At 33.4% G+C, this 66,470-nt stretch overlaps 3 protein-coding genes and 1 pseudogene across 3 annotated transcripts in view; 2 read left to right on the top strand and 2 right to left on the bottom strand.

Moving 5' to 3' along the window:
• The first annotated feature begins 5,728 nt into the window (after positions 1-5,728).
• On the top strand, positions 5,729-21,762 carry alphaSnap (Alpha-soluble NSF attachment protein). Its single transcript, XM_072546295.1, has 4 exons — positions 5,729-5,919; positions 7,026-7,222; positions 7,276-7,672; positions 16,935-21,762. Exons 1-4 carry the CDS (start codon positions 5,831-5,833, stop codon positions 17,125-17,127), a joined length of 876 nt encoding a protein of 291 aa, XP_072402396.1. The 5' UTR covers positions 5,729-5,830; the 3' UTR covers positions 17,128-21,762.
• On the bottom strand, positions 18,196-26,798 carry LOC140452191 (polyadenylate-binding protein 4-like). Its single transcript, XM_072546293.1, is given in 2 exon segments — positions 18,196-24,964; positions 24,967-26,798. Coding segments are annotated over 2 exon segments (1,575 nt in total). The 5' UTR covers positions 26,426-26,798; the 3' UTR covers positions 18,196-24,848.
• Positions 26,709-29,935, top strand: LOC140451676 (polyadenylate-binding protein 4 pseudogene; annotated as a pseudogene).
• A 31,117-nt stretch (positions 29,936-61,052) lies between these two features.
• Positions 61,053-66,470, bottom strand: part of Rpn1 (regulatory particle non-ATPase 1) — a 10,454-nt gene continuing 5,036 nt past the window's right edge. Inside the window, exons 5-8 of the mRNA XM_072545743.1 lie at position 66,470; positions 62,415-63,976; positions 61,356-61,474; positions 61,053-61,302 (exon numbers count right to left, since the gene is read on the bottom strand). The exon at position 66,470 is cut by the window's right edge and continues 158 nt beyond it. Coding sequence (XP_072401844.1) covers positions 61,120-61,302; positions 61,356-61,474; positions 62,415-63,976; position 66,470 — 1,865 coding nt within the window. The 3' untranslated portion in view covers positions 61,053-61,119. The remainder of the gene's footprint in view (positions 61,303-61,355; positions 61,475-62,414; positions 63,977-66,469) is intronic.

The following is a 66,470-nucleotide window of genomic DNA, read 5'->3' as shown; positions in this document are numbered from 1 at the left end:
TAAAGCCAAACAAGATCACCTACTTCATAGCTTTCATTTTTGCATCGAGAATTATATTGATCTTTCATTCTGTCACTGGCTAACTGGATGTGTTGTCGGGCAAGTTCATGAATGTTGTTCATTCTTAACTTCAGGCGGTCGACATAATCTTCGCTTGCAACATATTCTTCGGAAAGCCGGCAGCCAAACTCTAGGTCGCAGGGCAAACGAACTTCACGACCTAACACCAGGCAGGTTGGAGTCATCATTCACGGCCGAGCGGTAGGCCATTAGGAATAAATGAATGTGCCGGTCCAATCTCTTTGATGTTCTGATACAACTTTAGACAGGTGTTTACCCATCGTTCGGTTCATCCTCTCGACCATTCCATCTGATTGAGGATGCAGAGGTGTCGTTCTAGTCTTATTGACACCAATCAATTTACAAACGTTTTGGAAAAGGGTTGACTCGAAGTTTTGCCCTTGGTCGGAGTGGATCTCCAAGAGGACACCAAATTCTTTAACAAGCACCTCTGCAACGGTAGCAGCTTCTTGATTTGGTATCGCATAGGCCTCAGCCCATTTCGTAAAATAATCCGTGGTTACCAGGATATATTTATTTCCATCATTTGTCTCTGGAAGTGGACCTGCAATGTCGATTGCCACTCTTTCCATAGGACTACCAACATAGTACTGTTTCATGGGTGCCCTCTTTTTACCAACTGGACCATTACTGGTTGCACACAGTTCACATTTCCGGCACCATCTTCGTACATCATCTTTACAGTTCGCCCAATAGAACCGTTCTCGGACCTTTTGCAGAGTCTTCGTGATACCAAAGTGTCCTTCTGATGCACTGTCATGCAACTGACGCAATACTTCTGACACTTTACTTTTAGGTACAATCAATTGAAGCTTAGATTCTGTACCATCATCGTTCTCAAAGGTTCTATACAGAAGATCATCTTTTAGCACTAGGGAATTCCATTGGCTCCAATAACACTTGACTTCTGGACTATATGCACTAATGTCTTGCCAAGAAGGTCTTTCACTACGACGCATCCAATCCAACACTCTTTTTACACATGGATCATCTGCTTGAGCGTCTTGTAGCTGTTGAGGCTGCCATTGATCATTAATGACGGTGGTGGTTCGTCTCACCGAGCAAAGTCGTTCTTTTAATCTAAGACAGTAATTACAATTTGCACTGTTAAAATTTCCAACGGCATTCATGCCACAAACAGCAGTCACGTTAACTCCTCTTTCTGCCGAAGAAATTTTCACAACTTGACGGTTGCCTCTTGGGGTTAATATTTTAGGATCCTTGGTAGATACCGAAGAAAAACCGGTTTCATCAATATTGTAAATTTTATTAGCAGAATATGAATATTTTTGATGGAATTCTTTGTATACCTTAAAGAAAGTTTCCACATTAACTTTATTAAGAGCCATTAATCTAGCAGCGGAAGTTGCCTCTGGTTTACGGAGTGATAGATTAAATTTCTTCATAAAGGATTGTGCAAAGTCTTTACCAACCATTTTCTTTGTAGTTTTAAATCTATCAGCAACACCACAATGAACGGCAAAGTCGAAAGCAATTTTTCTAAACTGATTCGTGGTTAATCCAAATGCTCGTTTATCTATATTTATCACATATTTTTGAAGTTGATTTAGTTGTTCTTCATTAAATGTTGGTTTAAACCGGCCAGCATTTTCAGGAAAATTCTGAAATATAAAAGTTGACTTTTAAAAATGAAAATAACTAGGATACGCAAGTTACCTCATCAGGATATTTTTTAACATATCTTCTCAGAGTAGGTTCTGGAATATTATATGCTTTTGAGGCTGCATTGACACTTAACTGTTGAGCAGTTATTTCAGCCATTGCTCTTTTCATATTTTCTTTCGACCAAGATTGTTTGTCTCTCTTTCTTTTGTATATTTTGCCCATATTAAAATCTAAAATTGAAAATAGAGATGACTTACTGTTAATTGTAGTTAATTCAGGTAAGATGACGAATAACTCGTCATCTTACCCAGAAGTGTCATCTTTTTTTCTAAAAATCGTAAATAAACTCTAGCCCTTAACGTATTAATTTGTAGTCAAAGGCGAGAAACCTTGGAACATCTGTTCGGTTCTGACTGAAGACAGTGTTGCCAGAGTTGTACGTTGGAAAAATATCGGAAATTCGTCATCTTACCCCCCTTTATGCTATATATATGCACATACAAACACGAGAGGCTACTAAGGGTTTACAGGGAGCGGTTTTCTTTCAGACACCAGCTAGTCACTATTACAATATAATCCGTGAAACTCAGGATCCCGATTTCTTTGCTGCCAAGCCCATGAGTTAAGTCGTCAACAACTATATTCCACTTTTTTGTGGTTATTGTTTTTTGTTTTGTAAAATTAAATATTAAGTGATCTTAGTCAGTCTAGTCAATAGAAAGCACATGCCCGTAATCAAAATTTATATAATTGAATAGCATTTTAAAATACCTGTCATTTTATTGTGCTTATAATTGTTTTTTATTTAATTTATTTCTTCCAAACAGAAAAATTTGTATAAATGACTTTTATTTTAGGTTTTCCAGAGGAGGAGAACAATAATTCATCTCTTCAGGAAAAATGTTTAAATAACCATTTGCCTCTGCAAGAAAAACCCCACAAGTGTAATTACTGTTTTAAACAGTTTGCTTTCAAAAGTCATTTAAAAAAACATCTGAGGACACACACTGGAGAAAGACCCTTCACATGTAATATTTGTTGTAAAAAGTTTTCTTACAAAAATACTTTAAAAGTACATGAACGCATGCATACAGGAGAAAATCCTTATGCATGCAATATTTGTTTAAAGAAGTTTGGTCATAAAAGAAGTTTAAATCTCCATTTGCGTCTGCATACTGGAGAAAATCTCTTCAAGTGTGAAACTTGTTTAAAACAGTTTGCTGACAAAAATAGTTTAAAAAGACATTTTATTACACACACGAGTGTGAAACCTCACGAGTGTGAAATTTGTTTTAAGCGGTTTTCTCAACGACATCATATGAAATTACATTTTTTTACACATAGTGGACAAAGACCTTACAAGTGTACTCTTTGTTATAAACAATTTGCTCTTAAATCGTACTTACAAAAACATTTTTTGACACATAGAAGACAATGTAAAATTTGTAATAAACAGTTTGCTCGGCAATATGACTTGAAAATGCATTTGCGAATTCACACTCTGTAAGATTTGTTTTAAACAATTTTCACAAACAGGTCACTTGAAATCACATTTGATGACACAATGGAAAAAGGCAACTTACAAGTTTAATATTTGTTTAAACCAGGTTTTCTCAAAAAATGTTGTAAATTGTAAAGTTGTAAAGTTATAAATTTTTAAATAATTTAATTCGAACCGTTAGTTTTTATTCCTGTTAATTCCTGTTACAGTATGTGTGTCTTTATAAGTATAAATCCTTTTCAAATTTGCCTTAGTTTGCAATATTTTTAATAAAATAACTCATGCTGTCCTATTTAATTGGATTGAAGGTACTGCTAAATTAATTAATCTAATTATAAAATGGTGGTCAGGTGCTAATATAAAAAGTCCGCTGTTATATATCTAAATTAAAAGGAAATATTTTCTTAAAACCATTTGATAACATAAACGAAGAACGTATCCAATTTTTAGAAAACTTTTTTAATTTGGCTAGATAAATTTTTTTAACACGGTCACTTACGGCACCGCTTCCGCTAGCTTTCTTTCTACGTTAATCACCTCCTGACGGGGTCTGATTCAGCTTCAGAGCTTCTTCAACATTGTCAAGAAATTACTCATGTATATTATCAGAAGGTTGTTTCTCGCTTCGAAAGTGGGTTTCGAACGACCCTTCACTTCTTACGGATATTAAGAATTCTTTGGTCCACTCAGATCTTCCTTTCTTGCTAGATTCTCTTGAAATTAGGAGAACGGTAGGTCTTCAGTGGTGTCCAAAATTTGACCTTCTTCATTATCATATATCCTCTGACGTTCTCCCTAGAACAGTTACTAAAAGGTACATACTTTCTGGGATAGCCCACATATTCGATCCCCTTGGTCTTCTAAGCGCCACAATTATCATTGTAAAAATAAATAATAATGCAATGGTTGTGGTTGGAACGCTTAGAGTGGAATAAAGCTGTACCTTTAGACGTTCACATACAGTGGCGTTAATTTCGGGATCAGCTTTGTTATTTAAACAATGTAAGAGATCTTAGACATGCTATCATTGAAAATGCTTCAACTATTGAGCTGCGTGGCTTCTCTGACGCCAGCCAAGCAGCGTATGGTGGCGTCATTTACATTCGAAGTATTGATCAACAAGGTAATATATCGATGCGTCTCTTCTGTGCAAAGACGAGAGTATCTCCTCTAAAGATAATTAGCCTTCCTTGGTTGGAACTTTGTGGAGCCTTGATATTGTCTCGGCTCGTGAAGTAAGTCACATAATCGCTCAGTCTTCAATTTTATGATAATATTCTTTGGACAGATTCCACTATTGTACTAAGTTGGATCCGAGCCTCGCCACATATTCTTAAAATATTCGTGGCTAATAGGGTGTCTGAAATTTAATCCAACACTTCGTCTAGCTCTTGTAGACATGTCGGTACCAAGAATAATTCTGCGGATTTATTAACGCGAGGTGTGGAACAGAGTTGACTTATGTTAAAAACAATTTGGTGGCATGGTCCTCCCTTCCTCATGGAATCTCCTGGTAGTTGGTCGTTCCTAAGTATTCAGCCTGCGCAAGATCTTCCAGAAACTAAGAAAGTTACTTATTTTTTGATCACAAGCTTCGCGAAATCTGTTCCGTTCCAGAATTTTTTTTCGTTTCCGTTTTCCAGACATTTCTAAAGGAACATCACAACCTTTCTAAGGGAAAGTCGCTGTCTTATAAGAGCAAAATCCTCTCTTTAAATCCTTTTCTGGATAATGATAGAGTAATCAGAGTAGGTGGTAGATCACGCAACTCTAAATACGGTTTCATAAAAGGCATCCAGTCATCCTTCCTGTAGATCATCATGTTACGACTATAATTTTTCGGTCGGAACATTTCAGGTTGTTTTACGCTGGTTCTCAGCATTTATTGGCTGTCATTCGTGAACGTTTTCGGCCTATTTTCACCCTTATTTCTGTATACACTTTTTATCGAGTCGTTGAAGCATGAAGACGCGCTTAATTCGTACTGTAGTCATTTGTAAATAAAAGTTCTACAATTAGTATCTACATTTGTAATTTCAAACTAAAATAAGAAGTGTATACAACAATAAGAGTCAGCAACAAGCACATAGTGAAGTTTTTCTTTTCTGATTTTGCTCGTTTTTCGATCTTATTTTCTATAGTGCCAAAATATCTAGTTTATATTTTCCCATCTGCTGGTTTTTGGTTAAAAACCTTACCATTTACAACAATATATTGTATTCAATTTCGAAAATAAATAAATTATCAAATCCGACATATCATTTCCAAGTAGATCAGTAGTTATAATCAATTTTTAAAAAGTATTAAAAGTAACCATTTATTGAAAGAAAATATATCAAATTAATACACAAAAGATAGTTAAAATCTAACTTCTGTTAAAACGGAACATAATATTCAATTATTTCAAAATCTAGAAGAATTTGTGACGTCATCTTATCTTAAACATTTCATATACCCTCAGAACACAAAAAAATAAACCACATAGTCTATCTATATACATTTGACACAGAGACAGTTGACATTGACAGTGGGGACACCTATTCTGGCAATTGGAATTAATTTGTCAATATAATTTTTTGTGGTGAAATTCTGTGTTGTAGAAGAAAGTAATATTATTAAAAAATGTCGTCAAACGTTCAAAAGGCTCAGCAGTTGATGGCGGATGCAGAAAAGAAAGTATCATCTAGAGGTTTCTTTGGATCGCTATTTGGGTAAGCTAGTTTGATTCAGAGATTTCCTTTGTTGCATTTTATTATATTTTATAGTTATATACCTCAAATTATTCTAACTCACAGCATCATTATTGTAATATGCACATATTAGAGTATTTTACTAACCAACCAGCATACCTTTACTAAAACTATGCGTTTCTTAAAAATTGTTTTACTTGCCTTAATGAAACTATATCAGCGTTGTAGTACTTTAAATTAGCAATAATAATGTCAACTCTTGTAAGAACCGTTGCATTTAAGAATAATAAGGAGCAGAAGAGCTTAATTTGTCATTTTAAAAGGTAAATTAGATGTAAGCCTTCCTATATTGATTGAAATACCTTGGACTATTATAAATATATCGTAAATAAATAAAAATTGATGGCTAATAACATGGACTGACAATTTAGGTTAACTAATACAAAAATCTGTTAAAATCAGCTTTCATTGCAGACACAAATATCCTTACAGTGCGTAATCAAGCTACTGTGAACATGATATAAGTATTACCTGACATACATTAATATTGTAAAGATAGGACATGTCCTGTGATGTGCTAGCAGTCATATAGCACCCAGAATATTAGATTTATTTTAAGCAATGGAAAACAAATATCCTCTACAGTTCTTTTTCAAATGTTCCTTCTAAAAATTCAAAACAATATGTACAAATTTTACACACTATTATAAAAGGAAGGCAAATTTGATTGGCAAGTTTTGTTTTACACTAAAGATAATATGAGTATTTACAATCACCTATTACTAGTAATCGTATCAGCTATTGTAATGATTTTATGGAAGGGTATTAGACAAAATACACAATAACGTGGTATAGATAATGATGAAAAATTTGCTAATTTTCTTTAATAATTGTGATTTTATTGTAATATATCTTTATCTATCAGCTAAATATACTTCGATTAATCAGTTTTCTTCATTAAATAATAATTTTGTCATTATTGCATCTATTTTTGTGATTTACAATGAATCTATTATGTTATATATATATATATATATATATATATATATATATATATATATATATATATATATATATATATATATATATATCTGATATTTAAGGTTTTTATATCAATTGTATTGCAGGGGATCAAGTCGTATTGAAGATGCAGTGGAATGTTACACAAGAGCTGCAAACCTTTTTAAAATGGCCAAGAGTTGGGATGCTGCTGGCAAAGCCTTCTGTGAGGCTGCTAATCTGCATTCAAGAACTGGTGCTCGTCATGATGCTGCCACTAATTATATAGATGCTGCAAATTGTTACAAAAAAGCTGATATAATGGGTAAGTTTCATGAAAATTTAAGCTGCTTTTAGATTAAAGTTTGTTGTTTTCAGAGGCTGTAAACTGCTTCATAAAAGCTATAGACATTTATACTGAAATGGGTCGCTTTACAATGGCTGCAAAACACCATCAGACTATTGCAGAAATGTATGAGACTGATGCTGTGGACATCGAAAGAGCTGTTCAACATTATGAACAGGCGGCTGATTACTTCAGAGGAGAAGAAAGCAATGCTTCTGCCAATAAGTGTCTTCTTAAAGTGGCTCAATATGCAGCCCAACTTGAAAACTATGAAAAAGCAGTGGGAATTTATCAAGAAGTAGCTTATGCAGCTCTGGAAAGCTCTCTGTTAAAATACAGTGCAAAGGAATACTTATTCAGGGCTGCCCTTTGCCACCTTTGTGTTGATGTACTCAATGCACAACATGCTATAGAAAGCTATATTTCAAGGTAAGCAATCTACCAATATTTTATACCAATTAATATTTATGTAGAATTGTACTATCAATAACACAGATAATGTTTGGAGAGGACCTGATTTTTCATCATTGAACTGTTGTTTATAAGGCACATTGCAATATTAATATATTGATCATATCTTAGAATATTTTCTCCTTCCATTTGCTACTGTTGTAAGTCCTGATTAGCATTACATGCAGGATAATGCAAGACCACATACTACAGCAGCAGTAAGAAATTGGTTTCTTAATGCGGATAGTACGCTTTTACTTTGCCAGATCTTAATTCCATCGTGCATCTATGGGATATGTATCAGAGACAGAGTGCTCCTCATCTTCATAATGTTCATATTAGACAAGGTCCTCAAGACCTTACACAGGATTAGATCCTATTGCCTCAAAACGAAATTAATAATTTAATTTTAAGCATGCCAAAGTAGTGTCAAGCTGTAATTAATGCTGCTGGAGGAAACCCAGATTATTAAACATATTTGTTGTTAGATGTTTATGTTTTACATTAACTTTTATGTTAAGAATTTTTGTTAACTTGTACAATACTTGCTTTTGTTAGATTATTTCATCATAGAGAAATCATAATACACTTAAATTAAAATTATTTCATTGCTGACTAATAAGGCATTATAAGTTTTAAAATACAATCAAAATTGATGTAGATATGAGCAAAAAAACTTGTGTTCCTTAGACACTTACAGTGTGTGTATTTTGTAGGGTAATATATATTTTAATTATCAGTTGTGGGTTAATTTTGTTTTAATTTGAGGTTTATTTACAATGAAAACATCAAGTACTAATTGCCTTTCTGTGAAAATCACTAAAATACTCATCAAAACATTTAAATTTTCAATAAGACTGTAGGAAAGTTATTTGTATTAAAGCACTGGTCGCCAAAATTCTGGAACCTTTACAAAAATTTTGGTTTTGTTATAACCATTCCTATTTGTCACACGACTTATGTTAAAAATTGTGTTTATATGGGATTAAGCCACAATTTATTGTAATGAAAATTACATTTTTAACTAAAAATTTGACATTAAAAAAAAAAGATTATTTAAGAATTATGTTAAAAAGAGTGTATAACCGCCAAAGTTGTTGAAGAGGTTATGTCTTTTCAAAATTGAAAGTTGAGTTGGCCACAGTGTTGAATGCAACAGCCATGCTTTGGTTGAAAAGATGGGATGGATATTTGGATATGAGGCCAAATGGATAACACATCATCTACATATCTCCACTATACTGTGGGTTGTTTGTCTTGTTTATGTACAATGCTTTGTTCGAAATCTTCCATAAATATATCTGCTAATAATGGAGATAATGATGAGCCCAGGCTAATCCTAAATTTTGCTTATAGAAATCATTGATAAGTTGAAAATAAGTATTGTCGATACTTTAAAACGATATTTTAAAACATTATTTTTCATTCGTTTGGCAACTTTGGAATTACCGAGGAAACTCCGAATTACAATTCCAACCCAGAGATAGCTGTAAAACTGGTTTTTATTATTTTATGGTAGAACAAGTGCCGATCAACATTGGCGTTTCTGAGGGTAGTGCATGTGTTGCATTTTGTGAGTATATTTTATGTGATAAGTTTGTAAACTTATTGTTGTCAATACTGTTTTATCAATACTGTATTGTAGTATTGATAAAACATGTTATTGATAATAAGAGTGCATTTGTTTGTCGTTTTATAGTAAATTTTTAGTTATATTCTGTGATTAAGATTTGGTTTGAGTTTTATTGGATTTTTGGTTTATAGTGAATTTAGTTATATTCTGTAATTATTTGATTTGAGTTTTATTGCAGTTTTGGTTTATAGTGAATTTTTAGTTATATTCTGTGAATATTGAAATACAATGGACGAAAAACTGAGTTGTTCCAAGAGAAGACAGCAAAATTCTGATGTTGATTCCAAAAATGAAATGCCGCAAAAGAGACGGAAAATGTTAACGTCCGAAGAGAAGGTAATGATACGAAACGTTTATGAAGGAATTGTCGGCAGAAAAATGGCATTAAATGTTAGCCAAGCGGTCAACATTTGTAACAGACTAACAAAAGTATCCGTTAGCTGTGTTTATCGTGTACTTAAAAATACATCGGAAAATAAAAAGCAAGAAAAATGTAAAACTACAGGTAGGAAAAGCATTGTTTTGGATGACGAGACAAGGAATATTATACAGCGAAAAATTCGTTCATTTTATTTTCGGAGTGAAATTTCAACACTGAAAAAAATTTCTCAAGAACTCGAAAACGATGACTCCTTACCCAAAATATCTCGTAGAATCTTAATCAGGACCATGCGCGAAATGAACTTTCGATATGTAAAACGCAACAGAAAAAGTATGCTATTAGAAAAAAATGAAGTTATTCTGTGGAAAAAAAAAAATTTAGAAGAAATACGCAAAATTCGCAGCACTGGACGCAAAATATATTATTTAGATGAAACCTGGATTAACGAAGGTCATACAGTTGGAAAAGTTTGGTAAGATTTAAATGTCAAAAGTAAACTCGAAGCATTTGTAGAAGGCAGTCTACAGGATTAAAAGCTCCATCAGGAAAGGGACGGCGTTTAATCATCACCTATATATAGGAAGTGATAAAGGGTTCCTTATTTTAAGAGAATCTTACCAAAATTGTAACCTGGGTGTGTGGTTGTTATGGACAATGCTCCATATCATAGCCGCAGACTAGAACAATTACCGACGACGGCATGGCGGAAAGGGAGAATTCAACAATGGCTTACAGAAAAGGGGATTGCATACGAAGAATCAATGATCAAAATTCAGCTACTTTACATTGCATGGTTAAGGAAAAGTAAATATCTTAAATATGCTGTGGATGAAACTGCAAAAGATTATGGTGTCAAAGTTCTGCGTTTTACCACCTTATCATTGCGAACTTAATCCCATTGAACTTATTTGGGTGCAAGTGAAAGGAGAAGTAGCACGCAATAACAAAACTTTCAAATTAAACGATGTTAAGGAACTTTTGATTCAAGCAATCCTCCATGTAACTCCAGAGAAATGGGCTGAATGTATATGCCACATAATTAAGGAAGAACATCATATGTGTTAACTTGACACTCATGTCGAAGTTTTACTAGAGCCAATTATAATTACATCAGGTGAAGATAATAACAGCGATAGCAGCACTGCATCTTCAGATTTAGACAGCAAATAGTATTTTCTAATAGTTCAGTAAGAACATCAGCATAAAAAACCAAAAACAAAAAAAAAACGAGAAAAACATAGTAAGTGTGTATAGTGTTTGTGTTTAAATAGAATAGTACAATGTTTTGTTACATCAAAAATTATTTTTATTCTGTTTTTATAGAATTTTATTTTGTTTTGTAGGATTTTATTTTGTTTTGTTTTATACTGTTTAAGTGTTTTGTTCATTTGATTTAATGGGGCAATATGGCTGTTGGCGGACACCCATTTAAAAAAAGTAACGCGCCACAAGGCATATCTCTGGGGTAGTGTGGAAACTGTCTTAAAATTTGTTTTAAAAAAATTTCATTGTGTAACTCTTCCGCAACAGCCGGGTGCCATCAGTAAGCTTTCTGCAAAATTACATGTTTTTTATAGCTGTTTGTTTCTGGCATTATGTATTTTTAGGGAACTGTAGGGAATAAGCCACAAAATATTTATTCATAGGTTTAATTTACTAATGTTTCGACCTCTATATAAAGAGATCGTTTTCAAATATACAAATGATAGTAATATTGATTTTTTCTATACCTGTTTGCTTGTGGCATTCCGTATTTTTAGGGAGAATGTTGAAAATAAGCCACAATACATCTATTTACATGTTTAATTTACTGACGTTTCGATCTCTATTCCAGCGACACTTTTTTAAAGTTAAAAAAAAAGAAAATAAATAATATAAGATTATATAAATATATAATTATAAACAAATAAAATAAATATAACTATAATTTATATCTTTGAAAACGGTCGTTTGATATAGAGATGGAAACTTCAGTAAAAACCTGAAGATAAATATATTGTGGCCTATTTCGAACAATAATATTTAAACAGTATAATATAATTAACGTTGAAATAAAAGTGAGTGTACGCCACTGGATTTTCTTACGTCTTTCCCCACTTCTCCGCCTTAAAGGATGAATCACTCTTCCAAATAGTGGAATTATAGCTATGGAGACCTGCACAAAGAAGTGAAAGATCAAGTACAAAAAGCAACCTTCCATAGAGGTATTAATCCGCCAAAGAACAAGCAGAATTGCATATAAAGATGAAGAAGAAGAAATTCTACAGATTAATTATTGAGCTATCAGTTCTTAAAGTTTTTAATGAAATTGCAATTTTCGCAGTATGTCACACAGTATGTCAACACAAAGAAATTTCATATTCCTTACACACGTATTTAGTTTTCCTCTCTTTATTTCTGGGACATTTTGAACATCGTCCTTGCTGATTAGGTTTCCTTTTCTTTGCAGGCGGTTCGGAATTTTCACCTAAAATCTTTCGGATACTGCTTCTCAACTCTAGATAATTTTAGGTTACTCATTCTTTCTCTTTGATAGTCTTCGATCAATTGGAAGCCCATTTTCTTCAGGAAAAGCCTTCTAGCAATGTAAGTCGTTGTTTTGTCTGTGAATGATCTGGCTATTGATTCTTGCAGTGTTCATTAGAAAGAAAAAAATTTTCAAAGGCCAGCGACGACTGTGCGTGCTACATTATACGTTGGAGATTGCTCGTCTACTACGTCAACTCCGCCTGTGGTCGAATTATAAAAGGAAATAATTTCAGGCAGCTTATTATGATGAGTATCTTTTACTGTTGTATCATGGTGGAGAGAAGATAAAAGTAAAAACTTTTCCTTTCTTTGGTAGATACGAAAGAAGAGTGTATCTGTTCTGAAATCCAAATGCACTGGAAAAAACTTCCCTTCCTTTCCCTTGCAGGAATTCTATGGGCAAAGCAGGCTTATTTTTCCTGATAGTACCTACTGCAGTTAAATTATGAGTCCCACGCAACTTTACCAAGAGGTCACGACTAGTGTACCAGTTATCAAACGTTATATTGCGTTTGGTTTCAGACACGGGAGCAACCGATCTTTCTACAATGTCTTTCGGGGAATTGCTAACTCGGAATGGTCCTTCGGGCTGTTGTCCCACACACACCTCCATATTGAGTAGGTAGTTCGTACGTGCGTCAACTAATGCGAACTGTGTGATGGATAGCTCTTTCGGGGCGACAGACTCAGTAAAACACAGGTTTGAAATAAAAATAAATCTATTAATTTAGTATATATACAATAAATAAAAATAAAAAGGAATTCTACGTTGTATACTTATACAATAAATAAAAATAAAATGAATTCTACGTACCCGTCTGGATCCCGCGATGAATGAAGTCCCCGGCGAACGTCTATAAAAGAAAAGAAATTAATTAGTACTAATAAGAAATGAAATAGGGGGAAATCGATCGCGCGCAGATTTATACTCGCTGTCGCTTCAATTCAGCGAAAGCTCCGAATATACTCGCAAACAAAATATTTAGTTGTGCAGACTCACGGCAATGTTCAATACACAATACCGATGGGTTCCGCTTGGTTAAGGACAGTACGATCCTCAATACGGAAATCTCTCTGCCCCGGTTGGCTCTGTGCAGATCCACGGTAATGTTCAATACACAATACCGATGGGTTCCGCTTGGTTAGGGACAGAGTACGATCCTCAATACGGAAATCTCTCTGTCCGGGTTGGCTCGCAGGTTCACTACACCGGCGAGTCAGGGAGTCTAGAGCGCTAGCTACAAGACTGTCTAATCCCGCTATTCACACGCCTTAAATAGCCGTTCCGAATCCCACTTCGCCGTCACGTTGTAGAAGTGGATGCACAAATATTGACACTCCCACGGTTCGAACTGTTAAACGATCAGAACATCGTTACAACTGAACGGTTCATGTTTCTCGTCAATTGTCAAAAATTCAGAGGGAGAATATGCAGATTTACAATTTTCCACAAACCTGTCGAAAAAAGCTCTGATATGAGCTAGTTTATCTAACTTGCTTTTTCTTCACGGTTTTTTTTTTGTTATCGAATCTTAGACATGAAATTAAAAATTCGAATCGACGTTGGCTCATTGTGCAACGGAAAACGTCCATTCCTGTTTTGTCAGTGTTCCACAATTCATAAAATGAGGATGGTTATTTCTGAATGCACCAGGCAGGTAAAGGAGCCCCAGGAGGCCTTGATTTCTATCACAGAGAATTTCCATAATGTGGAGAGTTCTTCTAACTTTCAATTTTTCTGCAATTCGTTGGTTAGTATACTTAACCAAGTCAGCAATCATTTGCCCATCAATAAATAGCAGGAAGCACTCACAATTGGTGTCTTGACATGCTTTGCGTGATTTTTGATTCCCGGTAAATGTGTAATTAAGTTTTCTGCTCTTGTTCGAACATTTCTGTTATTGGGTTCTTTATTTCATTTCATTCCATTCTTTCCGCAATAATAAAAACCTTGCCTGATACTTTTTACAACAGCTTGCTGATTTCCATTCTCTTCTTCTGGTTCTTGTTCCATATCGGGATAATCGCTGTGATACTTACATTGTCAATATTGTCTTCTGTCTCTGAATCATCTTGATCAATAAATTCGTCTTCATTTTCACACTCTTCCCACATACGCATGAGATGAGCCTGCTATTTTTCGTAGTCGCCCATTATTTACAAATCTACGAGGGTGAAATTATGTATAATATGGCTTAAAAACGGAAAAAATAGACTTGCGAGTTTCGACACGTGGGGCGTGACAAACCCCAGACAACTTGAAAGCGACACCACGCACCGTATACTTATAGATTGTCTCAAAGTGACTAGTCTGTACAGGGTAAATGCACAACATCGATGCCATACTTCTTTGCAAACTTGTATTAAAATAAACGTCACTTCTTACTACTTAGCTTAATCCATCTTTTGTGTTGAGGGTAGCTTAAGTACTAATGCCCACTACCGACCCTGCCTGGCTTCCTTCTGTCAGTGGTTCTCAAACATAAATAATATTTGCTACAACATACTTGGGTTAAATTAAAATAAAATAGAAATTAAGAAATGCCTTTTATTTATGTCACACAAGCAGTTTGTTTTTAATTCTACAGTATGTGCTAGCGATACAAACCATTTGTTTATAGATTTAAATAAAATCGAATAAAATAAAACTAAAATATAAAGAAACATTTTATTTATGTATTGTTTCGTTCAAAAGTTAAGGGGGAAGGACTTTTAAAAACCGCACTGTATATGTTGGCAGTAACAAAACGTAGAAATATCCGAAAATAAAACTAATAAATAAGTTGAAAATAAAAGAAGTCATTGTATTTAATTTCGTGAGTAAGTAATAATAATTGTACACAATTATATCTAGTTCCTTTTTCTGTCAATCGCTGTCACATTTAGTTTCTGCTTCACTATCATCATTATTATCGTCACTGTCATCACTATCTCCGTTATTTATATTTATAATAATTGGTTCGATATCATCCAACAAATTATCAATTTCCCACATTTTTTTTCTGTTGCTATTACGTGGTTTACGTAGTTTTTCCATTTCTCTGGCATAATGACCTGGTACGCTGTTGTCAGACCACGAACAAAAGCATCGCGATGAGATGTAATTGTTTTATCAACCCATTCTTTTTTCACACTGTGCCCGATATTTACCCATGATTCATCCAAATACATTATGTTGTATCCTTCTGCACGCTATTTACGAATTGCGCGTAAATAACGATGACACCACGAGATGATTTCTGGTTTTTCAATCAAAATTGAATTTCTGCCACGTTTTATAAATACAAAATCCATATCACTCAGCAAGAGATGTAGCGTGGCCGTGAAAAGTTGGGCAAAGTTTCTTCGGCATTTACAACAGCTAATATGGTGTTTATTGTTGGTGGTATGTTGTCACGAAAAAATTGATGAACTATTCTATGAATTTGGCCCATGACACCTTCATCGTACTTGTTGTCACGAGAATTACCAACCTTTCGCTTCTTGGGCCTGCTCTTTGGAGATTGTAATCCAGCAGGTGATAAATATTCCTGTCGTATGCGAAACAGAGTTTTTTCGCAAACACCACTCATTTCTGACACTTTCCTAATTACACTTGATACAGAATCGTTGTTATCCTGATTAAGATGATAATTATTAATAATATTCATTAGTATCTGCTTCTCCGAAAGTTTCAGAGCTTTTCCACGTTTCCATTGAACTATTTCCTCCATTTTGCAGTAAAAATTTGACGTCAAATATAACAATAGCCAACAACAGAAAATAACATTAATTGGCAACAATAAATCACAACAACAGCCACCAACAAATAATAACAACAACAAAACAGTAACAGTACTTTCAAGATGGTACAAATAATCGTAACTCAAATATGTTTACGCGCTCCGAAGAACAAATAAAGAATAATTAAGGCCCTAGATGTATCAATTTTTTAAATATATTCTGTATAAGAATTACTCTAATTGCTTCTTAATTACTGAATAACTTAGAAGAAAGTATTTGCAGTTGATATCAACCAAAATTACAAATTCCTTACACATTATGGCAGTAATTAGCACCGCAGGGATATAAATAACTTTTTAATTTTGTCAGTTAGTAGAAATTACCGGAATTATTTTAAACTTTGAAACAAATGTTTATTTAATGCACATTTTATTATCCTACTGCTATTAATAAAAGATAAAAGTTGATAAGTTACTATTAGCAAACGATATTTGTAAATTACATAAAATTGTACGTGAGGACTTGTTGAGAACTCCTGGTTTATTCGGTTTATTTTGAAAGATAGACAATAGAGAACGCCATCGCTCACTGCATAAAACTGGCAACGTCTTGGCGAAATTCCCGTAAGGTTAGGATTGCATCTTACCCTGTACAGACTAGTCACTTTGAGACAAAGTATAGTTGTCGACCGACCTGACTGCATCAAATTGTAGATAAATATGTATTCGAAAGCTACTGAAGCGCTGTTGACGTTTGGAGTGAAATTTGAAGTTATAACGGTTACTCTCTGAACTTTGGGGTTTCTCACACATCTCTAAGCCGAAATATAATTAAAAATATAAATAAAATTGTATTGATAAACTATATAAAATGACAATAATGAGACGGGTGTTGCTGGAAAACAATAACTTTTGTAAAGTTTCCATAATTTTGGCCACCAGTGTATATATCACTAATATTTTTTTCTTTGATAGGTATCCCGCATTTCAAGATTCCCGTGAATACAAACTTTTGAAAACCCTCATAGAAAGCATCGAAGAGCAAAACGTAGATGGATATACAGAAGCCGTCAAAGATTACGATTCAATCTCTCGTCTTGATCAGTGGTATACTACGATTCTTTTACGTATTAAGAAACAAGTAAGCGAAAGCCCTGACTTACGTTAAGACGTATCTAGAAATTTCTTATTAATATTTCTTTAAGTGTTATTTAAGAGACCCATAGTTTATTTATTGTTGGAATATTATTTGATTATGTCCGTATACATGAAGTTATTTAACATATAACAATTCATATAGCATTTTTAAATATGGAAGCGATACATTTAACATTCATTTTATACATAAAAAATTAGTATAGCGTTTTGCAAGTTATAGTTTTTGAGGAAAAAGTTATCAAATGGGCAAATTCATTTTAGTTCGATAGTATGATAAGATTAACGATAATTTTAACGAAATAACTGTATAAATATTGAATAAAAATACGTAAGTATTGCGCATTTATCAACTAATTTTATTATTTGCTCATATAGGTTTTCATTTTTCAATTTTTGAAATTGTTATTCTTGCTATTAGAGTAAAAAAAGACATTAATACAGTTGGTACTACAATTGCTTACTACATTAGCAGGCAAATCTTGGTTAACACAACACCATTATCTTATATCAAACTCTAGAAACAGCTTGTAAAATTATATATAATAAGCACTGTTATAACGATTTCTTTTAAATAGTTTCTCATCATTTAACACCATTGCATGCTTTGTTTAGAGTGTACTTATTACTAGGCAGAATAATGATTATTTTAATAAAGACTTTTGTAAAAACTTGCTTTTTAAGTAGTTTTCCATTGGTCGCTTTTTTTATCCTTGAGATCATTATTAGCCACATCATTATTTTAATATTATTCACCAACCTTACACATTCGACTACGGTGGTATTGATGCAAATATTGCTACAGGTAAATGCTTTTTTGTTACTTCGATTTTCTTTTTTGTTGACGTTTCAGTAAAAAATTTTCTTTATCAACCATGAGTCCACTGTGCATTTATTTGCAATCTCTTCCGTCCCTATCTCCTTTTTGGTACAATTTTGGTTATCTTTGAATACTTTTCTTATTCCCACAATCTAAGAGTTAATAAGAAAGTTGCAATACAAAGAAAAGATCAAGAATATGCAAAATAATCACAGAATCTGTAAAAATAATGTCAGATCGAGAAGCACATTTGAAAGGTCACTTTCTTTGTTATGTTTTTCTTACTTTTAACCCTCAACTTGCGTCGTGGTTTATTCTGCCGTTAACTGCGTCCTCATTTTTTTAGTTTTTTGTGAAATTAATAAAGACAATTCATTATTTCCTTATAATTTGTAATAATTTAAGATAGAATAAAACCATGTAAGCCCATTTTCTATTTATTTTTTATTAATAATGACAAATGCTAAAACAATGTCACATAACTTATTTTTCAATGTTTTCTGACAGCGTAACTTAATTTCTTACAAAAGAAATATAAAAATTAGAATCACTATTTCTTCCTTGATTTTTTCGTTTCATATAAAGAACAAGGAACTAAAATATACAAACTCTCTAGTTAAAATATATTATTACCAACAAAACTGCAAATTATAGTAACATTTTTCTAAATGCAATTCTTGCAAACATGCCCTGCAGTCGCCGCACATGCGTCGGGAACATTTTTTTGTCATTCTTTCGATCAGAGATACCATATATCTTTCTTTTCTGGTTCTGATTATTTAATTCTCCCCTCTCTGCTTCAGGTAAAGCTTCTCTAGTATTCTCCTGATAGCCATGCGAGGCTCCCTAGGTAATCGAAAATTCTTATATTGAGATATGGTTCTGCAAGTTGTCTTGCAAGAATTTTATAAAAGGCTTTTCTCTCTATGGCTTGGTTGTTTTTATAACATCCATGTAAAATGTGTGCATTTACACCCACAATATTCAATATTGTAAAAAAATAGTCATTGGCCATCGCCTAGTTCGCCGGTTAGTGGAATATGTGGTACATTTTTGATCTAGGGCATCCACACCGCCTTTTGTTTGATTATAGAAGCAAATGATTTCGGGTGTACCAGATTGTATGTCCTCACATTCGGTATGGTACATTGATGATATTAACACAAATGCCTTCCCGTTTTTTTTTAACGTAGAAAATTATAGTGTAATCATTTGTAAAACCATAAATCGAAGATCCTTCAGTTCTGCTCCGACTTGGAAGGAACTGCATAGGTATTTCCTTTCTGTTTCGCTTGAGCGTGCCAACATAGGTCAGTCCCCGTTGTTTTTAACTCATCCATGACTTTTATGGATGAAAACCAATTGTCTGCTGTGATATTTCGGTGTGAAGTAGCAATTGGGTGACACAGTCTCAACACCGCATGTGTTGGTTTCATGAAACATGTATCCTCATTTGTTAGAGAAAAACCATCATTATCCTTACCACAGTAAATTGTAGAGTAATATAAGATCGATCTAAATTCTTCCTTTGTTAGTTCTCTCAGTTCTGTTCTATCAGAATTGCTAAATTTATCTTGAAATAACAATATCTTTTCATTTGTCCGTAGAATTATTTCGTTTTCCATATCCTCTGTGAACAGAAGGCTCCATATTTTTAACATCACCACATTTTGCAGGTCCTTTTAACCCCGGAAGAACTTTTACCAGATTGTGTTTTTTTGTTCTAATATTCAAATCTGGATAGGTCGGAACAGCAGACCATTTGTATCGATTTTTACCAAAATAAAACTTTCCATTTGTTGTTTATGGTCCCTCTTCTTTTTCACCTATACTTTCTTGTGTTTCAGCATTGTCCCCCTGATCTTCCTTTTCAGAATCAGATTTATGGTCACTTTCTGGAGAAAAATCTTAGTCGTTGTAGTCCTTATAATAACTAAACTCGCTTTCTAATTCATCATACCACCGCCTTACACTTTCATCAAAATTAGGCTCTCTGAAATACACTCTTTTGGAAGAACCTGCCATTTCGGAAATAAAACACTATTAGCGTCACATCAAATGAACTTTTCCGCTGGCTATTAGTACCAAATTAAAGGTAAATGGCGCGGCTAGGCATAAATGCAAAATTTGCAAGTTTTACATGGATTTAAAAAATACTGGGGGTCCTCCTGACCCCACAACGCCAGTTGAGGGTTAATATCCTTTCCGCAATCACTCAATTATTTTTCACATCCAAGATTTTTGGAAATTAATTCTTTAATTTGCTAAATCCATTATTTGTTTATTTTAATTCTAAGTGATAGGAGATTTAATATTTAGTCAATTAGGTACTGGCTTCACCATGAGTGCAATGGTGCAGTCATTAATAGAATCATGTTATTTTTAAACGAAAATCCTGAAACCACGAAAACACTATTGTACATATCATACCATCAAGAAGACAGAGTATGTATGGAAGATATAAATGTAGACTTTAGGAATGGGTCAAATGATACTCAGTAAAAACTCTCGAAGTAGGTGAAATTTGGTTTTCAAGGGAAGAACATGTTTATGTAAAAATCAACCATGAGAATTTGGACACTAAAAGCATTGTCAGAAACGAAATAAATTAGCGTAAATTTGAGCGGCTTTGTTCCACTTTTGAAGTCTGAATATTTACATTAACATGACGTCTATCGCCTTTTGACGTCGTCTATCTATCGTCTAGGTGGTGTACCTCTGCTTTTTCTGTCATTCATTCTGTCCCAGGGCCCGCCCAGTTCCAATTCGGTCATACTATGTGCTCTATGATATATGTGACTTATTTCCAAGTTTCTAACCCTGTCTCTAAGAGTCAGTCTAAGTATCGACCGTTCCATCCTTCTTTGGGCTACTCGTTTGGTTGGTGTGGCCTGGATTAAGAAAAGTGTTTCGCTTAAGTAAGTCATGACTGGCATTACAATTGGTCGAACATCTTTTCCAAATAATTCCAAATCCCCCTCCAATTGCTTGAAAGCATGTTCCAGAACTCTTGTCTTCTTGTCCGATTTCTCTTGATTTTTATACATTTTGTATCTTTATGTAATCTTACAGTAATGGTTGCATTATTGTCTATGTTTCTGATTAGTTGGAGTACCAACAATCTATACAACTTTCCTCTAACGTTTTTAATGCTGTTGTACCCAAGTTTTTCCTAAAATCTGCCTGTTACCTAGGTTGATAAAAATCTAATTTTGTGTCCAGTCTATTTGTTATGATTCTTGGAAATAGCCTGTAGAGGTTGTTATGGGTTCGTAATTCTCGAGGTCTGTTGGATCACCCTTTTTGTTTATTAAAATGATGTGCACTGTGCCATCTTGTTGGTGTTTCGCGTACATGATCCTGTTGAAAAATTAAATCTTAACACACATGTGAATGTGGTGGTTGGCACAGGGTTAATTTTGATATCAAAATGTGTCCGCTGAAAACCAAAGTTCACGCCTTTAGCGATTTTTTACAGTTCCAATATCATCTGACATGTGTATATACCAATAACGATTCTTTGTCATAAAAATATTGGCCAGACTAGTTCACCGTAATAATGTAATTACATTTGCCTATATATCTTGTAAGTTCTTTGTATATATATATTTGAGTAATGCTAGGTGTGGCTTCCATAGTTATATATTTATAAACTTCCGCCAGTAAAGATAAAATTATCTAGTACATCCTTTTTTGAATATTTTGTTATTTAGTTGATTTATAATTTATATGCAATAAAACTTGATCATTACTTGAATCTAACTATTAGTAGTATTGACTTTGTTTTTATACTGTTACGATATTTATTAATAAACACGGGTTCGTCAACTACTATTTTTATTTCGATAGCAATATTCCTATTATACTTATAACTGATGAAATATGCTCAAAAAATATACCAATAGAAATGTGCTTTAACTGTTGTTCCAAGTCTACTTTACACTAGTTATTTAGTCGAAAAGCTAGTGATTTAGGTACTAACAGTGCTTTAACACCAAAAATTTAGTCTAGTAGACCGTTTTCTTCTTTCACAAACACTCCGAACGTATCATTTTAGTCGACTTCATTAGCTGCCGCAAAAATAAAGTTTTAAAAAGTCTTCCAATGACAAAAACAGCAAATTAAGTAATCTGCATAGACGGATTTGGAAAGCACAATGAACGTACCTGAGATTTGGCAGGCCAGAGATAAGGTTGAAAGGGTTTATAAGCTTAGTTGCTATATTACTTTGCTGCCTGGTCATCTTGCAAAAGGTCACTTACTTGATTGCTAGCCTAGAGCCTAGGTTTTATGCGTGTTCCAAATGCATGTATGCAGTAATGCCAAATATAATGTAATCTATGAATTTTCATTTTAGTTTTACCACTTCTATTCATTTATTATTCGATCTGTTGTTTCTTGAAGATGTGAAAGGACTGATAAAACAGTTTTAGTGGTGTTGTATCTCCAGGTTAGTAGAAAGGGAGACACTTTAATCCACTTAACTTTTACCTCCGCATGATATAACGTCAAATGACACGTGACATTTTGTATGACATTTGACACAGAACGTGACATATTATGTGACATTTGACGCAGAATGTGACATACTGTGTCAAATGTCACGTTCTACGTCGAATGTCACATCCTATTCTTTCTACTCGGGTCTTTTGAGTTTCGACTTCCACGTCTTAATTTCTTTGATTTTATTCTTTCATATATTTTTATTCTAGTTAAGACAATAATGGATTTTTTTAAACAAAGATAATTTTTTTTCCATTTCTATTTAAATATTGTTTTCAACAGCAAACGTTTCCTTCAATAAATCGATTCTGGCACGAGCCGTGTAAAATGTTGAAATCGCAGCTCCTTTACAGCAAGATTATTCCATTCAGAAACGAAAAGGTCAGTGATCGTGACTCGGTAGAGGTCACCATTTACTGCAACGTTCTGGCCAGCATTCTGACAACCAAACTACTCATCAAACATCAACTTGTGAACTGTCAAATTGGTTGCCATAAAAAAAGTATTTTTAACTTTCTATACATCCAAAAGTCACCCATTATTACGTTGTCTATAAGATCGTATCTATTTATAACCAATTCGATTATTTTTGTAAGGCAGGGGTCTACTAACAAACTCGAAAGTTCTTGCAGTTCGAAGATCCTCCGGTGCTAATTCTGACTCACTAACTGTTTTCTCGATTTTTCTCAATTCTGCACACAACCTCTCTTACAATCAGTTGAAACCCGATTTTCCAAATAATTTTTGGAATCACCGCTGCAAATAGTGCAGTATGAACTTTTATCTTTAGAAAATACTCAGCATTGCTACACCTCTTTCTGGAATGTTTCTTCTCTTGGTTGACATGTTTTATATACCACGTAAGGTATCATTTTCCTAATTTCAATACTCACACTAAAAAACTATACGAGATACTCATAACACTCACTATATTATGATGTTCATATAGATTTCCAAATTTTATTCTGGTTAGGGATTGTTACAGCTTTGTAGATATTGTGCAGTACTGAATTTCGGTACATAATTCAGTAAACTTTAACACATAACCCGAATCTTCCTCGAAAAATATCTTCAGACTTAACGTCATAACTACCCATTTAATTATTTTTTATTTCAATTATATTTCTCTATAAGTGTGTTATTTTGACCAATACCTGTATTCTGAAATGGGTGATGCTTTTTCTCTAGTAAAGTCTGCTGATATTTAAACCGACTAGTGAAGATCTTGGTCCTCTTTTCGTCTGTCTGCCTAGAGAAATAAATTCATGAATTCGAGGTGTGTTTACCCGTTAAAGGAATAAATAATCTAATTACAAATTTATTATCGTTTAGAAGAAAGCAAACCGCCCCACGTTGTGCGCCTTTGTGTCACACTCTGCTTAGCTTGGTAACTAATACCTATATAAAGGAAAAACAATAAGGATGGTTTATCATTAGTAAATAAAATAGATAAAACTACTTAAATGGTATTTGGGTCCTCAAACTATGTGTCCAAAATACTCCGTTTTTCTTCTCTTTATGGTGTTCTCCATCAATCTGAAAACACTCTCGTGGGAAGTGTGCAAGTCGTGCAATATTAGAATCCGGCGTTAACACTACATTTCAAACGTTGTTTGAATTTGTTCAACATTGTTGCTTATATTTTGATACCGCTCCTTTAACTTGCTTCATTTATCAAGTTTAACAGTGTTGGAAGGTCTTCTACAATTGTATAATATCCACTACTTTTGTAAAGATTGGTGTATCATCTGCAAATCTAATATTATTAATTGTTTCTCCGCCAATTTTTAATCCTCCTGGTCTGCCATCGAAGGCTTCCTCGAATATTTCTTAGGAATATAAATTAAAAAGATTTGACGATAATACGCAGCCTTGTCATACTCTGCGATGTAAGGGCAGTCTATTGGTACAACCTTCTTCAGTTTGGACAGATGCTACTTGGTTATAATATAGATATTTTCGTAGTCTTAAATCACGGTTACTAACTCCTGCCGTTTCCATGCATTTAAACAGTGGTGACTTTTCGTAGTCAATGAAACAAATATAGATGTTTTAAAAAGAGTTTTGAATGAATGGTCATTGGGGCAACAGGTATAGTATGGTCTACAAAGCATTTTTTTCAATATAAGAATACCTAGTTTGTTTTTCAAATTGTTCCAGATATAAACATTACAAACATTTTTTAAAAACATAATATAAAATAACACAAATTTAACAGTATATTTTTACCAGTAATTATTAAAAAAGCGTAAAATAAACATTTATGCTATTTTTTTCAATTATTTCTAATTAGCAAAATAGTAAAATATAAGTATGTAATAAGTTTAACATTATTATAGGTCCAATAACACAAAAAGCTGAACACTTATGAATATAACAACCCATGAATAAAATCTTACAGCATAAAACTATTAATCTTTCACTAGGATCACCTTTTTGAGATTAGCATTATGAGCTTGAAGCACAGCAATGGCCTCGTTGACTCTGGCCTTCAATGAATCATTCAATGAAGCCCATTATTTGGAATGTCTCCACCATTACCAACTCCTGCTAGCGCAGGCCTGGCAGAATTGTTGGAGGAGTTGGTATACTTGCTGTTAGGCCTTGAAGGTGCTGTTTGTTGGCCAGTAATAGGTCTTGCGTTGACAGAATTGCGGGTATTAACAGAAATTCTAGATGAAACCCTATGTGGAGAATTTATTAATGCAAAGTTATATGTACCATTGGGTCTGATAGCATTGGAAACAGTAGGCCAACGTGCAGGTGGTCTGATATGGTTTATGGAATTAATGTGATTGAAAAACCTTGGTCCTTGGGCGACTGTTGGAAACAAGAAAGGTGGTGTAGTTGTAGGGAAAGTTAGACCATTTTGAATTCTTAATGCTTGTGCTCTTTGAAGATGTTGACTATTCAGGTATGCTCTGCGTTCTTTTTTTCTTTGAGCTAGACCCACATAAAGAGGTTTATTTCCAATCATTTTTCCATTCATTTCAGCAACAGCTTTAGTGGCTTCTTCTGTGGGTGTATAACAAACAAAACCAAAACGTTTGCTTCTACCATTCTCACGCATTACTTTAGCTGAAGTTATAGTACCATAAGGGGCAAATTCTTTCTGTAATCTTTCATCGTCAAAACTATCATCCAAATTTTTAATGTATAGATTAACACCTTGATAGAGTTCATAACCTTCTAAGCGAATTTTTTCAATTCTTTTCGTTAATTCATTATACCGCTCAATTTTCTTCTCTGCTCTTGCTAAATATAACACTTTTCCATCAAACTCTTTACCATTATATTCTTCAATAGCTGCATGTGCCGATTTTGCCTCTCTGTAAGCCACAAATCCAAATCCTTTAGATGATCCATCCATATGTCTCATCACCACACAACTTGTGATTTCACCAAACTTGTTAAACATGGTAGCAAATGTATCATCAGACATAGCTGTCCCAAAATTTTTGACATATATATTAGTAAATTGTTTGGCACGTTCACCAAGCTCTCCCTCTCTTTCTACTCTAGGAATAAATTTTCCAGCAAACACCTTTTTACCATTGAGTAACATACCATTAACTTTTTCTATAGCCTTCTTTGCATCCTGTTCATTTTCAAAATGCACAAACCCATAACCTTTTGAATGACCATTATCATCTATTGCAACTTTACAGCTGAGGATATTTCCAAATGCAGAAAATGTATCAAACATGGCCTTGTTGTCAATACTTCTATCTAAGTTTTTAATAAACACGTTGCCAATTCCAGATTTTCTTAGGGAAGGATCACGATGACACCACATTATACGAATAGGTTTACCTTTTAGCAAATCGAAGTTCATGGTATCCATAGCTCGTTCAGCATCCATTACCTGATTGTAGTTTACATAGCCATATCCCAAAGACTGTCTGGTTCTTGCGTCACGACAAACTCGAAGCGAAAGAACTTGACCCACCCTATTAAACTTCTCGTATAGCACTGCTTCAGTAAGCATTAAGAATTCAAAATGGTCTAACTTTCCCTACAACTACACCACCTTTTTTGTTTCCAACAGTCGCCCAAGGACCAAGGTTTTTCAATCACATTAATTCCATAAACCATATTAGACCATCTGCACGTTGGCCTACTGTTTCCAATGCTATCAGACCCAATGATACATATAACTTAGCATTAATAAATTCTCCACATAGAGTTTCATCTAGAACTTCTGTTAATACCCGTAATTCTGTCAACGCAAGACCTATTACTGGCCAACAAACAGCACCTTCAAGGTCTAACAGCAAGTATACCAACTGCTCCAACAACTCTGCCAGGCCTGCGCCAGCAGGAGGGACGCAAGAACCAGACAGTCTTTGGGATATGGCTATGTAAACTACAATCAGGTAATGGATGCCGAACGAGCTATGGATACCATGAACTTCGATTTGCTAAAAGGTAAACCTATTCGTATAATGTGGTGTCATCGTGATCCTTCCCTAAGAAAATCTGGAATTGGCAACGTGTTTATTAAAAACTTAGATAGAAGTATTGACAACAAGGCCATGTTTGATACATTTTCTGCGTTTGGAAATATCCTCAGCTGTAAAGTTGCAATAGATGATAATGGTCATTCAAAAGGTTATGGGTTTGTGCATTTTGAAAATGAACAGGATGCAAAGAAGGCTATAGAAAAAGTTAATGGTATGTTACTCAATGGTAAAAAGGTGTTTGCTGGAAAATTTATTCCTAGAGTAGAAAGAGAGGGAGAGCTTGGTGAACGTGCCAAACAATTTACTAATATATATGTCAAAAATTTTGGGACAGCTATGTCTGATGATACATTTGCTACCATGTTTAACAAGTTTGGTGAAATCACAAGTTGTGTGGTGATGAGACATATGGATGGATCATCTAAAGGATTTGGATTTGTGGCTTACAGAGAGGCAAAATCGGCACATGCAGCTATTGAAGAATATAATGGTAAAGAGTTTGATGGAAAAGTGTTATATTTAGCAAGAGCAGAGAAGAAAATTGAGCGGTATAATGAATTAACGAAAAGAATTGAAAAAATTCGCTTAGAAGGTTATGAACTCTATCAAGGTGTTAATCTATACATTAAAAATTTGGATGATAGTTTTGACGATGAAAGATTACAGAAAGAATTTGCTCCTTATGGTACTATAACTTCAGCTAAAGTAATGCGTGAGAATGGTAGAAGCAAAGGTTTTGGTTTTGTCTGTTATACATCCACAGAAGAAGCCACTAAAGCTGTTGCTGAAATGAATGGAAAAATGATTGGAAATAAACCTCTTTATGTGGGTCTAGCTCAAAGAAAAAATTGTTGAGAACGATAAAAGTACGCAAGACTGCATACCTTGGACACATACTGAGAAATAATAAATATAGTCTTCTGCAGGTCATCATGCAGGGTAGAGTCGATGGCAAAAAGGGAATAGGTAGAAAGAGGAAGTCATGGCTGCGAAATATTCTAGACTGGACAAACATGACTGTAGACGAATTATTCCACGTTGCAAAAGACAGAGAAGCTTTTAAAAATGTGGTCGCCAACCTCCGTTAATGGGGACGGCATAGGAAGAAGAAGAAGCTCAAAGAAAAGAAGAACACAGAGCATACCTGAATAGTCAACATCTTCAAAGAGCACAAGCATTAAGAATTAAAAATGGTCTAACTTTCCCTACAACTACACCACCTTTCTTGTTTCCAACAGTCGCCCAAGGACCAAGGTTTTTCAATCACATTAATTCCATAAACCATATTAGACCACCTGCACGTTGGCTTACTGTTTTCAATGCTATCAGACCCAATGGTACATATAACTTAGCATTAATAAATTCTCCACATATAGTTTCATCTAGAACTTCTGTTAATACCCGCAATTCTGTCAACGCAAGACCTATTACTGGCCAACAAACAGCATCTTCAAGGCGTAACAGCAAGTATACCAACTCCTCCAACAACCCTGCCAGGCCTACGCTAGCAGATAAGTGTTCAGCTTTTTGTGTTATTGGACCTATAATAATATTGTTAAACTTATTAGATACTTATATTTTACTATTTTGCTAATTAGAAGTAATTGAAAGAAATATCATAAATGTTTATTTTACGCTTTTTTAATATTTACTGGAAAAGATATACTGTTAAATTTGTGTTATTTTATATCATGTTTTTAAAAAATGTTTGTAATGTTTATATCTGGAACAATTTGAAAAACAAACTAGGTATTCTTATATTGAAAAAAATTATTTGTAGACCATACTATACCTGTTTCCCCAAATATACATGTTCTTGCGAAATTCACAACTTTGTTGGAGGAGTACACAGATACAGAATAGTGCTTCTCGGATTCCTAAGCCAATTGTAAAGCAAAAACTGTTCATCACCAATTTAGTTTTCGAAGATACGGAATGTGCGGTTTTGAATTATTTGCAAAAAGATCTTAAATGCATGACTCATCAGACTAATAAGTTTAAATTCGCCGCATTTCGTGGGTTTACTGTTCTTTGGTAATGTTATGAAGAGCTACTCAATACAATCTCCTGATATTTTGCCCTCATTATTAAAGAAAGTGGTTAAGCAGGCGATACTCCTCGTGCAGAAGTTTAGACATTTCGGCGGGAATTTTGGTCATTTTGGAAAAGACCAATGACATATTCTTCCCATTCTTTGTCGAGAATTTTTCGTTGGCAGGTAAGAAAGTTTTTTACAATGATTGAGGCTGTCGTGCTTTTTCTGGTGGTCTTCGATTTTGAAGGTACACTATACTAATTCTCGAATTTCTTTCTCTGTACAAAAGAGGACATCAGACTCCTTCAAAGCACGTCAAAATAAATACGGTTTCGTACGGTTTCTTGTGCAAACATGATAGTAAATATGGAATTGAACGTTTGAAACACTATAAGATTATGAGTGATTTTGGAGGGAAAATTTATTAGAGGAAATTGTGACTAAGTATAAAAGTAACTGTAGAGAATAATTAAATGGAACGTTATAACATTACAGTACAATATTCATTCTTTGTGAGACGCATTATATATAACACTGTATTTATTTGATATACTCATCAAGTCACTATGTCTTGAATTGAAAGTAATGAACAAGTACTTAGAACATAATCGTCTTTTACCGCTTTCTAATCCAAAAACTTGTAAGCAATTGTTAAATAATTATCTATTAGAAAAACTACAGTCAACATGTAGTTATCATCGAATCGCAGTAAACCAATTATATTATTTTAGAGTATAAGACTATGATTTAATTTGCTTCAGTTGTTTGATAACTTTAGGACAAAAGCTTTTTTTATAACTATATTATATTTTAGATTTTCAAGTACTAGAAAATTTAGAAAATGTGAAATATCCCCTGTTTGTAAAGAAATGAAAAATTTCAAAATTCCTACTTTGTGATAATTGACATTTTTATGCTTGATTTATTTTTGTTTTTTTGTTTTGATTTAATAAACGTATATTTTTTTACCTTATTTTTTGTTTCTTTTTTATTTACACTATTTATTTTATAATACCTAAATATATACACTATAATCTCACTAAACCGACACGTCCAATACTCCGGCACCTTGCGCCCGCCCCTCCTGCCCTTTCCACACCTGACATTACAAGAAAGGAAACTGAACAATAGGACTATAAGGAAAAAAAAGGAGAGGAAAATTGCCGAATAAGACGTGTTGGACGAAGAAGTTTTTACGTTCTAAATAATATATAAAAGAAATATAGAAAGAGGGTGGAGGGCAGAAAGATGTCAAAGCCAAGAAGCAAAAAATGAATACAAAGAAAATAGAAAGATACTAAAGAAGACTAAAAGATAATGCTGGAAAACTTGGTAAAGCACTAGAATAATACGCGTACAAAATAGTTGTAAAAGCAATGAAGACGGAAAGTCTTATAGTTTGGTGAAAAATAGAAGATGGGAGGTGGAAATAAACATGTTCCTTTCCCAGAACTAAAACAAAACACGTTGGAAGAGACACCAATGGATTTCACAACGTAGAAATTAAGAGAGTTAAGAGAAGCGTGTAGGTTCAAACAGTTATTGGGCTTAGATAGGATACCACAGGATTTAATAAAAATATTAATTAACCTATTTGCTAAGAAGACAATACTTTTCAGATGAACTACAATTAGACAACGTGGTACTAGTATTAATGCCAGAAAGGTCAATGGAGTAGACAAATTCTTTTAGACCAATTTGCTTGCTGCATACTCTGTGAAAACATACGAAATACTCGTAAAAACAGATTGCCAAAGGCAAATGATGGAAAATGCCTATCTACATGTGTTTCATGAAAATTCTAAACACATTCCTATTACTGGACAAATTCTGAAAACAGGCACTCGAATTTTTTAAAAAAAGAATACAAAGATGATTTTGGTAGCTGGATAAATTTAAATATCGATTTGGTATCCGTCTGTTAACCATCATTTTAAAGACAAAGCAGAAGAACTGCGTCTTCTTGCTGACCAAAGCTCTAATGCAGAGGAGAGTGATCTGTTTTGGAGACTGTTGCCCAACAAAACATTCGTATCCTTTAAAGAACCGAACGCACCAGATCGTAAAGGTAGAATCACATTTATGGTATGTTGAAATAGTGCTGGAACATACAGATTAGATTTCTTGGTGATTGGTAAAGATAAAAATCTCAGAAATTTCAAAACCTCTACTACGATAACCAATTTAAAAGTTGAGTCGCGAGGAAGCTATTTAGTGACCCAGAAGTTTATGAAAAGATCTAACTAACTTAATAAAAGCTTTACTCGTACTTGACAATGCTTAAGGCTACCCAAATGAACAAAAAAATAGATCAATTGATGGGAATATCCAAACCATCAAACCTTTATTGCAGCCAATGGATCAAAATGTTATCCACAAAGTCCTTGTATACAAATAAATTGCTCATCTATATTGTTTCTCAGGATGGTGACATAAACCAGACTCAATCCAATCATCATGGAAAAAAGTATGGCCTACAATGAACGCTGGATAACAAGAAACAGAACAAATCATGAAAAAGGATTATTAAGATTTAAATTCTTGGTTTGAAGAGACCGGAGAACCACAACAAATTATGACAAAGAAATATGTGAAGGAGACTTTATACATGGAGTGCATCAGGAGACAACGAAAATAATCTGATAAGAAACCAAATCGATTACATACTTGTTAAAAAAAGATTTAGAAATGGGATTAAAAGCGTGAAAACATATCTTAATGCTGATGCAGACTCCGGCCACAATTTATTTTTTGCTAACTGAGAAAACAACACAAAAATTGAGACTAGATAAAGATTGAGACAAAGAAATTAAGCAATTGCACCAGCATTCACAGAAGCTTAAAAAAAGATATTAACATTGTCTGGAACTATATAAAGGCGGCAATAATTAACCGTTGGCGAAACATTTGTGAGTAGAAAAGAACAAAGTGCCAAAAAGGACTGGATGACACCAGATATTATAAATTTCATAGAAGAAAAACGAAAATACAGATGTACAAATAAAGAAAAATACAATCAAATGCACAAACTAATAGAAACGCAGATCAAGGAAGCTAAAGAACGCTGGATGGATAAAAATTGCAAAGAAATAGAAGAATTGCAAAGAAATCTACATAAGAAACTGAACGAAATTATTGGTAATACACAGAAGAGAATACCAAAACCACAAGTTATAAGAAACTCCAATTATTAAATTTGGGAGAAATACATCAAGGACTTATTTACACATAATAGGGAAGAAATAAATGAAACATTACCAACTAATGAAAATATACAAATTATAATATGAGAGGTGAAACAGGCAATTAAAAACTCAAAAAGTGGTAAACCGCTAGGTCCTGATGAAGTTCCAGTAGAAATATTAAAAATTCTGAATGACGAAAATATTGAGTGTCTAGAAAGTGTGAAGAACAATTAGACAACACACAGTTTGAATTTAGAGGTGGAATGGGAACAAGAGGGAATATATTTTTGTCAAAAATCTACTACTACAATCAAACAGCGGTCGTAAGGGTGGAAGATAGTGGGACAAACCAAGTAGAAATTCAAAGAGGAGTCTGACAGGGATGTGTGCTGTTTCCTCGGAGCAATTATAAACTCAAGAGATAGATCAAGATGAGGATATAAAGGACAGAATTGAAATAGCTCGAAAAGGATTTATAAAATACAAGTTAGTGTTTACAAATAATGTATGGTTATCAGATTGAGGTTCGACGAACGTTATGTATGGTAGAAGCTTGGACTCTGAAAGCCCAATCCTTAAAGAACTTGTTGGCATTCGAAATGTGGCTATCTAGGCGTATTCTTAAAATTCCTTGGACTGCAAAAGTCTAAAACGAAGAAGTGTTAAGACGAATTGGACATGGCAGAAACCTTAAACACAATTAAAATGAAAAAACATCGTATCTGGGCCACATACTTCCAAACAATCCAAACGTCATCATGCAAGGAAGAGTAGAGAAAAGAAAGAAGAAATATTGGCTGAGGAATATTAGAGATTGGACTAACCTCAGTGTTGAACAGATATTTCACGTTGCAAAAGATAGGAAAGCGTTTAAAGAAGCCAACCTTCGTTAGAAAATGGCACAATACGAAGTACAACAAAAAGAAGAAAGCCTAGTAGAAATATTGGAGCCACCAATTAGTGCAACTGTTGTGATAAAATCGTCTGGAGAAAATAGCGTATCTGCTAAAGATATTATAATTCTTCGAAACATTTGAGAAAAAATGTTTAAATAAGGACTATGTACAAGTTGCACAAAAACAAACCTCAATTAAGAATTATTTTAAATTATGTTAACTATGTAATTGGTTAAATGTGAGATATGTGACAGTTAAAAAAACGTGTAGAATGTTTCATTTTAAATATGAATTTTTTATATAATCCAGTAATCCAAACATTCCAATAATCCGGCACCTTCTAGTTTTAATAGTGCCGGATGTGTGAGATTCTAGTGTATTTTATTAATAATTAGTTAATAACTTTTTTATAAAATAAGTAACGAGCCACAAAGAAAAGTAATCAAAATCAGACGTGGCTTTTAATGATCTGAGTGAGTACTATAGTCATTTGCACAGACTGTTTTTTATTAATAACACAACTGGCTATATAGTGCCCTAGGTAGCTGAGAGGTGAGTGTATCTATCTTTAATGCCGAATAATGTGGGTTCGATCCCCATTACAAATGTGAAAAGTATTGTCTACGTAGGCGTTTCGAAGACCTGACAAACTACAAGGTCATTCGTATTCGTAGTTAAACTATATGTTTCGTTTATCTATGTACACAATGCAGACATAATATAGAGAAGTATATCGCTGGTGTCTGCGAAGAGTATAACTCCAAAAAACGTGGAAGTGGAAAAGAGTATAATTTTTACAAATGAATGGCTCGAATGAAATAATCAACAGTTGAATCAACTAAGAAAAACGTCTAAATGCCTCGTAGGTACCTTAACTGAACACCCAAATAAATCATGTGAAATGCAAAATTCATTTCCACTTCTACAAAGTCTAAAGTCTATTGTACCTATAGTTTGTAGCATGAAATCCCATATGAAACAACGACCTATCTTGTGTCTAAATTTCCCACCCTCAGACCAAGCAATTCCAGAATATCAATTCATAAGAGCATTCAAAACCTTATATAGAAATATGAGAATACGGTCTTGACCCTAAACAGTGGAGAAATATGTAATATGTTGTTGAGATCCTGGCTTTGCAAATTTCCAAGAACAAACTCTCAAAAACCTTTTCTGCACTGCTTCTAAAGAATCGATGTAGCACTGGTAATAAGGTGACCAACCAGTTGAGGCATAATATAGGATACTACGTACCAGAGTCAAATAAAGAATCCTATAGGCCATTACTGAAAACTCCCTTGAGGTCCTTGTCACAAATCCCAAGCTATTCGAAGCCCGACCTGTAATATCTCTTACATATGTGACACATGTTAATGCTGAGTCAAATATAACAAAAAGATCTCGAATTTCACTCATTCTACTTAAAATATTTGAATGTATCTAATAATCAAACTCAACGCATGACCTAGACTCAGAAAAAGTTATATTGAAATATTTATTCAAATTCAACGAAAATGCATTAGAAGCAGACCATCTATATAATGAGTTTTCCTGAAGTTTAAAACAATCGGCTAGACTGGTTATCTCCCTATAAAGTTTAAGATCATCAGCAAAGAGTAAATTTTGGCATGCTTAAATACTAGAGGTATATCATTAATGTATAGGTTGAACAGTAAACGTCCCAAATAAGACTCTTGAGAGACACGAGAGGAAACAGATATAGCAAATGAAACAAGCGATTTTATCTTCACATAAACCCATTTACTCAGATAACTTGCAACACATTTAAGTAAGAAGGATGGAAATCTATACAGCTCAAGTTTATGAAGTAAAAGATCATGATTCTCTTTATCAAAAGCCTTTGAAAAATCAGTACATAGGGTATACAGCTGAACCTTCTTCTCAAAAGCTGAAATAATGTCCTGTTGGTATATGATCAAATTAGTCAAAGTGGATTTTCCACTCCTAAATCCATGTTGTTGACTGATCAAGAGAGAATTATAATACCAAGTCAATGGTGTGCACAGTGTAAAACCAAAAAATCCCCTTCAAACCAGTGGTTAAACAGCATAGAGCAGTAACTGAGGCTATGGAGCAATGACCATCCATTCTCGAATTTCGCGTGAGAAAAGAATGAACCAAGAACAATTAAACCAAATAAGCAAGGGGTGAGACAGCATAGTTTCATTCACAAAACGCAGGAAACTATGGAATAGGATGCTGTTCCAGGCCATAGTACCGAAGACAAAGAAGATTAACTGAAAATTAATTCTCTTAGTCACAAAAATACTAACGCAACTTAACAAGGGCCGAAAGATGTCAAGGGAGCAAGCTTAAGTGACACAGCAAGAAAAAAGTACCTTATGAAACAACGTTTTGACAGAAATTATTTTCTGAAGCTCATCCAAAAGCCACAAAAATCAAAAGTGGTCGAACCGAAAAGGTCTGTTCTGAAAACGTCTCCGAAGCGCAGCCTATGAAGAAAGGCATGGTGAACATAAGTTATCCTAGAAGCGGTAATAGCCATAAGCGTAGGAAGACTGTTCCAAAACTACACAGAGGCTTCTCTTTCAATGGAACACTTGGTAGCCATAAAATGGTTCTGAACAATGTAGTTGAAATTTATTCAAAGTTTTAGTTAAAGCTTAAATTCAGTAAACTACAGCTCAGACCAGACTGAATGCTGCTGGTCATAAAAATACAGTTAAATTGCTAAAAAAATATTTCTGAAGCTGCAGCCACAGGAGGGTATCTTACTTAGACTCACAGAGGACAATAACATTCCTCATACCTGCTTTCTTGTGACGGTTATTATCTTTATGAAAACAACCCAATTTTTAAGATTATCAGAGCCACATAATTGCTTCGATACTAAGAATTGAAGAACAATAATAAGAGTTGATAAAAGCCTTACGACCCAACTGACCCTCTCAGTGACTACTACATCTGCAGAGGTTTAAAAAAATGGCTATATGGTCAACTACAAATATGTCCAGGTAATAATTTTACCAAAAAAAAGCCACTCTAACCAGTTTACAAACATACCTAGAACAAAGGACCCACTCTTGCATATAGCTCTGCTCTTTCGTACTTGAACTTACTGCATTCGAACACACAGTGTTCTGCTGTGTCACTTATTCCGCAGTCCACACAGCTAGCATCTCTAACCTTGCCTATCCTCAACGTATGCTCTAAATGACCCGTATCCCGTAAGGACCATTCAATGATCCCTGCCTGTAAAAACATATTTAAGACGGTCACATCTTGGATGATTTTTTTTATTAGGTACTAATTATGTAACAAGTTCATTTATTGCTTTGTTATCTTTGCTGTTTCTTGTGGGAGAAGCTGTTCATCTTGAATAGTTCTTAATAATAAAACCAAGTAGAGTGTCTCCTCTTTTATTTCCAAAATAAATTTTTTTATTGACATGTTTACTATTCTCTGTTGACAAAACATCCAAAACCACCTACTGATGTTTCTTCGTTTTCTATATTGAAGAATATGTAGCTGATTTAGGGGCCTTTAGGCTTTTTCCTTTTCTTTTTACGTTAGGTATACCACTATGTCCTGTCTAACGTTTGCCATTTTGTACTCCGTTTCTATAAATCTGGCAACAGACTTCTAACATTGTAGGAGGATTTACTATATTTAATGATTTACCCTTCGGTGTATACTGACTATGTGTCCTAAACTTTATCATCACCACTTTTATCTGGGAGATATTATTTTCGCCACCCGAAGACGAGACCGATTGGAAAACTAAATAAACCCTACACTGCTTCTCTACTACGACTTTAATCAGCAGAATCGAAATTAGGCGCTGCATTTGTAGTGTAAACCCGTATCCCTAGCAGGAATCCGTGATATACTCTACGAAACTTGGTTCCAATATAAATTTAAAGACCTATTCACTACGGTCTACTGACACAGATGGACAGAGAAGGTGACTTTATGCTCCGTGAGCTGTATTAATGAACATGTATGATACCATTCCCACAGGCCTGTAATGTAGTAGTAGATAGAATTATAATAAATAAAAAGAATCGAAATTGTCATATAATTTAAGAAAACATTAAAACCTTTTTGTCAATAAATTATTAATTCCCAGTGTTTTATTTTTACTCATTAATATTTTACCAATTTGGACATTTTATGAAGCATACACATAGAGAAAGAGTTAACTACAATAAAAACAGCAAAAATCGAATACCACGGTCACTTCATGACGAGCAGCGAAAGAGATGAGCTGTTGCAGTTAATTCTACAGGTAAAGGTAGAAGGAAAACGTGGACCAGGAATGTGAAGGATTTCCTGGCTCAAAAATCTACTTACGTGGTTTAACACAACAACGACAAGTCTTTTCAGAGCAGTAGTATGCAAAATACAGATTGCCATTGCCAAGAATATGTTCATAAAAGTGTCGATATCTTTGAAGCCTTATATTACCGAAATGCAGTAATTAAAAAAACATCAGTTTTGTTTATAATTATGAAACGCTCAGTACATGAGTAGGGCCCATAAAATCATTAGAAACTCTAGAGATACCCGACAGTACAATCAAGTTTTTAATTGATAAACATAACATAAATCATTTAAAAATCTGTGGCAAAAGGACTAGTATCCATGCCAAACACACTATCATCATCATCATCATCAGAGATACCCGAAGTAGACTTATCTCTTCATTGTCCTGCCTTGTCCGATAGTCTATTCTTCCCAACAAATTTGATATATCTAGTGACTTTATGTTAGGTAGACCCCACATAAAGCCCTGACTGAACAATTGAGATATAATATTTAATAAATCTACCCAGATATTGACGTATAGAGATGACTTGGATCTTGCCATACGGTTTAACATTATCCACAAAATGTTGCAGTTTTATCATAATCGACGATACTAAAAAGAATTGTACCAAACAAAATGTTCACAATTTTAGTATTTATAAAGATAAGAGTGTTTGAAATGGGATACTGTTTAAACAAAAACACTCGGTATAAAGTAGCATAGCCTTATATTGAGAGACTTCTCAAGAGCTGTTCTATATTTTAAATTAATTGAACATTTAAATAGGAGTCAAATTGGAACTCCCTAATAATCACCCTGTATATGTTTAGATAAACACCGTCTTAGACTAAAATTGCTGGAGATAATTCAAACATTAAAAACGTCACTGCGAAACATAGATAGTTTTTGTTCTAATTTATTTTCGATTATTGCCTCGTATCCTATTCTAACTAAAGATGACACAGTGAAGACATCTGCGGGAGTGTCACAGGGCTCAGTCCTAGGTTCGTAATGTACTCTATAATGACACATTGGAGATAAACTTAGGAGAGGCAATTGCTTACGCAGATGACCTGGTCATACTAGTGGAGCAGTTTGAAAATGAGACCATACTGGATAGGGCAAACACAGCCCTTGAACTAGTAAGGATGTGGCTAGAGGAGAGAGAACTGACACTAGCCACATAGAAGACGGAGGCCATAATCTTCAAGGGTCCAAGAGCGAGAGAGCGTATCTCCTTCACTCTGGCAGTAGAAAATATCCTACCTGTCTTGAAAGTCAAATATCTGGGCGTAATACTGGACACCAAATAGAGCTTCTAGTACTAATATTAATACAAAGAAATCCTGGGACAATAACTAGAATAATAAAAAGACAAGAGATTCTAGAAAGGGAACGAGAGATTGCATAAACGCTAAACGAAAAAAAACAGAAGAGAAGGAAGCCGCGCATAAGTGTTAGGATGATCTAAACAAGACAAATCGCGCGCGTGTAGCTGAGGGTGGTTTTTAGTTGGTATCCATCATGGACGTACTCGAGGTTACGACTTCCAAGAGGGGAAATGCATTCGAGCGTATCCTTTTATTCTGAATCCAACAACACACGTCTTTAGAAGCTTTTACACCCTCAATAAAAAAAATCATATTCTATGATCTTGTCTAAAGGGAGATAAGGACAAATATGTTTTCACAACTTCATTTTCAAAGTAAATACGGTATATCAATTAAGTTCAAGACGATAGATGGCAGCAAGTCTGGACATATTTGGAATGGATCTGATTAAGTGGAGTGTGTACAAAAATCTATACATTTAGAAGTTAGTCTAGATAATAAGATTTGATTACGGCGAGAACTTAAGTAAAGGAAACATAATAAAGGTCGAAAAGAAACTAAAAAATTTAAAGAAGTCAAAAAGTTATTACCATTACATTATAAGGTGAGTACAATTTTTTTTTTTTATTTAAATTAACGTGCTTGTGACATCTATGGTCATTAGCACGAGTTACGATTTACATGGTAATATCATATTAATTACAAAATAATGTAGTTAACATTTAACATAAAGTAGTAGTTTACAAAAACATTTAACATAAAGAGAAAATAATAAAAACTTATAATATGACATTTATATTTTGTTGAGCAGTTGACTTTTCTCGAGGAATTTGATAACCTTGTTGATTTGGTCTGTGCTGTTTAGGACCTCTTTGAAGTTAGTACTGATATCGAGCTGTTGGCGTATTTTGGCATAAAAAGGGCATTCGATAAGTATATGCCTAATTCGGAGAGTCGTATTGCAGTGCTGACATTTTGGTTGTGGAGATGATGTCATCAAGTAGCCATGAATTAGACGGGTATGTCCTATACGCAATCTCCGTATGATTGCCATATTTTTTCGAGATAAACTGGGATAGGTAAGAAGGTTCACTGAGGGTTTAATTTCATGCAGCGCTGAAGTAACATTATTCCAGTGAGTCTGCCAGGTGGATAGATTCAGCTTCTTCAGTCTAGCTTTGAGATCGTTGCAAATTTGTATATTCATAATGGTGTCCGTGGATGATGCGGCTTTTTTGGCAAGGCAATCAGCTTTTTCGTTACCACTAATACCAACATGGGATGGTACCCATATTAGAGTGATAGTTGTATTTTGGTTTATAAGAAGCTGATATGTGTCATGAATATCTTGGACGATAGGATGGTTGGTGGATATAGCATTAATGGAGTGTATAGAGGAAAGTGAATCAGAGCATATGGCTATGTGTGTATTTGGATATTGTTGGGCATATTTGAAAGCATGTGAGATAGCTAGTAGTTCACCAGTGTGGATGCTACACCAAGGAGAAATTTTAGTTAGTTTGATAGGCTGTTGTACAGTGGTTACAGAATATCCAACACTATTGTGAATCGCTAAAAACCTCCTTTCTGTCCTCTTTCTAATAAGAAGAAGAGAACTGACAGATAGATAAGTTTTTAATGTTAAGAGATGGGAATTTGTACTTTGTAGTAATCTAATATAATCGGTGGAAATAAAACTTAAATATGAAAGCAGTTTATTTTATTATATAGTCAGATTGATGATTAAAGAAAACAAAAGGTTATGGGCGCAGTTCACGGATGAAAAATAATAATAAGGTATCAAAAAGCGAATATAGGTTATATACACATGTACACGATGGAACAAAGAAAAATGTATAATATTGAGGCCCTAACAGGTGAGAATTACTTATCATGGAAGTTTCGGATGGAAATAATATTGGCAGAAAATGAAGTATTAGAGTGTGTAAAAGGCGAAACAATCACAACAGGTTTAAGCGAGAACGAGATGAAAAAATTCCAAAAAATGAACAATAAAGCCAAATCAATAATTGTTCAATGTGTTTCCGATGCACAATTAGAGATATTGCGGGACAAAGAACAGGCGTACCATATGTGGAAAAGTTTAGAAGAAAAATATGAGAAAAAGGGTCTACCAGGACAACTGTTCCTAAAAAGAAAGTTGCTGTCCATGAAATTGAAAGAAGGTGAGTCATTGGAACGATTTATTGGTGAATTTGAGGAAATCCTTAGACAGTTAAGAGCCACTGGGGTAAAAATTGAAGATCAAGATATAATATGTAATTTGCTGTTAACTTTGCCAAAATCCTATGAAACAGTAGTAACAGTTATCGAAAATTTAGCGTCTGGTGTACTATCATATGAAGAGGTAAAGAAAAGGTTATTGAGTGAAGAAGAAAAGAGGTGCCTGGGTGCAAGAGCAAGTCGAGTAGTTGGTGCTGAACAAGTTGCTTTCAATGTTGACACATCTTGTTATAGGTGTGGAAAAAGAGGCCATTATAAAAGAGAATGTCGAGCAAGACTATCCACAAGTTATCAAAGAGGTTTTCAGGATGATTTTAGAGGAAATGGGTCAAATAGAGGTAACAATTACAGATCAAATTTTCGGAGTCAAAGAGGTTTTCAGGATGATTTTAGAGGAAATGGATCAAATAGAGGTAACAGTTATAGAGGTACGAGAAACTTACAACACAACAGAGGAGTGCATAGAAGCAACTTCACCCAACAGCAGGATAGGTCACATGAGATTGATGATATAACTGATGAAGTGTCTAAGGTATGTTTTATAACTGAAATAGGTAAAAATGTAGTTAATAGTGAAACAGTGAATAACTTAGAATTTGTGATTGATTCAGGATGTACTGATCACTTACTAAATGATAAAAGTATATTTACAGATTTGGTAATTTTGGATAAACCTATAGATATAGCATTAGCAAAAAATGGTAACTATTTACCTGCAGTTGGTATTGGAAATATTAATGTTTTTAGCAATGTATGTGGTAGACAAGTAGAATGTAAAATTGAAAATGCTTTTTATGTACCACAGTTACGAAAAAATTTACTTTCTGTAAAACGATTGGAAATGTCTCAGATTACTGTAATTTTTGAAAATGGTGTTGTAAAATTAATTAAGAACGGTTGTTTAATAGGATTAGGTAAAAGAGATGGTTTATACAAAATAAATTTTGAAGTAGTTCAACAAAAATGTTACTCTGTCCAAAATGACCAAAATAAAGAATTTATTAGATGGCATGAAAGGTTTTCACATTTAAATTTTAAATCACTAGAAAAATTAATTAAAAAGAATTTAGTTGATGGAATAAACAAAGACATACATATTGGCGGAGTGAATTTTTGTGAACCATGTATACAGGGAAAGTTTTCAAGGTTACCTTTTTCAACCAGGACAAAAAGTAATAGAATTTTAGAAATAATACATTCTGACGTGTGCGGGCCAATCAGTCCACAAACAATTGATGGTTGTAAGTATTTTGTCACTTTTATAGATGGTTTTTCAAATTTTACTATGCTTTTTTTAATTAAAAATAAAAGTGAGGTTTTCAGTAAATTTAAGGAATATTTGAGGTTTGTAGAAGCAAAATTTAATTCAAAGGTTTCTAAATTAAGATGTGATAATGGGGGTGAATATGTTTCAAATGAATATAGAGAGTTTTGTAAAGAAAATGGCATTCTATTAGATTATACAGTACCATACACACCTCAACAAAATGGTAAGGCAGAAAGGATGAACCGTACTTTGGTGGAAAGAGCTAGATGCATTATGAATGCTTCAATGGTTCCTAAGTCTTTTTGGGGAGAAGCTATAAGGGCATCATGTTATGTGATAAATAGGTCACCTTCGGAAAGCCTGGATGGAGATGTTACACCAGCTGAAATATGGAACAATAAAAAACCAGATGTTAGAAATTTAAAAGTTTTTGGAAGTACTTGTTATGCTCACATTTCCGACGAATTGAGGAGTAAGTTTGATGATAAGGCAGGAAAATGTGTAATGTTGGGCTATGCACCTACAGGTTATAGGTTGTGGAATACAACTAAAAACAAAATTATTATTATTGCCAGGGATGTAAGGTTTAATGAAAATGAATTTTATTTTAAAGGATTGGCAACACTAGATGAAGGCAGAGAAGTTAGGAGTAAACGTGATGAAGGTATGGATAGAGTAGACAACATTGCAAAACAGGAAATAAACCGCAGAAATGAAATAGATCAAGTTAATATTAATGAAGAAGTAAGAAATGAAGAACAGAGCACAGGTCGAGCAGAAGGTAGAGGAAATAGAAATATAAAGCCACCAAAATGGTTAGAAGATTATGAGACTTATATGGCTCTATGTGCCATGAATTTGGTTGAAGATGTGCCACAGTCATTTGAAGAAGTAAAAGAAAGGGTTGATAAAGATTGCTGGGTTAAGGCGATGGAAAGGGAGATTGATTCGATAAATAAAAATGGTACCTGGGACATAGTTGATAAAAAACCCGTTGGAAGGAATATTTTGGATACGAAATGGGTATATACTTTTAAACCTTTTGAAGAGAGTAAATGTGATAAATATAAGGCTCGATTAGTAGTTCGAGGATTTGCACAAGAAAAGGGAACAGATTATGAAGAAATTTATTCTCCAGTAGCGAAAATGACGACCATTAGAACGATCTTGGCTATTGGAAATCAATTTTCATTTTATTTCAGACAACTAGATATTAAGTCAGCATTTTTGAATGGAACTTTGGAAGAAGAAGTCTATATATATTCGCCAGAGGGAGTAGAATGTAAAAATGAAGTATATAGATTGAATAAAGCATTGTATGGGTTAAAACAATCATCAAAATGTTGGAACATAGAAATTAACACTTATTTACTTGAAATTGGATTTATAAGGTCCGAGAATGATTTTTGTTTATATATTACAAGTAATGATAATTTTGCAACATATCTTTTAATTTATGTAGATGATATAATAATTTGTGGTCCTGATAATGATTTTATAAACTATATTGTAAAGCAGTTAATGGAAAAGTTTGAATTGAAGGATAAGGGTAAACTTGAATATTTTCTTGGTTTAGAAATAAACTATGATAGAGATAAAGGTATTTTACATATTAGTCAGACAAGATATATTAAACAGATCTTAAGAAAGTTTGGTATGGATTCTTGCAATCCTACTTCTATACCAATAGATCCAAAATTGAATTTGACATGCAGTGATAATAATAATTCAAATAAACCTGTGAGACAATTAATAGGTTGCTTAATGTATCTTATGTTAGGTAGTCGACCTGACATATGTTTCGCTCTTAATTATTTCTCTAGATACCAAGACAAGGCATCAGATGAAATATGGATTCATTTAAAAAGGGTATTGAGATATTTAAAGGGATCTGAAAATGTGGGTTTGGAATATTGTAGGAAAAATGAACAGCCAATAGTAAGTTTTGTAGATTCTGATTGGGGAAGTGACCGAATTGATCGAAAATCAGTTACTGGTTATGTAATAAAGTTATTTGGAAATGTAGTATCATGGGTAACAAGAAAACAAAACTGTATAACGTTATCAACAACGGAAGCTGAACTAGTAGCTTTATGTGCTTGTGTTACAGAAAATTTATTTATGAGAAAATTATTAATTGATTTAAATATTGAAGTAAAACAAATAACAATTTTTGAAGATAACCAAGGGTGTTTAGCACTTGTGAAAAATCAGGGAAATAACAAGAGAGTGAAGCATATGGATTTAAAGTATCGATTTGTTACTGAGTGTGTAGAGAAGGGAATTTTAGATTTAAGGTATGTTAGTTCTAAAGAGCAACAAGCTGATGGGCTTACAAAAGGCCTACCTGTAATGAGTTTCTCTACATTTAAGAATTTTCTATGCTTGAAAGGTTTTTAACGAGGGAGGGTATTGTGAATCGCTAAAAACCTCCTTTCTGTCCTCTTTCTAATAAGAAGAAGAGAACTGACAGATAGATAAGTTTTTAATGTTAAGAGATGGGAATTTGTACTTTGTAGTAATCTAATATAATCGGTGGAAATAAAACTTAAATATGAAAGCAGTTTATTTTATTATATAGTCAGATTGATGATTAAAGAAAACAAAAAACACCACTTTCAGTCTTTGACGCGTCAGTGTAAAGAACTATGTTATATTTATTTTTGTTTATAAGTTCTAGAAAGAGAATTCTTAATGTACTAATACTGGTATTTTCTTTGTTAAACTTGGTGAGGGAAATATCATGATGTGGGAGTATGTTGGTCCAATAGGGATTGTTGGAAAAAGGTAGAGTTCTGGTTTCAGACAAATTTATATCTTTTAGTAACGGTTGTAGAAGACTAGGAATAGGATTTATAATTAAGTTACATGAAGGGTTGTTATGGGGATGGTGTGATGATGTAATTAAATTATATACTGGATTGGGCGGATTGGAAGAAATTGCAGCAGCATAGGAAAGAAGAAGATTTTCTCGCCTAAGCCACAGAGGAGGTTCATTAGCTTCACAGTAAAGACTTTCTGCCGGACTAGAACGGAATGCACCAAGACACAGACGAATAGCTGTGTTGTGTACTGTATTTAGTGAATTTAAGATTGATTAAGTACCAGACATATAGACAAAACATCCATAGTCTAGCTTGGAGCGGATAAGTGATCTGTAAACTTTCAGTAACGTGGTTTCTTCCGCGCCCCAATGATAATGAGAGAGTGTTTTGATTATATTTAACCTTTTTAGGCAAACTCCTTTAAGTTCCTGTATATGTTGTTTCCAGGTTAATCTTGAATCAAATATCAGTCCTAATATTTTGCAATTATCAACAACCGGTAATTTGAAGTTGTTGATAATGATTTCAGGATCAAAAGAACTCATTCTTCTGCTAAATTTAATTACTTTGGATTTAGAGTGGGAGAGGGTAAGTCCTAGAGAAGTTACTTTGTTTTGTAGGTCATTTACTCCTAATTGTAGAATTTTACTACTAGTTGCGTTGGATTTACCATGACAGTACATTATTAGGTCATCGGCATATAATACGCATTTGATTGGTGGAGCTATATTTTCACTTAACTTGTTAATCGAAAGAATGAATAAGGATGTGCTTAAAACTGAACCTTGAGGAACTCCATCATGTTGGATGTGTGGACAAGAAAGAAAGTTATTGACAGAAACCCTGAACGATCTAGATGTTAGGAAGTTTTTGATAAATGCGTATATGTTGCCAGTAAGGTTACATTCAAAAAGTTTGTCAAGAATTGCATTTCTAGAGATGGTATCAAATGCGCCTTCTATATCAAAGATAGTTGCTATCAAATCTTGCTTGCAATTTATTGCGTTGGAGATATGGGTTTGGAGTATTACCAGATTATCTCTTGTGGAGCGCTGTCTTTGGTAGCCAGATTGTTCCTTTGGAATAATGTTGTGTTTTTCAAAATACCATAAAAGACGTTTGTTGATCATTTTTTCCATTAGCTTACACATAGTGCATGTGAGAGAGATGGGCCTGTAAGATTGTGGAAAGATAGTTGGCTTATTTGGCTTGAGTATTGGTATAACAATAGATTTGCTCCACTGAGATGGAAATTTATGGGAACTCCAGATTATATTGTATAAATTAAGGAGTTTATTAAGACCATAATTAGACAAGTGCTTTAGGAATGCATAAGGAATATCATCGGGCCCAGCTGCAGTGTTTCTACTATTAGCTAAGGCAGATATTAGCTCATGGATAGTGAAAGGAGAATTAAGGGATCTACTATATTCAGATGATATCAGACGATTTCTGTGTGAATTTAAGTCATGATGAAATAAAGTAATATTGGTTTTATTCCTGAACTTTTCTTCGAAATGTTTGGCAAAAGCGTTAGGAATAAGTTCATGTGAAGTGATCTCTATACCATTTGAAATTAAACGAGTAATTTTATTATTAGTTTTGTGACCTTGAATTTGTCGTATTTTTTTCCAAAGTTGGCTAGGATTGGAGTTTTCATTGATAGATGATACGTAATCTTGCCAGGATAATTTTTTACTTTTTTTAACTACGTGTTTGGCTTTGGCTTTGAACTTTTTGTAATTTATTAGATTTTCAAGGCATCTATTTTTTTGGTACTTATTTAAAGCTTTTTTGGATAGACGAATCGCCTCTTCACAAGAAGAGTTCCACCAAGGAACTGCTTTATGATTTGGAGAGAATGATGTTTTGCCAATGTGAGTCTTAGCAGCTGAAAGAATAGTGTCTGTTATTGACGTTAACAAATAGTCTACATCATTGATTATTAGATGATCATGAGCGAGCAAGAGAGTGTCAACAGCTTTTGAATACTCTGGCCAGTTAGCTTTATTTAGGCGCCAATAGCTTTTGGCAGAGGCAGTCCCGTTACAATTGTTGGAAATTATTATCGGATAATGATTGCTATCAAAGAGATCGTCAGCTGTTTGCCAGGTTAAAAAAGGTGCAGATTTAGGGTCACTAATACTAAGATCTATAGCAGAGAACGATCCAGAGGAAATATTAAAATGAGTATTAGATCCTGTGTTAAGAAGACATGAGTTTGTGCAGTTAATAATATTTTCAACTACTTTTCCCCGTCCAAATGTTGATTGAGAACCCCACATACTGTTATGTGCATTGAAGTCGCCTGTGAGTATAAACGGCTGTGGAAGTTGGAATATAAGGTCTAGGAGCTCTTCTTCTTTTAGAGAATGGTTTGGGGGAATATATATGGAACAGATGGTAAGTTTATTTGGGCAATATGTAGTTATGGCAATTACCTCAAGATTCGTTATTAATGGTAGCATTGTTGAGAAGATTTCGCTGGACGCAAATATTGATGCACCTCCACTAGCTCTGAAGCAGTTCGTCCTAATGAAGTGGTATCCTTCAAAGGATTTAAGATGAGGAATATTAGTTGTATTAAAATTAGTCTCTTGGAGACAAAGAAAATCTGGATGGTAAATTGATATAAGATATTGAATGTGTTCAAGGCGCGGATAGTATCCGTCGCAGTTCCATTGTAAAATAGTGAATTTAAAAACTTATTTAGTTAGTAGAAAGAATATACCTTGTACTAATAACGTAATTTTAGAAAAAATCCATATCATTGCAGTTAGAGTCACATGAATTATTGGACGTAAGGCTGATATGTTCGTCAGCTTCTATAGGATTTAATGTGCGTTTTAGCTTTTTTGTTATTCTTGTAATGCGATTTTTAAGTGATCTATCGGATACAGTTTGGTATATTTGTGTAAGATCTTCGAGGAGAGAATGAATGTTTGTGGTGAAATTATGAGCTTCTTTGAGAGGATCACTACTCCCAAAGGAATTTTCTAGGAAGGCAATAATTTGTAATGCTGATAACGAAAATTTTTCTGGATTAGCACAAATTAATTTTTCAATACTTGAATGGGCAGATGGATTAATTTTACCAATTTCTTTGTCATCAGTTTTTGTTTTCTTTTTAGGAGCTGATTTAGGAGTTGCGAAGGTTGTTGTGTTTGGTGTGTTATTAGAGTTTAAGTTTGGTGGGCTAGCGGTAACCAGTAAAGAAGGTGATTCAAGACTTGTGTCAGTAGAATGAGTTCTTTTTATGCCAGAGTTAGAAGGGACAGATAATGGTGTTATAGACTGTTTATTTGGGTTTGTTATGTCAGTAGGTAGGTTATTTGAATAGATTTCTTTTTTTGTGGAGGGTAAAAGAGGAGATATACTAGAAGGAGGATCAATTGGTATTTGGCTAGAAGTTGTATTTGGAGAGGGATTGCTAGATATTTCTTGAGGGTTAGGGCAGGAGTCTGCAGTGTGTCCAGATTGCTTACATAAAAAGCATTCCAGTTTGTCCGAAGTAATAAAGATCCTATAATTTGTATTTTCATATGAAATTACAATTGAAGTATTTAACTCAAAGTATTCTTTATCTGGTATCACAAAGACTGAGCGTCGAAAACTGAAGATGTGAGCATATTCGTCTTCCGGTGAACTACAACGGATAAGCGAGATAGGGGAAGCAAGTTGTAATCCAAGTTCATTTTTAAGTGCTTGCTCTATGAGTGCATTCGGGATCGAAGGGCACACGTTAGAAAGTAGTAGTCTCTTTGCAGGTGTGATAAGTCTGCGAATAGATATTATTTCATTTCTAACAGAAATAGTCGGATTATTTTTTAGAAGATTATCTATTACGGTTACGGAAGAAAGATAGATGCATATACGCTGGTTAGAAATACGTGAAGCAAAGGATATTTCTTTAGGGGTAACGATTTCGCCGATTGCCTTTATGTAATCAAAAAGCACTACATCTGGGATAGCGTTCATAACAATGGTTTGAGTTCTACTGGGACATGATGTTGCTGTTATAGATTTTTTCTGTGTGATTTTGGTAACTGCAGCGAAGCTAGGTTGAACTGTTTGTGATGATGATGCCATAATTTGATTTTAATATTTTGGATGCCAAAATATTAAGTATGGCCAGAAACGACTGGCCTAATTTTATTTGTCGAAAGTATTTAAGTGATATCGACTTACCAATATATACTTGATAAACAATCACATTAAACTAACAAGTTTTTATTAAAAATACTATTAGTAGAAGCCCGATGTTCACTCGTTGGCTTCTGAAATAGGAATGAGTACAAATTTAAACAAAGTATTTTACTAAAATCGTAAATAATATTAATGATCTACGTGGGAGAGTATTTTGTTGGTTTTTGTGAAATAAGATCAATTTAGATTATTCCAAATCTACAATTAAATAGCAATTTCCACTTTCACTTCCTATTTAACACTTTTTTGCCATATATAGGATGTGATATCTATCAAAAAGTTAATGAGAGACGTTTCGAGTTTATCCAAATTTTAAAATAATTTACTTGAACTGCGAACCGAAATTAGCTAATATTAGAAATCTTCAAAATAACGCAGTCAAGTCATTATAGTGAATTTAATATAGTGTCGAAGTCATCATACTACCATTGTTTAAATAGGACTAGTTAGACAATCCTTATGGAACAAACGTTTGATTTTTATTCTGCCGTTATATGGCGGCCTCTAGTCATAAATTTAAAAAACTATTAACAGAAACTTAATTCTCAGCAGGATTCTATTCGAGTATATTTTTACCTGTCTGGTAACTTATGCAAACCTGTACACGCGTGCCAGATTGTGAAGAAAATATAAGATTTTAATAAAATGCTTATTGTTATTATCGTTGTATGCGTTTTGTGAAACATAACTTGACTATTTCGAGCGAATATTTCAAATTGTTTTTCTACTTTGAGACTTGATAAATCTAAACCGGTTAGTAATCTATTTAAATGAAGCAGTTAAATGCTGCCTTTTTTTTAATTTTCATTAGTTTACCAGATATTTAATTTGGTTATATGATTTGTTAGAAAAGGATTAAATATTTAATTGAAATAGACTCGACTGCTATCGTCTTAGAACACTCATGCGGAGGTTTATTTTTTAGTCTTAAGACTTGAGTTTTATCATTGTTTAAAAAAAAATCTTTTTAAACAATGGTTTTATGTATGTTTTGAGAAAATTAAATTTTCAATCTTTTAATCTTTAAAATGACGTTTGAAAATATAGTAAATTTATGGGTATGGTTTTTTGATAATGGTTTTGAAACAAATAAACAGATCGATATGCCACAACAAGAGGCAACACATATTTAGGGACAAATTAATCTATGTGTTGGGATAAAAGGAATAATAATTAAAAACTTTAATAAATAGTACCCTTTATTTTATTTATTTATGTATTTTATAATATACACACCATTTTTGTATTTCTGTTTACATAAATGAGAATATTTTTTTCAATCAACTCGCCCGATATGACTGTTTATGCAAAAATTAAATTCGCGTTATTTTAATAGTTAGATAACACTTATGAAAATTCTAATAACTACACCATAGACAATATTAACAAAATAATAATTCAAGGTAAAAAAACAAAACAAAACAAAATTGTTTACATTAATAGTTATAGAAATCGATTGTAACATTGTTTGCATGAACTAAAATAAGCAATGTATGAGTTGGATCTATGTATGAACCAGCAATACTAGTTTAAAAATATTAGATCGATGTTTAACTACAATGGTATCAAGTCCAACAAACGTTATGATAGTAAAGTGTTCAAGAAAAACTGCAGCAGAAAACTGAGTTTGTGGCTTTCGTGCAGTTTGTACAGATTTTGTCCTAATCTTAACCAGTCTCTTTTTTAGTGCTGTTATGCGAGTTTTAAGAAGATTAATCCGTATTCGAGATGCATGTAATCTCCTTTAAAGTGTGTGATAATTATGAAATCTTTTTTTCTTGACCAATGGTGATAACGGCATATCTAAAAAGCTCATCAACAAAATCGTCAAGTTCAGAATTATCACTGTGCGAAACAGTATTGGCACTGGTTGATGGTTGTTTTTCTATTGAATACGTATGAAAAACGCGTGGTGTCGTTAACGAACCTTCCTCTTCTACCTCACTATATTTTTTTGGTATAGCAGTACTGGGTAAATATTTTGCATTTAGATATTTTTGGTCAAAATGCTTACTGCATAGATTTTTTTAAATCGGGTAGCTCCAGACTTTCCAATGCAGCATTACCTACAACAATATTATTATTAACACAACTGAAAAAAAGCAACTTTCTGCACAATAAATTAAAAAAATAAGTTCTGTATTTAAGATATAGATAACTTGGCAGTTATGCCAATATATGTTTATATATATATATATATATATATATATATATATATATAAATATATATTATATATTATATTATATAAGAGTAAGAAAAAAAATTTTTAGATAGGAAAAAAAAAGAAATTAATTACTATTTAAATGGGAATAAGCCACAATTAAAGGTTAAAATACGTTTATTGACGTTTCAATTTCCACTTCGGAAATCGTTCTCAAACATGTTTGTTTTTTAGAACGATTTCCGAAGTGGAAATTGAAACGTCAATAAACGTATTTTAACCTTTAATTGTGGCTTATTCCCATTTAAATAGTAATTAATTTAAAATGCCACAAGAAAATAGCTTCAGAACAATATTAGGAAAAAAAAAGATCCCATATCACTACCAAAAACAAATTTTTGATAGTCCTATGGGATCTAGTCATGGATGATGTTATCAGTGATTGTATCAACAATTACACTTTTTTCATTCCTTTTATTAAAAGATATGTAGATGATTTAGTTTTGGCACTTCCTAAGCACAAAATTAATGAAATAGTCAACATTTTCAACAATCATAATCAACATATACAATTTACAGTTGAGGAAGAGGTAGATGATTCTCTAGTTCCTTAGAGAAGGTTTCAAGTCCAGTGCTTTATACAGGTTGGTGAATTGTTTGCAGTCGGTAAGTTTGGTATGGTTGATTCGTAGTCTTCTAATAGTCGATGCTTCTCTTCTAGTTATGAAGTCTAGGGAGAGATGACCAATAAAAGATTGAAGTTTATGAAAAGTTGTTTTGCTCTTTTGCTATAAGTTTTGTCAAATATCCTCTACTGACTTTTTAAAAACGAATTTCGAGATTCGTTAGCTAGTTGAATTGGGGTGACTTCAGTCACCCCATGGTTGGTAGCTTCTTTGGCAAAATTATCTGCTGTTTTATTACCAGTAGTTCCGGTGTGAGAAGGCAGCCATATGAGAGAGACTTACATCGTAAGCAGAGAGATTTTGGTATATGTCATGAATGTTTTGAACTAATAGGTGGTCAGTGAAAATTGTATTGACTAAATGGATATATGAAAGTTAATCTGAACAAATGGCAATATGTCTGTTTTGATGGGAGATGCATTTAAAAGCCAACAGAATACTATATAGTTCACCTGTGCAAACGTTGCATATTAAGGGTAACCGAGATGATCTTACAAGTTCATGTTTAGTGGTTACTGCGCAACCAATACCAGTGGTAGTTTTAGAAGCATCTGTATAGAAAATTAAATTCTAAAAATGCTTTCTTTATAAGAAGGTTAGAAGATTCAAGTTTGTTAAAAATGGTGAGAGGTATATATTGAAGGGAGATCTTTAGCCCAGAGGGGAAGTAAAGTTAGAGGAAATGAACTAGTCTGAAAAAGGTCAATATTTTTAAGTAGTGGACAAATTAATTGAGGTATAGGTTTTAATATAAGGTGTTGGTTATTGTTAGTGGAAGAAGACGCCATTGTGGCAATTAGGGAATGAACGGGATTAAATGGATTTGCGGATGTTGATGCAGCATACGAAAGTAGAAGTGATTATCGTCTTATTGTAGGAGAAAGTTCATTAGATTCACGGTATACACTCTCAATAGGACTAAAGCGAAAAGCGCTCAGACCTAGAAGAAGTTTTATCGGCACCCCATTGAAGATGACTGAGGGTTTTAAAACAAACAAACAAACTTTTAAAACAATTGGTTTTAAGTTCAGAGATTTGACTCTTTCAATTTAATCTGGAGTCAAACATAAAACCGAGAATTTTACATTAATTAACAGCAGAAAGTAGAGAATTGTTAAATAAAATTTTGGTTAAGGGAGTGAAAATTCTTCTGGAAAATTTTACTAATTTGGTTTTGTTCTCAGTGGGTGATAATCCTAGTTCGTTAGATCTATCTTGAAGTAGATTTGCTACACTTTGTATAAGTTTATATGAGGTTGGGACCTCACCAGGGTTGAGTTACCAGTGGATATGATAACATTTGCCATGTTATTATATCCACTGGTAGCTTTAACATCCTAATATATAAGACTAAATAATGTAAACTAAATTGTAACATATAACTTTTAACGGGTTTTTACCCAGATATTTAGCGGCTGAAAACATGTTCACCTAGACACCGATGATGGAATATAGATTCCAAAAACCTTTTGTCTTCATGACAGCCCATTTGGGTTTTTTAATTTATATACCTTTTATAATGGATTTTAACAAAAATTTTTTTTTGTAATGATTTTTCTTTTATATTAGTATAGATTAGGGCAAGATTTTTCATTGACGATTGTCAGGGGTATGTCAGTGGTAAATTTACTGGCTTCATTTAGAGGGTCGTTGGTGCCTAAGAAATTTTCGAGAAATTTTTCAAGATAATTCTAGAAAACCCTAATTTTTGTAAATTTATAGGATTTGAGTGCAGCTTTTAGTTCGAAATAGTTTATAAAAGAGTTCGGATAATTGATATCTTGTGAAACTAAGGATGAATAAGGAAAGGGTGAAGGAAGGTAAGAGTATATATGGTTAGGTCCAGATTTGTTCCAAAACTTTTATTTTATCAAGTATAACCTTTTGATTAAAAAAGGGATTGGATATTTTAAGGTTATTTTTTATTAACAATTTATTTTTTAAACTAGACTTGGGCTAGTATTTGAAGTACATAAAGTTTTCTTACTTAATTAATAATCGTGTCTAAATTTGGCAAAAGATGAAGTAAAAATATACAAAGAGCAGAAAACTCATGATATATGCCTATTGATCATCTGATGTTCCGTATTTCTTAGGGACTGTTCGATTAGTGAATGCGGGATGGAAGGAGATACATTTGAAATAAGGATTCTTTTGGTCGCAGAAAGAAGCCTGCAGATAAAGATGACGGTGAAATTAATTATGACGTTCGGTGTATTAGTTGATCAACGATGTCAGTAGAAGTGAGGAAAATGTAGATTCGATTATTCGAAATGCGAGATTTAAAAGTAATATTTTTTGGATAAACTATTTTACCAATTTCTTTAATATATTCAAATAAAACAGTATTCAAAATGGAGTGCATGACAATAACTTGTCTCCTTTTAGAAAACGAACGGGAAGGAGGTCTAGAGACTGCGGCAACGACATATGATTTTGGGTTGAAACTGGAGTTGTTTTGTGTAAATGTAAATATTTAATTACTGTTCATGATGTGTAGTTTTGGTTACCCAGACCGTAACACAATACCTAAACGTGAGTACCTAAAGGACCCTCTCCCAAACTGGAAAGAAAGAAAAAAAGGTTCTCACCTATTTCTTGGGATTTTCTCTGATTTTCTTTAATTAAACCAATATAGCCACAATTAAATTCGACTATTGAAATATAAAACCAAATTTGATACTCGTCTTCTTATCACATTGTGATTAAAGAACTTCGCTTCGTATTGTTAACTCGTCGATGAATTAATTTATCTGTTTAACACTGTTTAAATCTTTAAAATCCATTAGGAACTTTAACAAGGGTGTTTAACCTTTGACAGTTATTTGATGTTTTTTGAATCGATCGTTATTATTAAAAAAACGGTTTGCAAAAGTGCTTTTTAGCTTCTAAACATTTATACTACTTTTGATATTTTTCATGTCATACGGCTGTACGTAGGCTCAATGAAAAGCTGACGTAAAAGCACAATTTAAAAAAAAAACAGAACTTTCTATAACCACTAACAAGAAACAAGCTGAAATATTGCAGCGGACAGATCTCCCTTGCATTTTTCTGTGGCGATATTTTACGAGTACCATTATTTTTTTGTTTCAAAACTAATTTACTTCTTCACTATGTATGCTATTGATAAATCGAATTATAAAAATTAGATATTCTTTTACAATGTTCAATTTTCAGCTCTTAATGTTAATAAACAATGAAAATATTTGCAATTTCTTAAACAAGAAAAAAAAATGCTATTTCATTTTCTCTGGGCCATAGAAGGTTTTGGTTTTTTTTAATGTTTTTTTTATTAGCTTTATATTGAGCCTACATACAAGTGTATGACATAAAAAAGTCAAAGTTATTAGAAATTTTTATATGCTAAAAATTTGTTACTCTTCAAACTGATTTTTAAAAACAAATTTATTATATTCTTGATGTTTTTTTTTAAATAATTTAAAACGAAGTCATAAAAAATCGATTGCTATTTACAAAATATCCCTAGAGTGACTGTTTGGACAAGTACAGTTGTTTAAATAATCGGTCTCCTGGATAAACAAATTTAATAACTCATAAACTGTATGGTCGTTCTGTATGACATTTAGCACACTTTAAAAACTCATTAACTGCCATAATTTTAAATAGTTGTATTACATATCGTTATGCAAAAAGAAAGTTATTAACATTTATAAATTATACTTTAAAAATAAGGGTTTTTAAATTATCTCGGTCAATTCTTTATGTATTTTAATTATAAAAATATCAATATTAGAGAACATTTTATGATCTATAACTTTTATTTTAACGTTTTATGCGCATAAATTTTTTCACTTTTTACGATTGTTTAAAAAAAAAGCAAGGCAAAATTAGCTAAAGTCTTCACATAATTGTCATCAGCTACCCCTCATATACCTTTTAGAGACTTTAAATATCTGTTTAAGATTTTTTCAGCTTTTTTAGAGTTGTAGATCATAAAAAGTAATGTAACTTTTGAGAGTATCTAAATTAAAATACAAGAAACTATTAATCGAAATAGTTGCAAAAAACCTTATTTTTGCAGCTATTTATGCAAATTTATAATGAAGAGTTATTTATAAATTAAAATAACTCTTTTTTGTACAAAAACATATAACATAGCTCCTTGAAATTATGGAAATTAATAAGTTATTACAGTGCGCTAAATGTCAATCAGAGCAAATAGTTTATAGGTTATTTAATCTGTTTATAAACATTTATATCTTTGATATCGTTTATGCCACAAACTTATATAGAGGCTAATGAAAAACTGATGAAAAACACACTTCCTAAAAAAAAAAAAAGAATCTTCTATGACCATTACGAGCCAAGAGAGCATTTTATATTTAAAACCAAAGCATTTTATTCTTAAAATCATACTTCCATTGTCTATTAACAGTAAAAGATGAAAATTGAAGGGACTCTAAATAAAGATCTGAATTGTGCGATCCAGCTTACAGATGGCATATGCGGTAAAGAAGTAAAAATTTATAACCCGTTAAAATGATGGTACTCGTAAAATACCTCTTCGGAAGTAGAATGGAGAACCATCTGAGCTCCGTTTTTTTTTAGATTTGAACTTTTTTAAAATAAATCGCGCTTGTAAAATTTGCAATATCTTGGCTTCTGTGACACGTAAAACATAATTTTTTTTTAACTGGGGTAGCTCAACAAAAAGTTGTTTAAATAATCGCTTTCCATGATAAACAAATCGTCACTATTTTTATTAGTTACATTACATACCATTATGCAAAAACAAAGTTATTAAAATTTATAAATTTCTGCAAAATCAAGGGTTTTTTGCAACTATTTTGGTGAATTCTTTATATATTTTAATTTAGAAACTCACAAAAGGAAGAACTTTTTAAGATCTACAATTTTTATTTTAACTATTTTTCTCTAAACTGGATAAAAAACGTTTTATAAGCAAAAGAATGACCTCTCACTTTTTAAAATTGTTTAAACAAAAACAAACCAAAATACCTGTATGTCTTCACAGATTTATTATTAACTAACACTCGTATATCTTTTAGAACCTTCAAATATCTTTATAAGATTTTTACGTGTAATCAATGATTTTTTTACAGATGGACTGGTGTATAAATTAGTTCTCTAATTTGTTTTTCCGAAGTTTATTATATCATAATTATAATACCAACGAAAACGTAAAATTCAAATGATGAATGAAAAAAAAATAAACATTTTTTTAAGTTAATTACGTAACGGAAACGGTATAAAATAAAAGAATATAAAAAAAGTTTCTATTTACTTACCAGAGTGTAATATCCATGTTTGACAAGCCGAAAGATTTTTTGTCGGAAATCTGAACATTCTTAAACCATGAATTTTGTATGATGATAAACCACATTTGTAATAACAACAAATATTTCCAGCCATCTGTACAAAACGATTTATTTATTATGGAAGTAACATTATTTTAATTTAAAATCACTTTTTTCAAATATTATCGAATGTATGTATTATCCGCTAAAATTTATTTCTAAACACCTAATTTGTTCATTTCTCATACAAATGTTTTTTGTTTTAAACACACAGAATTAAAATGTTTTACTTACCTCGGACCAAATTTTTGTAATACACTTCCAAATAAAATAAAATATTTAAATTCTTTAAACTTATTTAGATATAGGAAGATTTAGAAGCCACAGTACGTTTATGTACAATTTTAGTTGACACGATATTTACTAGTTGATAGTAATAACTCTATTTTAAATGAATATCTTAAGTGATTCAAGGTCTGTTTTTTGTTACATGTTTAAAATGTTGTAAATAAACCTGTTGCTACTATGTCAGTGAAATATTGCAACGCTGGTGAATTTAATTCAATGGATCAAAAATGGACGTTAAGTTTAGTCTTTAACTTTTTCACATAGCACCATCTAGTATAACGTATATCAAACAAAGAATGGTATATTAAAATCTATTGAGACAGAAAGAGTGGTGACATCTAGTGACTGTCTCAATTAGAATCAAACAAATTTATACATTGCGTTGACTAACTAGTTCTATTTAAACAATGATACTACTTATAGGAGATGCTTTATTTGCAGCTCATCTGTTCCGTATCCATGTAACTTCTTTTCCCTTTTGTGAATGTGTAAGTATATTACAATGTTTATTTTCAGAATTAGCAACAACTCTCATAAATTCACTGTAGTGTATTGCTACGAGCAAGGCACAGTGATATATGCCCAGACGGCATTAAACACTAGAATTAGAAAGTTTTTTTTTCGTGTATTTGTACTGTGATGTTTGTTTCTGAGTAAATTTGCTAGAAATGAGAACTTGGAGAAGATCGGCGCGGGACCGACAAGGTTGGAGACATAGTTTGGAGGAGGCCAAGGCCCGATTTGGGCTGTAGCGCCATTGGAGAGAGAGAGAGAGTTTGTTTCTGAGTGTGTGTACGGATGTTTCAAAACAGAAAAAAAAAACGGAACAAAACATAAAGTTTTCAGACAATATTAAAACATTAAATCTCCTTCTTTTTGTGTCAACACTCAGCAAATTGAAAGTCTACTTGAAAATTGGCTCATCGCATTTTATTAGCAGCTGTTCGAAATAGGTCTGTGGTGGCCATACCTGTCCACTGTCTCAAATTCTTAAGCCAGGATCTTCGGCGGCGTCCTGGTCCTCTATTTCCTTCTATTTTCCCTTCTAATATCTAAGAATGTACTAACGCTGGCAAATAATTATACACCAAACACCGTAGCTCTTATTAATATGTTGGAAAAAATACGCCCCCATTTTAAAGACAGAACTACAAAATATCGCTGCTCAAAATTGAGAAAAAAATTGGATGTACAACTTGATTTAGCCATATTGGATACTGAAAGTGAGTCATCCACTTGTTAACTCTCTACATTTTTTTACTTATTCAATGTATAATAATTTATGTATGATAAAATTTTACAGTGGAATCTAAATAGCTTTCAAACTTGTTTACCTGTTACAACTATTAATCAATCAATATACACCACGAATTTTATTTTAAAAATTCCACGTGCATGAACTTAAAATCCTTCAATTCAAATTTTAAAAACAGAGATAATGCAAATCACGCACCAGGCCTTTCGGGTTAAACCGCGTCGATTTACGACGTCGAATTCACTGGTGAAATGAAGAATGTAAAGCTATTAAGGAAAGTTAAAAAGTACAAATGGTACAAGAACCTAGAAAATCTAATTGAACTTAAAAAAAGTAAGACCAGAGCCAAACTGTTTACTAAATCAATTCACTAGAAGTAGACAATAAATCGTCAACAACAAACCATGCAGAAATCGTAGAAAAAATAGCGGAAATATTAAGTTAACATCCACAGATTCTAAGATATCTATTTTCTATGAGAGAGATTTCTTAACATACAAAGAATAAAAAGAATATTACCATAAAAAATAATAATGAACTTATAAATGTACTTATCATAATCAGAGAACTAAGGAAAATGGTAGATTCTTTAAAGGACACATCTCCTGGCCCCGATGACATTCCAGCTTCTTTCCCGAAACACCTACCAGACGAAGCTGTAGACATATTATTATATAAGAATATATAATCTTATATGGACTAAACATGAATTTCCCAAATTATGGAAAACAGCTATAACTATTTTTATCTTAAAACCTAAATAAGCCATAAAACCAAGCATATTCTTATCGTCCTGTCTCTACCGTGTGTAATGTGTAAGCTTTTAGAAAAAAATTGGAAGAAAATAACCAACTAATTAATAAACAATCTGGATTTCGCCCCTTAAGATCAACTACCGACAATTTAGTAGATATAGAATCAAATATTATTCAAATATGTCACATATATTTGCCTTCTGCAACAACCAAAAATATATTGTAATTTCTTTTGATTTGCACAAAGCATTTGATAAGGGTTGGCATCAAAAGATAATTTCAACACTGGAATCATGGGGCTATCAAGGAAATATACTTGCTTTTATTAAAAATTTTCTCCTAAATAGAAATTTCAAGGTAAAAGTAAACGGTCTTCTATCTAATGTGAATATAAAAAAAAATGGCACACCTCAAAGCTCGGAAATCAGCCTGAAGCTCTCACTTATAGTTATTAATGTTGTAATTAAATCAATGAATAAACCCATTCAAGCAAGATTGTATGGGGATGATCTTATAATATTCTTAAAAGGAAACAATATACGGAGTATGGCCAAATTATTACAAGATCAACTCGATAAATTTATAGCATAGTCAAAAAGGAGTGGTTTTCAATTTGCTTCATCTAAAACTCACTGAATCATATTCTCAAAGAGATCAAAGCAGACAAAACCTACTTTAAAACTTGGGGGCCACACACTTAAATATGTAAAAACAATTAAATATCTGGGCTATAACTTGGAAGGACCACATCAAATATATTTCAGCAATTTGTCTAAAAAGACTAAACCTCTTGAAATGTCTTTCTGGTACGAACTGGAGAGCCGACGGTAGAACTCTTTTCACATTATATAAAAATCTGATCCGCTTCAAGATCGATTATGGATGCCATGCTTACTCGTCTGCTTCAACAACTTTAATAGTTTTAGATACCATTCAAAATACCGCTCTTAGAATAATACGCGGTGCATTTAGAACAACCCTTATCATAAGGCTTCAGGCCGAACTCGGTGAACTACCATTAGATTTAAGAAGATAGGAATTAATACTCTCATATGCAGCGAAGCGGTACCAATGTCACCAAACCATTGGTACCATTCTTCCCATTCTGTGACCAACCTCATTAGACAAGACTTGCACAATCTTTCAGTAGGTCTTTCCCATGTATACTGGTGAATTTTTTATGTTGGAAAAATTTTTTTTTGTAATTTTAAGTTAAATTATTTGCATACCTATGTAAATGATTCTTTCTCCATATTGTTAATACGTGGATCCCTACATCGTCCGACTACTTTATCATTATGTCGAATTCTCAATTTTCCATTTGAAGAGGTTGTGAAAAATTAGGTTTTTGATTCAAAACATGAGCAATATTTAATAAATATCAATTAATACAAAAAACTATATTAAATCAATTACGAAACATATATGAAACAATGACAGAAATAATATATTTATGAATTAAATTCAGGATTTTTTCTTAAAATAACAAATCCTTCCATAATTGGCGTCAACGCAATGTATTCCTCAGTTGCGAGCTCAGCTCGCTCACCGTAAGCCAAAAGCACAGGAGTTGTATGGGTTTGGAAACCTGTTATAGTCTTTGGTTTTCCTGCTTGGCCAACAACATCTACTGCCTAAAAATGATCGTTTAGAATGTGTATAAAATATAAAACGTCAAATTATTTACCAATCCAACCCTGACAGGCACTGGTAGAGGATTTAGCTCATCATCAAATGTAACTAGCATCCTTGGTTGCATTGCAGCTGCTAAGGTGTACAGTAAGTAGTGTGACTTCCCCAATATAACTAAAAAAATTTAAAAAATTAAAGTGTTGAAGATTTTTAGTTTTTTAATATTGTTCTGAAGCTATTTTCTTGTGGCATGTTAAAGTAATTACTATTTAAATGGGAATAAGCCACAATTAAAGGTTAAAGTACGTTTGTTTCAATTTTCACTTCGGAAATCGTTCTCAAAATACAAACATTAGTAAATTGTATTTAATGTTTGTATTAAATTTACTAATGTTATTGTTACACAAACTCCAAGCTGGATGGAACGAAGAATGCTCAACATTAAGTTCAGCGATTGCAAGTCCAATGAACAAATAAGAAGACCAACACAAGTTACAGATGTAATCCAAAAGATTGCCATATTAAAATGGAACTGGGCAGGGCACATAAGACAACTGTTGGACGAAGCGAATTATTGAATCTCAACCAAGAGTAAACAGGAGAAGTAGAGGCAGAGCTCAAAAGAGATGGACTAGTGACATCAAGCGAATGGCTGGTCACAAATGGATACAAAAAACAACAAACAGTAATTAACGGACACACCTAAGGGAGGCTTACGTCCGACGATGAATGGAATAGCTGTTGATGATTATGAATATACATGAACAAACTTCTTGGCAGCCTTTGGCAGCGACAGTCTCGTCCTATACAGAGATGTAAGTCTTATCACGTTTTAATGCCTTGTCCGCTTAACAGAGGATTAAGTTGTGGTTGGTTATTTTTTGTTTGATGGATTTAAAGGTTCTAAGTTTGTTTTTTTAGAAGATCGGTTGAGAGAAAATTATGAGAAGAAATTTTGATTTCAACTTTATTGATGAAATTTATTTTAAACTAAAATTGTGGTTTTCATAGTAAAAATAGTAAATTGTATTAAGGTTTCATTTAAATATTATTCATAAGAAATTTTATTATAACTTCATAAGAAATTTTAACATAAAGTAAAAAGGTTACTTACTATTTTTAACGTCCAAGAAGCCGATGAGAGTCGCCATTAGACCAGCTACAGCTACTGGACTCATCAGCTGCCTATCACTATGGAATGGACTGAGGGTTAAAGTTCCTTTACCAAGATGAGTGAGACCCTGGGCGATGCGAACCATAAATAAATTATTGGGATCTTTTGCATGGTACTGTGCTAACTGTCGTAGCATAGCTGCTAACCTTGCATTGTTAGTACCAGCTCCTACTAGACCCATCGCAAAGATGGCATTATGGGCCACTTCAGCATCGCTATCATGTGAGAATTTACTCAAAGTATCGAGAATACTTAATTTAGGATTTGAAACTGATATTAAGCCTAGGGCCAAGGGAACAGCTCGCCTGATAGCTGGTTCACAGTATCTTAATAAATGGCCAAATGTGCGGAAAGCCATTTCGCTACCAATGTCTTCTCCCATGCTAATTAATGCTATACCCAAAACCGCAATAGCTTGTCTAGCTGAGAGATCTTTATCTTTTTCTTTCTCTGTTTCCTTTTTATCTTTGTCTTTTGAAGTTTTGTCAGGAGTTTCAGGAGCATCGTAATGTTCTGAACATATATGTAACAAATGTTGAACTTTCAAAACATTTCCTGTACCTGCATAAGCGCAAATATCGACCATAGTAGTTGCCATGGATCTGAAAGGGTCAGGTATAACTTCTAAGGCTGCTATAATTGTATCAATACTTTCTTGTTTACCTAAATGACACAATCCAAGACCCAGAGGCAAAAATCTGGCGTAAGTATCCTTTAATTCTATTTCGGACTTTTCCATAAGAACTTGCATTATTTGTGTTGTAACATGGGAATTACCAGATCCTGCAGAAATCATTCCGCATGCCAGTGCCGCCATTCCAATGACTTCCATATTTGATTTAGGGTCAGATAGCACAGGTGTGATTAAAGATAATACTGCTTCCCTATTTGAACCAACATAAGCTAAACCTAGACCTACAATAGCTCCTATTCTCATTATATTTGTATTGTGAAGAACATAATCACTCAAAAGTGCGAGTGCGGGATCACATTCATTTCTGACACCACAGTTTACAATGCCACAAGCTAATAAAGCGCCAGACTTAATATGATCCTCAGAAGAGTATAAGTATTTATCGATGGGAGTAAGACCACCATCTACATCCCATAAAAGAATTAGTCCCAAAGAAGCAGTAGCACTAAGCATTCCATGTTCCTTGTTTTTATAAAGCCATTTATTTCCATCTTCCATCAAGAGCTTATCTTGGCCAAAAGCTGCATTAACAAATCCGTTAACAAAGCTGGCAGCTAAATTTTGTCTGGCAGAATCAACTTGGTTTCCGCCGAATGGGGGACGACTATTTTCCAAGTGAGATTTATAAACATCTTCCGGGGTTTTAGGATCCATAATGTCCAATTCGCGAGCGAGGTTCAAGAAATGATTATTAAGATGACAATTTGCCATTATCTCGATTAAGTCTTCATATTCTGGCGTATGTTCAGGAATTTCAACATATATCTGTTGTCGTCCTAACATAAACGCCAGTTGTTTCTGTACATCCCTGAAAGAAAAAATATTGCAATTAGATTTCAATAAATATCTACACAATATCAAATAATAGAGACAATAAACTTTATTTAAACCAAATAATATATCAAGTGGAAGTGTGGCAACCTTGCATTGATTAAAGTAAAAAGCAAATTAAATTTCTGCACGACTTTTATTTGAACTCATTCAAACTCATCTAATGTCATTAGATGTGTTTGAAAGAAAAATATTACGTAGGATCCTAGGCCCAATAAGTGAAAACAACAACTGGCGAATTAGGTATAATAGAGAAATATACAAGCAATATAGCGAACCAACTCTAGCACAACACACTAAACTGCAGAGATTACGGTGGGCAGGGCACGTGGTCCGCATGCATGAGAATAGAATCCCCAGAAGCTTATTAAATGCAAGAATGCACGGAAAAAGACCTGTTAGAAGACCTAAAAGGAGATGGGAAGACGAAGTCGATGAGGATGCCAGGAACTGCTTGGGAACGCGTTCATGGAAAAGAACAGCGGTAAATCGAGATGATTGGAGAAGCCTGTTGAAGGAGGCCAAGGCCCGATTTGGGCTGTAGTACCATTGGATGGATGGATGGATGACTTTTATCGAAAATAACAGGGAATCTGTGAAAGTAAAAATCTGGGAAGTGAAATTGGAGTAAAAAGGCACAAAATACTGTCCAAAATAAGGTTTATAGGAAGTGATACATATGCCAGTTTGTTTCCATTCCAAACTCCATTATTACACCAGTCTATCTATTAGTTTTTTTTATGACACAATCTTTAGCCATTAAAACACAAATAAAGTTCTGTAAGCTAATTTGCTGGCTGCGGAGCAAGGGGTCCTATTGGCCTGGTGAGGTATTCTCCAGTGACAAGACCACTTTAAACGTTTTTCAGGTCAGCTGGACAGTTCCTTTTGAGTCTCCTATTGGCTTGGTGTTCTAGCAGAGGTTGGAGTAAGGGGTTACTATGTGGCTTATTCCCATTTAAATATAAATTAATTTAAAATGCCACAAGCAAATAGCTTCAGAACAATATTAAGGTTACTATGTGATTCCGCTGCTTCGTGCTGTATTTAGTTATTACATCCTGTACGAACGGAATTCTTAGGTCTTCATGAAGTGTTAGGTTTGACACATACCAAGGTGCATCAGCTATCGTTCGGAGTATTTTTGATTGGCATCTTTGAATTATGGCTGTGTTTTACTTTCTCGCACATCCCCAGAGTTGGATTCCATACGTCCAGATAGGTTTTATATGACAGTTTTGTATTCAAGGCTCAGTTTCAATTTCCTGATTACTAACCAGTTTAGATCTTTCATTCTTAGGTCAATTTGATTCCGCTCTTTAAGAATATGTTCTTTCCAGGTGAGTTTTGAGTCAAGATGTATTCCTAGGTATTTAGTGCTAGAGGATTGGTGAAGTTTAATATTGTTAAGTGAAACTGGGGGAAACGGGTCTCTTCTCAAGGTAAAAGTCACTTGGACTGATTTTGTTTCATTCATTTTAATTCTCCACTTGTAAGACCATGTCTCGATTTCATTCAGTTGTACCTGTAGAATGTTAGATGCTATAATTGGATTTTTGTCGGCTGCAAGGATGACAGCTTCATCTGCAAACACGCTAGTGATGGTTTCATGAGTGGAGGGTAGATCTGCTGTGTATAGCACATATCATATTGGTCCAAGAACGCTGCCCTGTGGAACACCAGATTTTATAGGAAAATTATTGGAATTACTTTCATTCACTCTTGTTCGGAATTCTCTCCCACTCAGATAGGATTTTAACAGTTTCAGGTATGTGGTACATATTTCTTGATTTTGAAATTCAGGCCTGTGTGCCAAACCTTATCAAAGGTTTGACTAATATCTAGAAAAGCAGCTGTGTAGTAGCGTTTGCTTTACATTGCAGAATTTATGGTGTGTACTATTCTATGAACCCACTGTATTGTCAAGTGTTTTTTTTTTCGAGAGCCAAATTGGTGGTTGGGTATCCATTCCTCTGTATTGGGGTCTGAGTTAATTTTTTGTAACAGTAACCTTTCAAGTATTTTGAATATGACTGGTAGTAGGCTTATTGGCCTATATGATGAAACCTCATTTGGATTTTTCCCTGCTTTTGGGATTAGTGTTATTTTAGCGGTTTTAAAGAGCTTTGGACAGTAGTTTAATCGTATAATAGCATTGAAGATGAGAGTAATCAGTATGATACCAGTCACAAAAGCACATTTTTGTGACTCTTTCCTTGGTATGTAGCAAGTGTTATTTTTTCGTCGCTCTGGAATATGTGGGTAGGTAGAATATATACACTTAGAGAAACTTCCTTTCTGTTGCGATTCAAAGAACCTACAAGACTTGTTGATTTCTTTTGCAATGCCTGTAAATATGCATATAATTTCATGGTTTAAAAATATGATAAGAGAAATATATAATAGGAAAGACAAAAACAAAACAAGTAACTCAATTTCAATAAAACTAAAAACTATTTGGTGTACTTACG

This window comes from Diabrotica undecimpunctata, chromosome 10 (genome assembly GCF_040954645.1).
Source record: "Diabrotica undecimpunctata isolate CICGRU chromosome 10, icDiaUnde3, whole genome shotgun sequence".
NCBI classification, from domain to species: Eukaryota; Metazoa; Arthropoda; class Insecta; order Coleoptera; family Chrysomelidae; genus Diabrotica; species Diabrotica undecimpunctata.
This window is presented reverse-complemented; position numbering and strand designations above follow the sequence as displayed.

Excerpts from the sequence above, each read along its gene's own strand:
- alphaSnap (XM_072546295.1), top strand. The coding sequence starts at position 5,831 with ATGTCGTCAAACGTTCAAAAGGCTCAGCAGTTGATGGCGGATGCAGAA. Across the intron at positions 5,920-7,025 it reads TTCTTTGGATCGCTATTTGG|GGGATCAAGTCGTATTGAAG; the intron begins GTAAGCTAGTTT and ends ATTGTATTGCAG. Across the intron at positions 7,673-16,934 it reads ATAGAAAGCTATATTTCAAG|GTATCCCGCATTTCAAGATT; the intron begins GTAAGCAATCTA and ends TTTCTTTGATAG.